Source organism: Ochotona curzoniae, unplaced genomic scaffold (genome assembly GCF_017591425.1).
Source record: "Ochotona curzoniae isolate NIBS_2020 unplaced genomic scaffold, NIBS_Ocur_1.0 contig_430, whole genome shotgun sequence".
NCBI lineage: Eukaryota > Metazoa > Chordata > Mammalia > Lagomorpha > Ochotonidae > Ochotona > Ochotona curzoniae.
The window spans coordinates 11,607,046-11,672,752 of NW_024466219.1; the positions used below are offsets into that span (position 1 = coordinate 11,607,046).

Consider the following 65,707-nt stretch of genomic DNA (forward strand, 5'->3'; position numbering starts at 1 on the left):
ATTGGTCTTCAATAAATCTTCCACAATGTCAGCTGTGGGGCTACCTCTCCTGCACTCCTCAGCTCCTGACAGGTGTGGGGTCAGATGTTCTGGGCCCAATGCCCTGGGGACATGCTCTCTGCATTTCTTCATCTCTAAGCCTCAGGGTGAACTGAGGACACTGCGCCCCACCAGGCTGGGCGTTGAGGAGGGAGAACAGCCCACTTCCGCACCACTCCTAGACTTGCGCGTTTTTCTGAGTCTGTTGAAGGGACCCCTCTCCTGCCAAGATGCAAGAAAAGGAAGCAGCCTGGCCGGAATCTAGCATGAACGGGAGCTGGGGGCAGGCCGCAAGTGCAGTAGGGCAAAGGGGGTGGCTTTGGCATCCACTCACCAACATCCTAGGCCTCAGGCCTGGCCGGCTATGTGAAGGGGGAATCCGCGCCCACCAACGCCAAGCCATCATCTTCCCCAAAAAAGAAGAAATAAGAGCCCATCTATGTGTTTGTGGACACCTTACTGACCAGGTGTGTTCATCGGCCCATACAAGGACTCAGCAGGTGGGCAGGATGGCAGGGAAATACCAGGCCAAGCCAGAAGAGGAAGGATGAGGGGAAGCTCCGAAATGCAAGGCCAGCTGATGCCGAGCAGCTGGCACGGTGTGGACCCTGAGGCAGGAGAGCAAGGTGACGGGGATGGGCCCTGGAACATGGCCGGGAGGGCAGGCTCAGCATCCAGGGCCTCCACCTCAACCACTCCTAACTGACAGGATTCATATGGCCTGACAACCCCAGGCAGGCCACAACCGCCCCATCACGGGGCTCTATTACCTTGGGGGACAACGAGGGCCAAGGCAAGGAGGCTGTGCAGGGTCCTGCTGCAGCCAGCAGGGCTGTGTGGTGGCCACAGGATGGGCAGAGGCCCTGCCCAGACCTTCTCTGACTTGTTTCTTTAAAGTAAAAAAGTCAGCCTTCAGTAGTGACACCTGTGAGAGCTGAGTTGTAGCGGGGCCTCGCTTCGAGCCGGCCGCCATGGCCCAGCCACATCAGGATCCTGAGCTTGAGCTCAAGCCGGGGTCCAACCAGCGCCCACGGATCAGGACTCGGGCACCGTCTCACTTTGCTGACCCTCAGACCCATCCTCCCATCCAGAGTAACAACCTTGAAAGTCCAAAAGGAGAAGGAGGAACACAAACAGCCAACAGGTGTATGCAAAGGAACTAAGTGACTGCACTCCAGGGAAAACAACCCCAAAACTCAATTACCACCCACACCTGTTAGATATAAAAACACACGTGTTGGCAAGGCAACACATGTGTGGAAAAGGGAACAATCAGACACTGTGAGGAAGTGTAAGCTGGCACAGCCAATATGAAGAACAGTATGGGAGGTCCTCAAAAGTAAGTTCCTTAGGACCCAGCACTCCCTCCTCTGGAAATACCCCCAAAGAAAGGCAGTCGGCACCCGGAGAAGATCCGCACCCACATTCATTTCAGCACCAGTGACAACAGCAAGACAGGAGATGACCCCGATATTCACTGATGGGTAGATGGGGAAAGAAAACAGAAGAAACGCGCACGACGCAGCAGTCCAGCATGAAGACACCACAGTCACGTGTGACAAGACGCAACCGCAGGACACGATGCTAAGTGAAATAAGCCAGACCCAGCAGGACACACAGAGCCAGATTATGGACTGATGAGTGACCTGGGCTGGCATGAGGATGTGGAAATGGGGAGAGGCTGGTGAGAGGGCCCAGGCTGTGCACAGAAGCTGGGTGAGATCCAGGGACCTAAGCATAGCAAGATGGACACCGCTGATAATATTGTATAGTACACTTGAAAGTTAGAAGTTAACTCTTAAATTCTCACCTCACAGGAATCACACAGGGATTGGATGTGTTAATTCCTGAGTGGTAATCATGTCACAGCGTGTATCAAATCATCACATACACAATTTGTCGGTTACGCCCCCGGTAAAGCTGGGAAATGATTAAGCAGTATTCTGGGCCCTGGGAGTGACATCCATTTTCGGTTTCCGAGCTCCCTCTTCTGGGTGCACAGGACTCAAGGCCCCCGGATGTGTGGGCTGCTTGAGATTCTAGACACACACAGGGAATTTCACTGAAAATAGCAGGATGGCTCATTCTCAGAAATGCCTATGAATTTTCTGGGAAAGTTTCTTAAGTTCTTACAGCTCACTGGCTGTCAGACCATTCAGCAGGAAGCAGCCTCCAGCGGCTCCACTGAACAGTCCGCCCGTGGATCTGTGGATTTGTGGATCCGGTCTTGGGCAGGTCAGTGCGGCTCAGGTGCCTGTCTTAAATTCAGTGTGGTTCAATGTGTCTGCTCTGAGAACACCTTAATGTTGCCAACAATTTGGGCCTTTCCAAATTCCCTGATGTGAGCAGTGTAACCTGTTCCAGCTTCTTACGAATTAACACCAAAAGCACACCTGGCATTAGGTAACTGATTGCTGGAATAAGTGAAAGCAAAAAAACTCTAGCTAGCAGGTGATGAAAACAAACCAAGTGCCCACATGCCATGTCTACCAGGCCCATGAGGCAGTAAACACTGGGATGACTGTATCGTGCAATGACCATAACTTGGAAGCCCCTGAACAGACTGAGCCTTGGTGAACTGTGCCAAGGAAGCTGGGCACATTCACCTTCTGATCAAACCAACCACTGACTCCTTTCCCCCACCTCCGGGATGGGTGGATGGATGACTTCTCATATTTAGGCAAAACCTCAAAATGCTTATTGACACGGTTACACTCTGCAAGTTTGAGTATGCCAGTTAGTTAACCACCTAAAAAAAATTCAGATAGATTCCACAGTGGATACAATCACATCACATTTTATCTTACTGAATGAACAGTTAGATATTACTATCTTTATAATCAGTTTATTACCGTGGAACAAGATGGTAGTAGATATATTTACAAACACGCCATGTTGCATTGTGGTAAATGGTGACAGCTTGCACCAAGTGTGAGGCTGCAGCCATAACAGGCTGTGTGGCAGCAGGGAGAGGACAGATGCTGAGTCGGTCTGCTGCTCGCCAGGAGGTGGTCCTACACTGCTCTCATGTCACTGTCGGGGCGGGACGGCCCAGGAGGTATTCTCTGTACAGATACAGAGGGAAGACAACCGGAGGTCAGGCAGTACCTGGCAGCATGCTGGGATTCCAAACAGCCCCAACGCCAAAGCCGAGGCTCTTCCCACCACAGCACCCAGGAACAAATCTCTCCCAGTCTAATCAACGTTAACATTAATAAATAAAAAAAAAAAAACCTTTGGCCATAGGCAGTTCTGAAACTGACAAGATTTAATAAAGGCATTCTCTTTGTAACATGATTCTTATACAAATATATTCTGACATTCATCCAATAAGGTAGAACAAAGTGGTATAAATATATATACATAAATGCAACAAAGTTTGCAAAAATAGTAAAAAGTTTCTCTGACAGTTAAGTCATGAGTTCAGCAAGCAGAAAGAGATCAAGCTGCACATGAAGATGGAAACTGAAGATGGAAACGGCAGCAGGATGCAGCAGGACGCCCCAGGAAGCCCAGCCTTGGGGAAAAACCTCCCCCTGCCAGCTCCAGCTCCTTGCACTGGGTGCTGTAAGTGCCGTCTGGCAGGGCACTGACTGAGAAAGAACGTAAGCTGAGTGCCAACACAAAAACAAAACCCACTTGCTACAGCGCACCACTTAAAAACACAGCATTTGCGATGTGGCCCGATACCCCCCAGTATCTATTTTCAAACTCTCCCTAACAAGGCAACAGTCAGAAGGATGCTTGGTGCTGACGGCCCTGCACAAAGCACCTACGGTGCCTGCGCGCACAGGACAACCGGAAGGATCAGGTAACCAGGAAGAATTTCCCTCCAGGAACTTTCATTGTCACACCGCCAGCTACTAAAACTTTCAAATTACTGATCCAGATTCTTGAGGTGAGAAATGTCCAGCTATTTACTTAATGTGGGATCCCCAAGTAGCATATTACCTATTACCTGACCGTTATGGTTATTTTAAAGCTGGAAAATGAAGATGGTTAATCTTCATCAAGCCGAACACAAGCGCTTTCATTCTCCCATTAGCACAACAGGATCAAAAGACGGGGCAGCCTCTGACCAGCCATCCCCACCAACACCTCAGCGCTGCCTCTGGCAGCCTTCTAATTACTTTCCAATTATATTCCTAGATCCCTCATTAGGCAACACAGACAACATCATGAATTACCATGCCAGCAAGTGCTACTAATATCACTCTACTATCCTTCTTACAATTTGCAAGAAAGGCAGAGGGAAGAGGGGCAGGAAATAATGCTCTGGAACATGCTATTCAAAATGTCAAACCTAAGAGAAAAGTTTTCAATTTCACGATGCAAGTTGGCTGCCTTCGTGAGGCTGCACTGGCAACTCAACCATCGGCCTCACTCGGTCTGCAGAGGCGAGAGGGCGCAAAGGTAACTGTTCAGGTTCCCTGCAGGAGAAAACAAGCCACACTCGGCGTAACGAACCATGGGGTGCAGCAAGTCAATTCCTCTCTTCCTTCTGCCGCTGCCTCAGTGCTCCATTGTGGGCGACATGTGACACTGTCCGCTGAGCAACCGACTGGGAAACGCTCTGTGTGAGACTCCTTAGGAAACCACATGGGAAAGCTCCGGGGAGGCTGTCCGCTGAGGAATTTCTGAGCGCAGGGCTGCGCACTTGGAAACCGGGGTTCCACGGGGCTTCCGCTGCCGGCGCCCTCTGCGGGGCCACCCAGACGTGGACTTCTCTGAAGCATGCATGCTGATTTCTTCTTGTGCTTTCCTGCACACCAAGTGTTCGATCCCTTCCATGGGTGGTCGTAAAGTGCCTCTATTCCAGCACTCACACCCACTGAATCCTGCTGGGCAGGCACTCCTCTGAGCTCACAGCTGCGGTCAAGCTCTGGAGCTCGCAGACGCGCTTGGGCACCCCTCGACTGCTACAATCAGTCCTGCTCCATCTAGGCTGTTCCGCTTCTCCTCTAGTATTCTGATTATAACCTTCCCAGGGCTCCAATAACTTGGGTCCTTCTTTGGATCCAAAACACTGCAGGAGGGACTCAGCTAGCGATCGGAGTCTCCCGTGGGCGGCGTGTGGCATTGCATCCCCAGAGCACGTCACGGGTGCAGAGGGCACGCTGAGGTCGTCATGAACCTCCCTGGCCAATGTGCAAATAGTCCCGATGCAATTCCTGACAAGATTCACATCGTCGTGGCATCCTATGCAGAGGGGGAGGAGAAAGCGAATTAACATTGTTGAGTTTTCATCAGGTATTTATTTCTGCTGTATCATTCCAGGTGTCAAGACAAGTTTGAACTACTTAATGATTCAGCCAGAGTGCTTCTGTGTGGGAGGCAGAAGCACTTACGTACATGAGTGGGAATTCAGTTATACAAATTCCTATGTTGAACACTAGTATCACTGAAGCAGCATGAGGTGGGCTTCAAGCAGTAACCAAGGTGAGGAAAGATGAAACCCCTTAAACAGTAAAATACGATGGTAAGAAATTCCGTTCGGAGCATCTACCTTTCAGTGCAGATATAATAATCTGAATTGTTTTCTCCAGGCAATGTATTAACTTCAAGACCTCTGGGGCGAGATGAATCATCTTCTTGGGATCGTGGGATCCAGAATCTTCCTCTTGCACCTTTGGAGTAAATAAGTCAATATGTTTATTAATGATACAGGCCGTCATCAATATGCTTTAAACTCCACCTCAGCTATATGCTGACAATGAAAATACTGGGCAAGCGGAGACTCTAAGATGGACTATGTCAATCAGTGGATTCTCCAGTGACCTCATCGTGCTTGGAGTGGTGAGAGTGGCAGCAGTTTGGAACCGTTGAACTATCAAGACTGCTTGAGCAGGACCCTCGGAGCATGCCCCACATCTGGGACCTGGGGTGGGTGAGAGACGGGGTGGGGCTTCTCCCTTACAATCCCCTTTTACATCAGATACATTAAGGAAACAATACAGAACTAATTGTCTTGCCCATCTTTCTGTAGTGCTTGAACCTTTTTACTCTAGTTATGTCAAGATTGTAAAAAAAATTCTTTAAGAAAAAAAAATATGTCTTTTTTTAAAGATTTATTTTTATTATGTTTTTATTGGAAAGGCGGATATACAGAGAGGAGAGACAGAGAGGAAGATCTTCCGTCCAATGATTCACTCCCCAATGAGTGCAACGGCTGATGCTATGCCGATCCGAAGCCAGGAGCCTCTTCCGGGTCTCCCGCGTGGGTGCAAGGTCCCAAAGCTTTGGGCCGTCCTCGACTGTTCTCCGGGCCACAGGCAGGGAGCTGGAAGGGAAGCGGGGCTGCCAGGATAGAACCGGCGCCCATATGGGATCCTGGGCGTGCAAGGCGAGGACCCTAACCACTTGCGCCACCGCGCCGGGCCCTATATGTTTTAAACTGCCAGGTCTTTCTAAAAAATGAACTAACTTGAGATAGCCAGACAGGGAAGAGAGAAAGAGAAAGCAGAGAGCTCCCACCTACCAGTTCACTGCCCAAAATGCTGGCAGCAGTAACGCTGGGCGGGCCGGGGCCAGGAGCTTCTCCACGGGCACCAGAGAGCCCAGCTAGCTGACCTGGCGCCTCCCAGGGGCTGCATGGTGCGAAGCAGGAGCTAGAATCAGGCACTCTGAGGTGGTGAGTTTAATTTACTCACCGGTGACCAAAATACAGTTGTAAATTTAATTACTGTTTTTCAGAAACTATAGGAATTCTCAAATTTAAATCATAGTTTACTTACCACACGACAATGAAATAAAGTAATGGTTATATTCACTACCTAACACCATAAAAAGGTATATTTATTTAAGTTATAAGAAACTAACATAACTTTATTCATTTTCATTTCAGAGGCAGAAAGGGAAAGAGAGAGCTTCCACGTGCTAATTCATTTCCCAAATGCCTCCACTAGTCCCGGCTGGGGCCAAAGCTGGGAACCCATAACTCAATCCAGGTCTCCCACTGAGGTGCCTGGGACCCACCCGGCTACATGGCCCATCACTCTGTCTCCCTGGGTGCACATCAGCAGAAGCTAAAATAGGAAGAATTGGGGCTCAAACATAGACACTTAGATATCCCAAACAGTGCCTTAATTGTTGCGCCAAGTACCTATTCCTCTCTTTAAACACACTGATTATATACTTTATCTATATTTTTCTATTTTTTTAAAAAAAAGATTTATTTATTTTAAGGGCAGAATGAGAGAGAGAAGAGAGAGAAAGAGAATCTTCTATCTGCTGGTTCACTCCTCAAATGCCCACCTAGCCAGAGCTGGGTCAAGCTGGAGCCAGGAGACCAGAAGTGCATGCATGTCTGCCACCAGCTGCATTCCCAGGTATCCCAGTAAGAAGCTGGGTCAGGGGTGGGACAGCGGGGCCGATGAGCAGGTGTCCCAAGCAATAGCTTGGCCAACTGTGTCACAATATCAGCCCCCTTCTATTTACTTGTGACCTGGGAATAAAATAATTTACATATACAGTAAAAGCTCTGAGCATACTAATTTCTTAGCTTAAAGTGATTATCTAAATCAGTTACTCAAATAGTAATGGTAAGAAACAGTTATGTTAATAGCATTCACTTTCTGTACCATCCCTTCTCCATTACCTAGACTAGCAAATTACAACATCCAGGAAGAAGCAGCTAGCAAATGTCAACATGTGTCAATTACACAGACAAAATGATAAAAACAAACAAAATAGCAATAGTTGAATCAATTAAATGATAAAATACATTGAATAAACGAAGCAAAATAATTTGAAGCATCTCTTACTTTTTTCCACTCGGTGAAGATGTCTTCAAGAGCGCTCATCAGCCCAATGGCATTCTCCTTAATCTGACTGGTAGCCTAGGGAGAATGCGCAGAGAGTTTACTGTACAGACGCTCATTCAGAAGCTGAAATCCTGGAACGGGATGGGCTGATGGGAAAGGGCTCTGGTGGGGAGGTCAAGGACGGAGCTCTGGGTCTGGGACTGCAAGTCGGGCAGCTCAAGAGCGCCTCCCCCATCACAGCCGTGGGACTGCACACGGCTCCCAACAGTTATGGAGAACACGGCATTTATAAAACATCCTTTGGGAGGCGGTGAGGTAACTGTCCCAGAACACTGCAGCCCTTTTATTACTTAATCCCCAGTAACAGGCACAGGCAGCAGATGGTACTGCCCTTATTTTACAGATACGAGCACAGCGCCTTGGCCTACGCCTGGCACCTGCAGCGGGGCCGGGGTCTGACTGGAATTCTGAGCCATTCCCTTTCTACTGCTCACTGCTGCCCCCTGGGGGAGCATTCTCACTTACCCCAGAGGATTCTCACAGGATCAAACGAAGTCATCCCCAGAACTGCTCCCAAACTGTAACTCAGACTCCATGCCTGCTCAGCTTTCAAATTAAACTCCAGCACTGAGCGTGTCTTCTTTTTCTTTTTATGGCTATTTAATTTTTCTTCTGTGGGATCTTATAGGTTTTAACTTAGCAGAACATGACGTCTTAAAGCCCCACTGGGAATGATACAGTACGGCTGCGGCACAGGGGAGATGAAGGCAGGGAGGGTCTGCCCAGAGCTGCTGACGGCGCAAGCTGCAGCGGAGGGGCTGTCCAGCAGCAGCCACCCGAGACCTGCACCGCCTCACGGCTTCCAGAGCACACTCGCCTACGCCATCTCACCGCCATTTCTCCTGCTTTGCTTCCCCTTCCGCACTCCCTGTCCACAGAAGTGCTACTCTGCAAACGTGACACGCAGAACCCAACTTGGCCTCGCGGGGCAGACGCACGGAGGGCACAGTGACAACAGAAGCTGCCCTGGGAAGTACATTTCTTTTATAACCAACACTACCAGGTGGGAGGGGCAGAGGAGGTGATGAGGCAGGACTCAGCCACATGGGAATGTAGCCTTTTCACACCCAGTGCTTGTTCAGGAATTGTCAGTCCCACTTGTAAAGTGGGACAACTGGGGCAAGCCAGCAGGAAGGCGATTTCATGTCCACGTCTTCCCCAGTTCATGGTGTGGACCCTGTCCTGTGGTGTGAGCAGTTTCAGCTCAGCCACACTGAGCTAGCAGCACCTCAACACTGAAGGTCCTGCTGTTCCCTTCCTCCATGCCTTCCTGGGAAGGACCACACAGGGACGTGGCAGCAAACAGCCTCCCCAGGACCTGCTGCCCTCCATCCGCGTCCTCTGCCGGTGGGTCTGAAATGAGGAGCCACCCAAGCAGGCAAGGTGGTGGCACACCAAGGCCCTCAAGTAGCTCTACCACAGCTGAGAGACACGGAAGGACAGGGACAGTTTGAACATTTCATAGCAAGATTCTAGAACAGACAGATCTCAGAAACTCAGTCCTAAGACTGGATTATTCGTACTTCACTAGTGGTAACGTTCCATTAGTCCACGAGCAGTGACTGACAGCACCTAGGCAGCAGGGAGAACTCGGCCGGGGCCTGGAGAGCTGGGTGTGGGCAGGCCCTCCAGCTCCCTGGAACCCAGGCCAGGACAGCGACTGCTAGCGAATCCAGCACATGTCACAGGACGCTCACAGTCTAGGGCCGTGTTTAACAGGTGTGAAAGGTGTGGACACGAGACCAGGGCACTGAGTGACTTGTTAACACTAAGTGAAGAGCCACATGCCAGTGTGCGACCTCGGGCACCCGACACCCCAGACCTCTGCCCACAGGCTAACTCCAGGACAGCCTTGGTTTTATGCTTTAACATGAGTTTTGGCTCAAGGAAGCATACTTTTAGAAAATAATGAACATCTTCACTTGTTTTATGTGCTGATACAAAATAATTTGCATGCACATTCCTGGAAAAGTATTTAGCTCCAAAAATTAGATCGAGAAATGTCAGTTTCCACATTAAGTGGCACAATGGACTTCGACAAAGACCGGGAAGAAAAAGGCAGGCAGCCAGTGACACCAGATGTCACCTCTCCACTCCACCCCTGCTTGACAGCTCCCCGACAGCCTGCATGCCGATGCAAACAGCTATGAAGAGGCAGCAGCAAAATATCAAGGACAGAAGCCACCACAACTCAAGAAGCACCGGGAACACCCTGCCACGACATCAGGACACACGAGCCTCTTCAATAAAAATATAGACATTTAGAAAAGTCCTCAATCACTGAGTTAAATTTTTTTGGTATTTTTAAGTAATTTACTCAAGCTTCCTACCAAAGTGAGACTATTTTTAAAAATCAGGCTCTTATGTTATGTAGTACATAGAGAACACTCTATCTTACCTCATTGTGCGTGTGCTGCCTTAAGAGTTCATGCTGAAGCTCTTCTGCTTTAGCCCATCCAGCATCTAATAGAACCTTCATTCCTAAGCCTATTCCATCACAAACAGCATCCACAAATTCTTCCTAGAAAAAGGATGAATTCAGGTTTTATATATATATATACAGACACACATATATTTTATGCTTAGAGACAATAACATTCCACGTTTATCAGGTTCAACCAAAGCTAGAATAAGAATTAATAATTTATATTAAAGTAAACTAATCTGTAATTCAGTATTCTGCATATGACATGTTGTAAATGTTTGTCTGGGGCTGGTGTTGTGGCACAGCACGTAAAGCTACTGCCTGTGAGACCAGCATCCCATAGCAGCACAATTCAAGTCCTGGCTGCTCCACTTCCAAACCGGCTCCATGCTAATGAACTTGGGGGAAAGCAACGGGAGATGGCCCAAATTCTTCGGCTCCCAGGAGACCCAGAAGAAACTCCTGGCTTCTGACTTCACCTGGCTCAGCCCTGGCTTTGGTAAACCAGTGGATAGAAGATCTCTGTCTTTCCCTCTTTCTCTTCCTTTCAAAGAAATATATTTTATTAAAAAAAAAAAAGCAATGTTTATCATTTTGGGCAGGACACTAAGTTTTTAGGACACGTCCTAATTAGTATTAGTATTAGTATTAGTATTAGTATTAGTATTAGTATTAGTATTAGTACTAGTATTAGTATTAGTATTAGTGTTAGTGTTAGTATTAGCAATGTTCTAGCACTATGTCCTGGATAGTACCAATGATCAAAGCAAGCAAACAAACATTCCCCAGCACAGAGGGTGCCTGTGAGCGGGACCCCAGCAGACAGCTCTCTCCCACCAGGGCCTCTGGAGATGAAGGAAGGTTTGCAGTGCCAGCCAGTGGATTCTGTAACTTAGAGCCAAACATAGATCTTATTGCCCGACTACGCAGCGACTTTGCAAGCTATGAGGCGCTTGGCAAATTTGCGGATACCATCCCCAGTCTCCAGTGCTCTCTAATGCTAACGTACCTGAACGCTGGTGGCCTTGTTGTCTATGTTTTCCAGAAAATACAGCTTGCTCCCACTGAGAACTGCTAACTGGCCCACATACTTTACAGCTTGATGGACAATTTGGATCACTTTCTTTTGAGTCTCTTTTACCATTGATGAAATATCAGAACAGCATCCCTACAATGTAATAATGAACCAGGATATCAGATAAATGAAAAATGATAAGAAAAAAAACAACCAAACTTCTACTATAGTAGAATGGGGAAAGTCTCTTGGCAGGTCCTATTACATAAGATCTGTCCAAATACTCTAGGCCATTTTATGATAAATTCCAACTATCCATTTGTAAAACTGAAACCTAATCCCCTTGATCCTCTTCCCTTATGTACTCAAGGAATTCTTCTGGAGGAGTTCACAGACAGGGTAGGTGGTGAGGTATTTTTCCATAGTAACAGAACCCTGGATGTGTAGGTCAGCACACAGGTGTCCAGGATAACACACATCTCCCATGGATACTTGCAGCTGGATACCGTGAGATGAAATTCCGGCAAAGATGTACACACAGATGAATCATGTGGTGACTTTCAGAAACTTCCCTGAAAAAAACATACACCTGGCCTTTTCCCTCTTTGACACTTCCATCCCACTGCACTAAAACTCAGACGGAATTCCCTCATGGTGGGCCAAGAAGTCAAGGGCATGCTTCTTGACTTGATGGAAGAGCTAAAGGGGCTCCGGACTGCATGGAGAAGCACTGCACCAACTCGCAGACCTTTTGTGACAGAAGTAAGGTTGTATCTTACTTCTTCACTAAAACCAAACCAAATCTTGCCACTACAAAGGGCTATGGCTTAGAAAATAGCTGTGTGTTCTCTGAAGGCCCAATGCATAAAGGCCTGGCCCCCCAAATCCTTGGTTAAGAGTTAATGGATACTGTGCACTGCTGATGGACTAAGGGCAGAGGCTGGGCCCAACGATGGTTTGCCTGGGAAGCGGGTCCAGTGGCACACCTTCAGGTCACTGGGGGCTTGCTCTCCAACGGTCATTCCTCTGAGGCTGGTGACAGAAGCTGAGATTGGCCCAGCTCTTTCTCTCTGCTTCCTGGCCCACCACACAACTCTCTCTGTGTGCATTTCACTGTCCAGCCCACCAGACACCCGACTACAGGGGTCACTCAGTGCTGGGCTGTGAGCCATCAGAACATGTTTTCTTTTATTTGGTAGTTCTTCTGAGTGACCTACACAAGAGTATACAGGAACACAAAAGGACGTCCCTTGCCTCTGCATCATCAGGCTTGTAGCTAATTCAGCATGCGCTGAACCCAAATTCATAGTGAGAGCAAGACTACCTTTCTTCCCAAAAGCCCTCCCTGAGGTTGGCATGGTACAGTGGCCAAGTGCACACTCTGGCCACATCTGCCAGGGTTCAAATCCAACTCCATCACTAAGCAGTTACACAATTACTCGTCTTCTCTGGGTCCCTACTTACTCATCTATAAAAATGATGACTGGAGCCAGTGCAGTAGCACAGTAGGCACCCCATATGAACATCAATTCATATCCCAGTTGCTCTACTTCCAATTCAGCTTTCTGCTTACAGCCTAGGAAAGTAACAGGGAATGGTCCAAGCCCTGGGACCCTTGGACCTATGTGGAAGCCCATGGAGAAGCTGGACTTATTTTTATTACTTTCAAATAAAAATAAAATATTTAACAACAAAAAAAAAAATTATGACACCAGTTCCCACTTCCGGGGCTACTGTGAGAACTAAATGAGATCATGTTGGTAAATGACCGGGAAGCACCGGTGCATGAAGCGTCACAGGTCGTACAGACACGCACAGCCTCAAGAATCCCAAACTAGAAGCTCTTCTGGAATCCTTCCAGACTGGATTTTGGGGAAGACGCAGACAGTAGGACAGTCACTAAACAGGCAGCAAAAGAACTCTCGAACGGCACTAAGCAAACCAATTCACCTGCAAAAATAACTGCAAGTAGCCTCCCAGTTTTTTAACTTCTTGTCTGAATTCATCTTCAAGTCTTTCTTTACTAGCATAAGGTAGAAAACCATTGAGCCAGTGTCTGATTAGCACCACGAGCTGCTCAAAAGCACATGCGATCCGGATGGTAAGCGACTGGACGGCTCTGTCAGAAGAGAACACTTCGAAAGAAGAAAAAAAAAAGAGGAAGAAATAATCTGTAAACAGAGCATCCCTGCATGACCAATTACAACAGTTCAACACAATCAAAAGATGCATGCCACGTGGGCCAAACACTCCACCCAGAGCGTGGCAGGCAGAAAACCAGCACCAGTGTGACACAACAAAAGCAACACAACTGCTTACAGTTATCCTGGCTTTCTTCGTCTTGTTCTTCATGAGCTTTGGAAATGGCAAACAGCCCATCATAGATGATAAGAAAATTATCCACCAGGCTATCAGCCAGAGCTTTCTCTTCATCGTAACTCTTCCCAAGAAAATCTAGTGATGAACCAATCAAATCCTTACAAATTCCAGGAAGAAACGATTCTGCTGACTTGGAACAAATGGTGCTGGATTTCTCCATCAAGCCTGTATCAACAGAAAACAGCTTTCAAGTATGGCGCCTTCACACAGTCGACCTGATGAGACCACAGTGCAGAATCACTGGTCAGGAATTCGGTTATTCTAACCACAAGAACCCTCATTTCCGCATGCCACAGCGAAAGCTCAGTTCTGTGCAGAGACCAAGTAACCACAGCAGCATGCCACAGCTTTAGAGCCCCAGGCACCCCATGCACCCACTGGCTTAACCTCCTTCTTGACTCTTCCTCTGGGATTTTTCCCTAACACCCACAGAAACTATAAATTGGTGAAAACAATGGAAAACATAAAATTAGAAATCCAACTAATTCATAAACTGGAAACATAGGAATAAACAATATTAAAAGTGCCTCTACATTTTAAGCGTTCCTTCTCAAGGCATACAACAATCAAAGCTAACTGACTGGCTATAGTCACCACCACACATCTCTGACAGACATTGAGAAGGCATCATTTCCTAAGCATTGTCTAAAATGGAGTTCAATGCAAAGTTTTGTTGTTGTTGTTGTTGTTAAAGATTTATTTTATTTTTATTACAAAGTCACATATACAGAGAGGAGGAGAGACAGAGAGGAAGATCTTCCGTCCGATGATTCACTCCCCAAGTGGCCGCAATGGCTGGAGCTGTGCCAATCTGAAGCCAGGAGCTTCTTCCAGGCCTCCCACACGGGTGCAGGGCCCCAATGCTTAAGGCCGTCCTTGGCTGCTTTCTCAGGCCACAAGCAGGGAGCTGGATGGGAAGCGGAGCTGCCGGGATTAGAACCAGCGCCCATATGGGATCCCAGGCGTGCAAGGTGAGAACCTTAACCACTACACCATCGCGCTGGGCCCCAATGCAAAGTTTTGAAAGGGCCTCGGAAATGACTTCATCCTGAAGTGCTAACATGCATCAGTGCACTTGTTTTCTGGTTCAGGCCATAGGTGATCAGAAGCAGCAAATTCAAAGAAAGGTAGAATAAAGGCACAGGATGGGGAACCTAGAACAAAGATGAGTTTGATTTGGGCAGGAGAAAAAAGTCAGGATACTAACAAAACACTTCCAGTCTGTTAAAGAGGACTACATTAGGTACATGTTCTGTGTTTCAGAAGATTCTGTACTAATTCATCCTAAAATCTAACATCAATATTCCACCAGGTAAGACCCCTGCATGCTATATGGGAGTTCCTGGTTTCATCCCCAGCTCTGGCTCCTGACTGCTTCCTGCTAAGGCAGACCCCATGAGGCAGCAGTGACGGCTCAGGTAACTGAGTTCCTGCCACCCACGTGGGCCATCAGGTCGGAGTTCCTGGCTCAGCCTGGCTCAGCCCCAGCCCTTGCCAGTATTTGGAGAGTGAATGGCAGGGTGTGTGCGTGGGGGGGGGGGGGTTCCCCTTTCTCCCTTTTTCTCTCTGTATCTCCCCCTCTCTCTATACTTTATCCCATCTTCAATGAAAAAACAAAAAAGCTGCCAAGTGCTAGATCCCGGGCTCTTCCGGCTCCCCTGGTCCTCCACCTCCCACCTCACTCTTGTCCAGGCGGGCTCCTGCCAAAGGCACGTGGGGGCTTCCCTTTCTGCTTGAGTTCTGTGCAAGAATCTCCCATATCTCTGACTGTCCCTCCAAATTATTTTTGTAAAGCATCTTGCCATCAGATATAGAACTTCTTATTTTGGTGGTAAATCAAAAATCTATAGATTTGTTTTAGATGAAATGAGCAGGATCAAAATTATCTTCCTAAAAGACAATTTTATAACTAAAAGAAAAGGAAGTCTTAACTAATCTAAAACCAAAATGAGACTGATTCAGGTTTTTTTTTTCCAGCTATTAGGACCTTTATCAAGCAGGTTACTGTATCACATGGCAATTTTAGAATCTTGTTTACTAAGGTAAACTGCATTCACTAGAACATCACATAGCTGAAGCTATGAAGGGATGTGTTTCTTTTTCCCAGTTCATACCCCAGCTCTCCAGCAGACCTAAGCACTGTTCTACTCTAAACCACACTTGCCTCCGTCACCATGGATCGTGTTTCTGAGATTCATAAAAGTTGTTGAATCAATCATTCCTCTTTCATTGTTGTGCATGGCAGTCCACATATAACCTTCCCAAGCCACAAGCAGGGAGCTGGATTGGAGGTCGAGCAGCCAGGGCACAAACCAGCACGACTAGGTAGTAATTCTTCAAGTTTATTATTACAGGTACTTTCACATACCAATTACAGAATCTCTCCATCTCTGTTATTGGTAAATTGATATTATACTAAATATCGGTACAAAATGATTCTTTGGTAACTTTTCCTTTAAAATTTTTTAATTAAAGTGGAATGGGGGTACATGGACTATTTTATAAAACTCAGAGGAAGGACCAGCATACAGGTAGGGGTCCCCCTAGGATGCTGGCATTCTGTATAGTCGTTGGTTTGACTCAGCTACCCCAGCTGCGATCCAGCCCTCTGCTGACGTGCCTGGGAAAGCAGCAGAGGAGATGGCTCCAGTGTTTGGGTCCTTGCCACACACATCAGAGACCTGGAAAAAGCTCCAGGCTACTTGCTGGCTTCGGCCTGGCCCAGCATTGGTTATTGTGGCCATGTAGGGAGTGGGCCAGCAGACAGATCTCTCTCTCACTCTGACTTTTCAATAAATAAAAAATAAATGCGTAAAAGAAAAAAAAATCCAGAGGAACCAGATGCTACATGGTGAGAAAGAGCTGTGCTGTCCCTCTCTGACCCCAAGGACAACAGGCACTTCCGCGTTGGGGAGTACTGCTCACCCATGCACACATTCTTTCCCTTTCTCTCACAAATGACCGGGCAGCACACACAATCCGCTATACTATGCTTGTTTTCACTTATAAGGAGATAATATTCCTGTCTTTTTTATGTTTTACTTACACACTTGAAAAGTAGAGAGACAAAGAAAGATCTTACACTGATTGATTTACTACCCAAATCCAATCCCCGCAACAGCTGAGGTTGGGCTAGGCTGAAGCCAGGAGCCCAGAACTGAATTCAGGTCCTCTCCACTATTAGCAGGCACCCAAGCACTACGCTGCTGCTCCAGACTCAGGCACTCTGCCAGCAGCTGCAGGCCCCACGCTGTCGTCACTGCTGTGCCAAATGCCCACCCCAGGTAACAGCCCTACGATGAAAGCAGGTGCTCTCCATTAGGCCTTTAAATAAATCACAAAGTATGAGTTGTAAAAGTATAACAGACCACTGATCCACCATCTCATTTCATTGAAGTTCCCAGACAATGAAACAATTTGCACGAGACACAAAACAAGGTGATTGTGGAGCTGGAACTTGGTGTTTTTCTCACGAGGCAGAAAATCTGATGAAAAAGTACCTGAAGAATGTGAAGAATGCAAATTCTGAACTGGGTGGGCTTGAATGTCATGTAAACAACCAGAAATTCTTCTATTTTTCATCAAACTCCTGCTCCTGAAAAAAAAAAATGAACCATAAAATCAGTAGATACACAACACTCAGAACATAACTGTTATCTTTTTAAAAGATTTATTTATTCACTCCAGAGCCTATGAAACCACACTGTAAAGAAACAATAACAACAAAAATACAATATAGTTTAAAAAAAAAGACTTATTTTTTCAAGAGGCAGAGTTGCAGAAAAAGGGAGAGACAGAGATCTTTTATCCACTGGTTCACTGCCCAAATGTCCCCAACAGCTGTGGCTGGGCAGGCTGAAGCCAGGAGTTTCAGGCGGGTCGCCCTCCCTGGGTGACAGGGTCCAAACACTTGAGCCATCCTCCGCCATTTACCCAGGCACATCAGCAGGGAGCTTAACCGGCTGGGACTCTTACCGGCAGTCACATGGGTTGCCTGCATTACAGGTGGCAGTTTAACCCACTGTACCACAATGCCATTGCCACGGAATGATATTATTAACAAGATTTACTTTTTAATTCTCTAAGAAAAATGGACATACATGTGTGTGTTTCCCAGCAAGGGTTAAAGTCACTAAATTTTTGAAGAGTAATTTTACTAACTATGGCTTATATTTAATTAATTAGATCAAGCACTTCTATTTCCAGGATCTGGATACTACATTGAAACATGGCAAGCATGGCTGTGGAGCTCATCCAGCTTAAAGTTCCAAACAAAAGAAAAAAACTCGGACACATCATTGCACTAAGGAGATGACTGTTCTGTGGGCTGCGAGGGCTGTGGGAGGCCTGGCCTGAGGGGCCCCGGGGAGCCTCCTGAGCAGCGCCCTCGAAAGATGAATGGGAGTTAGCCAAGCAGGGCCCAGGCTTGGGAGACAGGCTGGGGTCTCAGACGCAGGTACTAGCATGTGGGAAGGCCTGGTGATAAGCCAAAGTACACACATGCAAAGAGCAGGGACGCCTTCTGAGATGTGAGAGAGAGAGCAGGGATGAAGCTGGAAGGATGAGCTTGACGCTGAGCTTAGGCCCAGGAAGGCTTTTAAATAGGGAAATGCTCTAAGTAAATACCTAATAAAGATTTCCCACACTGTGTGCAAAGCACACCTGTTGAGTGTAACACTGGCATGCACGGAGGAAACAGTCTCCTCCCAAGGTTTCGCTCGTCTCGCACAGCCTGGAAAACCACACAGGCATCGCCACACTCCCACTTCCTGCTCCTGGACAAGACAGCGTCCGTCCATCCATGCTGCCATTCACCTGTCTACTCCGAAGTCCAAGCTGGCTTGGTGAGTCAGTGGGACTGTTTCAGTCAGGGCTCTAGACTAACATCCAGGGATGCCTTTGGTAAACTTTCTACCACTGCTGAAAAGATCATTAAGCAAAAGTATTTCACCAGTAGTAGCCTAAATGCTTCAATATAAAATTCCCACCCCATGGATTCCTCCAAGAGAAACACAAAAATACAATACAATATATTGTACAAATTATAGCTTCTTGGGGGTGGAAGCAGAAGGCCCGTTGCTACAGCAAGTCTAAAGTAGGAAAACAATTGTTCGTGTAACACTATCATAGTTGAGCAATGTTTAAGCCCAAATAAAGAAAATGCTTGTCACATTCCTTTCAAGGAGGTTTTTTTTTTTTTTATTTAACCTCAGGAGAAAATTTACTTTTAACTGTCAAAAGTACACATCAAAATTTATAGGCAGCCAAACCAGCCTATTTTATTGCAGAACAACTGCGGCATAGCATTGGCCAGGAGCGGCTGTATAATTAACAATCCGTCAGCGTTGCCAGGCCCGCGGCACGTGCGGGCAGCTGTCATAAACATCCTTGCAAGGCTGAAGCTTCGCACACAAGGACTCACACTAACGGCCACTCATCTTCTAAAAAATATGATACTTTTAAATTACAGAAGTTCTCAAAAATATCTCTGCCAAAAGATAAAGCATTCCATTTCAAAATCTTAGAAAATATCGAGAACTTTTGATTTTTTGGTTAACATTTTTAAATACTGATTTCTTAGTTATGAAGCCAATTCAGCAGAAAATCAGGTATAGATCACCAACATTCAATAGGCAAAAATACCAATTAAAAAAAATTAAAAGCTGAGTAATGAACATCTTATTCCTTACTAGTCATTAATGTTTGTATTAGGATCCGCAAGTTGAGGTATACTATTTATAACTAAGGTAAAAATAGTAAGATCTCAGAAATCCTAAAACGAAAGGAATTCATGAATTATCCTCTGATGAACATTTCGATCTAGCTTGCATTTTGTACAGTGTAAGTTACACTGCATTGGAGTAAGTACCCCAAGCCCCATCTGCCAAATTCTACCCAAGCTCATGTTAGTGCCATGGTGTCCCCACCCTGAGTCCTTTAGACGGGCACTGACCACAACCCACACTCAAAGGTTCCATCTGCCTCCATCTGGACTTGAAGCGAAGTAGCTGGGATATGAACTGGCACCTCTATGGGACGCTGGGATCACAGGTCGTGGCTTAACATGCAGCGCCACAAAGCTGGCCCCACTCAGTCATTCTAAGACACAGTACTGACATACTAGATGTCTTCTTTTTCTGACAGACAATTTGAAGCCCGAGAGTGATCTATCTCTAGCACTCTTCCTACTGCACCTCCGGATTCCCCCGACAGACATACAATGACAGCAGACAGCTCATTTAAAATAAGCAAAGTATGTATCTGAAGAACGTCACCAAAAGCACAGCTTGGACGCCTTTACCTCCTTCGAGACAATGAAGAAACAGGTGCATCTGTGATGTCAGGCTCCCATTCATCTTCAGGATCACAAAAGATATCGTCACCCTTGTTATTACCATTACTCTAAGAAAACACATAGTTTCCATTAGTTATGGGCAAAAAAAAAACAACTTAGCAACTAAGGAGAAAATGCATAATCACCCTGTTATATTCAAAATACAAAATTCTATGGAAAAACACAAAAAGAATCACAACGAATACATGAAAGCAGGAAGTGAACAATAAGGGTAGCACACTAGATTTTAGTGTACATGTTTAGGTAAATTAACACTGTTTTACTTCTAATACACAAGCAAGATTCACATACAAAATTTGGAAATTATTAACTCATAGACACAAAGGAAACATTTAAACCACTCAAGCCCGCTAGGTGGAGAAGTTGCTAATGCCTCACCCTGGCACGCTTTCCTTCAGACATTCTGGATACTTCTATAAGTATATAACGATTCCCTCTGATCACAGTGAAACAGGTTTTTAGTATGGTCAGGGGAAAAACTTGCTAAAATTTCAGCAGGATTTTTACAAATACATTCATACTAAGACTGGTTAGTAACTTTTCTTTTCAGATCTGGTCTGTTTGTTTTTTCTCAGGGTTACTCTGGCCTCACAAGGAGAACTGGGCCCCTGTCTATTTTGGGCAATGGGCTGGTAAGGTTCAAACACAGAATCCAACTGCTCTTTGGCGGTTAAAGGCCATCACCCTGGAAACAGACTGGGGTCGGCAACTTTTTCTACCCTTCCCTTTCAAGGGCAAACTGCTGAAAATGTTTTCTAATTATTACAATTAGCCATCTATGAGGTCAGCTTTTATGTCCTAATTTTTTCTAGAAAGTCTTTTCAGAAGACTATCAAATTTATTTGCATTACTATAAATACACTATTAAATGTTTCCTTATCTTTATTTAAACACCATTTCTCATTCCTACAATCACGTTACTATTTTGAAAGAAATAAGAGCTTACATAATAAAATAGGTTTACTAATTCAATTATCTTGCCATAATCGTATAATTTCTTCATTTGCTTTATTGTCCATATTGAGTTAAACATTTATTTTCATTTTTCCATTAAATAATCCAAGTACTAAAACTATAATCTGGTGGCAATTTCAAGTTTTCACATACATTTCATTATTGTTATTACCTGAACACTGTAGAATATTGAGTCACATTAAAGATGTGGTATTTGACAAAAAATAGCAATGCAACAATTTATAGATTGCAACAACTGCAAAACTATTTAGATAACAATATAAAGAAAAACAGACTTTAAATTCATACCTCTTAGAAAGTACCATAACAATTTCTGCGTAGTTTGAGACATAAACTTTATAATTTTTTACTTGAGAGGCAGAGATAGAAATCTTATCTCTCTCAGTTCATTCTCCAAGTGCTCATAGAAGCCAAGGCTTGACCAGGCCAAAGCTGGGAGCCAGGAACTCAATCCAGGTTTCTCACAGGGGTGGCAGAGACCCAATTATTTAAGGCATTACTGCTGCCCCACAGAGCACGCATCAGCAGGAAGCTGCAGCATAGAGCTGGAACGTGCACCCAGGCACATGGCCTCCTAGCTGTTGACCAGATGTCCACCCAAAGAAATTTATTTAAAAATAAATAAAGAAATAAAGGGCCTAGCACAGTAGCCTAGTGGCTGAAGTCCTTGCCTTGCCTGTGCAGGGATCCTACATGGGTGTCAGTTTGTGTCCCCAGAGGTCCCGCTTCCCATCCAGCTTCCTGCTTGTGACCTGGGAAAGCAGTTGAGGACAACCCCAAAGCTTTGGGATCCTGTACCCACATGGGAGACCAGGAAGAAGGTCCTGGCTCCTGGCTTTGGATCAGCGCAGCTCCAGCCATTGAAGCCACTTAGGGAGTGAATCAACAGACAAAAAATCTTCCTCTCTGTCTCTCTTCCTCTCTGTATATCTGACTTTCCAATATAACTAACTAAATAAACCTTTTTCAAAAAAATCAAAAAAAATGAACAGGATTATACAATATTTCAGTAAGATCTCTGGATGAATAGATATATTCAAATAAATAAAAAAACAATTGCATAAAAAAGAGAAAGATGTTTAAAATGAATGTGAAAATATAAAATAAGGACTTATTATTAAAATATTTCACTGAAAAAAAGTCAAAGTGTATGAACACACGCCTGCTGACACAGTGTCAAAGTTCACAGGTTCTAAAACAAGTAAAGCTTGTAACACTGTCTGGAGAACAGAAGACAAGGAAAAACGCATTAAATATTAATACATAAAGATATTTTTAGTTATATCTACCAAAAGTAACCAGCAGTGCCCAGCACAATGGTCCAATGGCTCAATTTTCATTTTGCATGCACTGGGAATTTATATGGGCGCTGGTTCATGTCCTGGCAGCTCCACTTCCCATCCAGCTCCCTGCTTGTGGCCTGGGAAAGCAATCAAGGACGGCCCAAAGCCTTGGGACCCTGCACCTGTGTGGGGAGCCCTGGAAGAAGCTCCTGGCTTCTGGCTTCAGACTGGCTCAGCTCCAACCACTGTAGCCACTTGGGGAGTGAACCAGAGGATGAAAGATCTTTCTCTGTCTCTCCTCCTCTATGTGCCTTTCCAAATAAATAAATAAATAAATAAATCTTTAAAAAAAAAAACTGTTGAAGTAAAATATAAAGAAAAAAAGACCTAATTATTTTTAACAAATTAAAATCAAAAAAACAAGAGTAACCAGTCATTAGAAACATACAAAGCATGGGAAAACATATATGTAATAAAGATTACAGAAAAATGTATAGAAACAAGATCATTTCAAATGGTACAAATTGCTCTATGCCTATCAAATTTCTTCTTTTATTAAGCTTAAATCCTAAACTTTAAAAATAAAATGAAATAATTTAGCTCTACTTTCACTGCAACAATTATGACTATTAAATCAATAATATTCCATTTGCATGAATTACATACATAACATTGAAATTGATTCATTTCAACAACTAATGGACTGCCTTCTATTTTCCAATTTTCCTTTACTGAGAACATATTCCTTTTGTTATTTTTTACTTTAAAAAGCTTGTAGATATTTTAATAATATTCCAAACCTCATAGAGTTCTTTCATTGCCGCAAGTTTAGACTCAAATTTTTCCAGACTCCAGAAAGTCGAGATCCCTAGTTGTAAGTTTTGAACCCGAATGGAAGTATCCGCATGACCTTTATTAGACACATCATGTCTAGAAAAAAAAGGTGGGGAGAATTCATTCCAAAGCATGCATATCATTCATTTTAGTAGGAGTTTCTAAAAGTTTCTAAAGTAGAAAAACTGCTCCATAAAAATTCAGCCCAGTGATCAAATTTGCCCAGTTAAGCATTTTTATTAATCTTTACATGTAGCACAATTCAAAACATAATTCAAAATATGATGAAGACACATTAGAAAAAATGCATGCATTTGAAAATGTTTGGTATCAAAAGGAACTAATATTTTAATTCCATTTTACTATGATTTTTCTGAAGTTTCTTCACACTATTATAAATAGTAACTTCTTAAATAAAGTTCTTTTTAAAATTAAAGAGTATATTCCTTTTAAAAATTGGAATTATGGACACATTTTCAGCTAAAAAAAAAAAATCAGTCGGCAGGTACAACGGCAAGTGGGTCAAGCAGCCACTTGGGAAGCCTACTCCCCTTGCCAAATACGTGGGCTCAAGCTCTGACTCTGCTTCTGACCCAGCTTCCCGCTAACACCCCTGGGAGACGGCTGGTGATGGCCATGAATGTGGGCGCCTGCCACCTACATGGAATCCCAGATGGAGTTCACCCAGCCCAGCTGTGGTAGGTATTTGAGGGTTGAGCCAGTAGATGGAAGATTCTCTCTCTCTCTCTCTCTCTCTATCTCACTCTCTATCTCACTCTTCTTCCCTTCCCCTCCCCTGCCTTCCACTTACTATCCTTCTTTCATTCCTTCTGGTCACACTGCTATTCAAAAATTTTTTAAAAATTAAAAAAAAATTTTTAAAAAAACCCTGAGAAATGAGAGAAAATTAGTGAACTATCCTATTCATTAATACACCAGTGGTTCACTGATGAAAGCTCTCTTACCCCGGGGTGAGTTCTAACAGCGAGCCACCCGAGTCTGTTACCAGGTCAGGCATTACTGAACAGACTCCAGAGAAGCTGAAGTAAAAGAAGGAAGGGCTGTGGGGCAGTGGAGAGGAGGGAGGGGGGAGGGGGGAGAGAGGAATCTCATCAACCAGCTTACAAAGAAGGATTACTTTACCATCAGGACAACTATTCCCTCACCTGCCAAAAACGTAACGTTTTTTAAACTTGCTGCTGATGGCATTGGCTTCCTGGATCATCATGGAGAGTCTCAAGGAACTCCAGTTCGGCTGGACTAGGACAAACAGAGAGATTCACAACACTAATGGGCGTCTGTCACTACAATAATTCTGGGAAAAACTACTGATTTCAAATTACTGATTTTAACTCTACCACAGAAGGATAAATTTGTTTCAACTCTCGTTAGTAATTTTTCTTCGGATAAAACAATGTATCTTACCTGTGGTGTAAGGATGACAATTGAAGTTGACTAGAGAAAAGATAAGGATGTTGTTACAAAAGAACAGATACCAAAAGCAATGCCTTTCTTTTCAATATGTTTTTAAAGATTTCTTTTTTTGAAAGGCAGATCACAGAGAGAAGGAGAGCTAAAGACCTTGCATTTGTTGGGTTTACTCCTTCTATGGCCACAACTGCCAGAGCTGGGCTGGTTCAGTCAGCAGCCAGGAGCCTGTGGGGCGGGGGCCCAAGGACCTGAGCCAACTCTGCTTTCTCAGCCCATAAACAGGGAGCTGCATATGTGGTGGAGCAGTCAGGATATGAACCAGCACCCATATGGGATGGTGGTACCACACGGAAGCTTAGTGTACTACACCCTCCAGTATCTTCAATTTTCTTTCTAATTGCTTTTTTCTTAATTTCTAAATCCTTTAAAGTATCAGGTAAACTACATTATAGCCTTATTTATACAGAATCACATCTCATTTTTAAATTTTGCCTGGAATTATTATATATAGACAGATGAATAGATGTCTTTTTAAGACAAAAAGGAAAATAGTTTGCAATTCCATTTTCTTAATTAATCATAAGATCTTGGGCCAGGTAGCATGGCCTAGCAACTAAAGTCCTCGCCTTGAACACGCCAAGATACCATATGGGTGCTGGTTCCTGGCAGTTCCACTTCCCAGCAGCTCCACTTCCCATCCAGCTCCCTGCTTGTGGCCTGGGAAAGCAGTTGAGGACAGCCCAAAGCTTTGGGGCCCTGCACCTATGTGGGATACCTGGAAGAAGTTTCTGGCTCCTGGCTTCGGATCAGCATAGCACCAGCCATTGCGCTCACTTGGGTAGTGAATCATCGGACAGAAGATCTTCCTCTCTGTCTCTCCTCCTCTCTGTACATGTGACTTTCCAATAAATAAATAAATCTTTTAAAAAAAAAGATCTTATCAAAAGGAGCTGGTATGTGGCACAGATTAAGAAATTGCTTGTGATAATGGCATTCCATACTGGAGCAGCAGTTCGAGCGCTGGCCACTCAGCCTGCAATCCAGCTCCCTGCTAGTGCACCTGAGACAGCAGCAAAAGATGACCCGACCTCTGGGCGCCCGCCAACCACCTGGAGAAAACTAAGCCGGTGTTCCAAGTCGCTGCTGTAGCCTGGGCCAGTCTAGGCCTGAATTAGCAGATGGAAGATCTCTCCCCATTTCTCTTCCTATCACTCTGCTTTCCAAATAAAAATCACCATAAATATTTTCTATAATTTCCAAACTTACAACCAGTATTCCATCCAAAACCTTTCTGCCATGGTAAGTGCTAGGACTGGCTGCTACCTGGGCTGCTGTCCTCCATTAGTGTCTGGCTTGCGTGTGGCTCTGTGCCGAACCCCTGCTTCCTGCCAATGCACACCCTGGGAGGCAGCAAGTCAGAGGCTCAGCGCATTGCACATCCACAGGAGGAATTCAGATAATTCCATTTCCAGCTCCTGGCTTCTGCCTCGCTCAGCCATAGATACTGTGATATTAACATATAAAGAAACACACCAAAAAACCCCACCGAAACCAAAGATATCTTTTTGGAAAGATAAAAGTCACTATTCACATAGATTTTTTCAAATAACAACCAAATATACATTTTTAGATATTATTCTAAGCGCTGAGAAAAATTAACAAGTGTTAATACAATGAATTTACTCACAACAGACATAATGCTATTAATGCTTTCAAAGTAACTAAAAAACTTAACAGAATTTACTGGAAGTATGTGACGTAGCTACCAAGTATTCTGGTTAAAAAGATGACCCGAAACTGACAGGCCACAGTGCTAGCCACCACATCACAGGGGATAGAAGGGCAGGGGGATCTATTGAGCAACACTTGGGGAGACTCAATCAGCAAAATTCAAAACAAGGGAAAACTCCATAGGTCAAATAATTTGATTTTTCAATAAATAAATCACTATGGTTAAAAGACAGAAGAGCCAACTGACTGAATGAAAGCGTATTAAAGCCGAACCCATCACACGTAATATCTACAACATGTCTGTATCCAGATTCAGATACACCAAGCACAGAAGAAATGCTTATTAAATGATCCAAGATTAGAATATCGACTAGATACTTGATGAGTGTAAGACGCTGTTATTAGTATTTCAGATGTGATATCATCGTTCTGTTTAAAAGAATGACACCGGGCCAATACAGTGGCTCCACCGATAGAGCCAGGGTTTGCAACGCAGCATCCCGAAGCAGTGCGCTCCTCTGAGTCTTGGCTCTTCTACTTGTAACTCGGCTCACTGTTAAAGCGCATGGACTTCCACCTTCCCCTGCAGCAGAGAGCTGAGGGAGTGCCGGTGGGCCTGGAGCCAGCCACTGCAACCACTGGGGAGTGAAAAGCATCATTCTACCTTTTAAATAAATCAACAAAGACACAAAGTGACAAGGAAAAGTGGAGAGAGGGGAAAGAATTCACTCGGAGTTGGAGACACCTCAAGCGGCACATCGGGGATGACCTCAGCCACACAGCAGGCCCAGCACGGCGCAGCGAGACTCACACGTCTTCATAAGCACACGTGCTTTACTGGAGCAATCTGCTTACTCTTAGAGCTCGAAATTTTTCATAGTGAAAAATGTCTACACAAAAACCTGTTGATTCTACATAGAAACGTACAAAAACACAGTGAACAATCAAGACGCTAAGGATCTGATGGCTTCACTGGGAGAATTCGACTAATCATTTCAAACTCGCCAACTCAGCCTATGAGGCCAGGATCACTCTGATACTAAGCCTGGACAAAGACACCACAGGACAATTACAAACTGATGTTCTGGATGAATGTACAAGGGGCTTTCAAAAAGTCTGTAGGAAAAAGAAAAGTCCATTTTGGGCTTAGAGACCTGCCCTTAGGACCTAACTGCCAGTGAGAAGGCTCTGTCCTCTAACACCTTCCCACCGGGGACTGGACTTCCACTCCATGCTGAATGTTCTAGAAACAGCCATTCCTATATTTGGTTAATTTCAGACAAGTCAGCAACAGCTGGACCAAACCCACTACACAAAGGTGACTGTGACATAATAGATACAGTAACAGACATTAGCATGTACTCACTTGTAAATGTTTTATCTCTGTTACTCCGATTCTGCTGTAGAATTTGTACTTCTTTAGCAATTTTTTGCTTTTCCATCTCTAAAGCTTCCAGGATCCGAGTGTGGCGGATGCTGTGATCTTCTAGAGCCTAGAGCCGTGAGCACGCCAACCCACAGCAGGACAGCAGAGACGAGAAAGCCAGGCTGAGACACGATGCACTTGCTTAACCATCACATGTATCCCGTAACACCTTGCTGTGTATCTCAGACATATCCAGTAAAACCTACTTTTTAAAAACTTATAATGGTGACACACTATAATTAAACCTCATTTTATTATAGTACTCATTCCATGTTTAACATGTTTAATTAAACACACAAAGGTTTTTAAAATTATTTTTTCCCACAAAAAAATCATTAGGAATTTTTGATGATATACATAAATGTTTTCTTATTCATTCATAGGAAGTTAAAAAACACTTAAAAAAGAGAGAGAGAGAGGTCTGGTATGAATCAATGGCTAAATCCTCCACCTTGCAAGCTGCAGGATCCCATCTGGGTGCTGGTGCATGTCCCAGGTGCTCCACTTCCCATCCAGCTCCCTGCTTGTGGCCTAGGAAGGCAGTTGAGGATGGCCCAAAGCCTTGGGACCCTGCACCCACATGGGAGACCCAGAGGAAGCTCTTGGCTCCTGGCTTCGAATTCGCTCAGCTCCAGCTGTTGAAGCCCTCTGGGGAATGAATCAATGGATGGTGAGGGAGGGAGAACGAGCCAGGGAGGGAAAGGGAGAGAGAGAAAGGGCAAGAGAAAGATGGGGAAAACAAAGAAAGGGAGACGGGGAGAGAGAAAGGGAGTATGAAAGAGAAAGAAGGGGAGGGGGGAGAAACGGGGGAGAAAGAAAGAAAGAATAAGGGACAGAGAGGAAGGAAAAACGGTTAGAGAAAGGTAAAGAGAGAGAGGGGAAGGGAGAGAGGGGAAAGAGACAGAAGGAAATGGAGAGAGGGAGAAAGGAGGGGAGAGAGGGTGGAAGAGATAGAGGGGGGGGAAAGGGAGAGAGGAGAGAGCAAGGGAGGCAGGGAGAGAGGAGGGAGACAAGTAGAGAGAGAGGGAGAGACAGAGAGGGAGAGAGAGAGAGGGAGAGAGAGAGAGAGAGAGAGAGGGAGGGTTTTTCTTCCTGCTGTTACATTGTGCCCTGGGACCATGTCACTGTACACTGCAGACATACTGATGACAGGGTAGCTGTGGATGCATAAAGAAGAAACGCACGTGGCTGGAAGTGTCTTCCGCAGGCCTGGGTGGTAGAGTGTGAGCCTATCTGTGACCAGGGTTGGGACAAACGCCCAGGTAAGAGATGTCCTCACCTAGGGACCTACGTGTCCTTGTATTGCCTCTCCTGTCAAAACACTGATTAAAAACAGGGACACCGCCCAGCTCTTACACAGAACAGCAGAACAGCCAATCACCTGCTTGGCCGCCAGGGCCTCCATCTCCAGGCGCCGGGAGCGGACGCGCACCTCCTGCTCCAGGCGCTGCTTCATCTCTTCCAGCTCAGCAATCCTGTGATTGGCCTCCTGTGTGTGCAACTCCTGCACTTTCTTCCTTTGGGACTCTTCCTTCTTTAAAGTACAAGCATAGAAAACAACTCAGGCCAAAATACAGGACACTCAACAACAGCACTGAGGTACTAAAGCCCCCCTGTAAAGAAGTCAGTGCACAAGAACCTGACTTCTCCACTTCATCCGGGTTAACCACTCTTTCTGAGGAGCTTTGTAACGCGGGTTTCTGGGATGGCGAGCATGTCAGAGAACCGTGGGGCAAGCCCGTCTCAGGCACTGCAGGCGAACCGTGGGGCAAGCCCGTCTCAGGCACTGCAGGCGGCACCTCCTGCCCCTCCTACCCGCCCGCTCCCTAGGGCAAAGTCAAGTGGGCCAGGCACCCAGCGCCTTTGTCCTCTCCAGCCCTTGTGAGGACGTACTCAACTCTAAGAGGCACATTCCTCGGAAAACAGAGACACAAGACAGAAAGCAAACACAAAACCCCTCTGACTGTACCAGCTCTGCTTCCAGGGCTTGGATTTTGCTCTCATACGCAGCCTTCTGGGAAGAAAGCTCCTGTTGAGCCATTTCCTTGGCAATCTGGATTCCTTGCATCATTTCTTCCTTTGCTTTCAACTGTGCCTCTTTTATTTCAGCTTCAAGTCTACAAAGTGGCAAGATATTTTCAGGACACATTACTGAGAATTCTTTATACTCCATAATAGTTCTCAAACATATTAAAATATTTCCCACCAAATAAACATTTAAATCTTAAAACTTAATTTCTGATCCTCTCCCAAGAGTGTCCTTGAAATTTTACTTGTCTTGAAAACTGCTGACAAATATACAAAAACATCTGCTTATGTCTAAGTTATTACTGAATATGTCTGGCCTTTAGAGAAATATATTTTTCTAGTGTAGGAGAAAAATAAATCACATAAAAATATGTTACAATAAACACTGCAATAAATAATATAATTAACAGTGTAGCAAACACCAAGGAGTGTCTTAAACTAACAATAAAGCAAAAATTGCAATTTATATATCAATAACTTCAAAAAAAAAAAAACCCGGTAATTTGAAAGGCAGTTACAGAAAGAGGGAGAGACAGAGAGACATCATGAGAGATCGATCAATCTTCCATCCACCAGTGCACTCCTGAAACAGCCACGATGGCCACAGCAGGACCAGGCCAAGGCCGGAAGCTCCGTCTGAGTTTGCAACATGAGTGGCAGGGGCCCAAGCACCCAGGCCATCCTCTACTATTGGAGGACAGGATCAGTAGTGAATCTTCCAGTACGTGCAATGGCACTAACAAGGGATTACAGGCAGCAACTGAACATGCTGTGTCATAACACACTCCCTGCCAATAACTTTTAATTTATTTTTTGGTCATAGATTACGAAAATGTTGAAATGACCCAAAACACATGTAAGAGCTGATAAAGCAGACTGTACCATCTATTTGTAACTTTTTACACTAACCTGATAAAGTGAAACATTAGTGTTGTCATATCTCAACAGATAGGAGAAAAAGCATCAACAGGTATAGAAAACTAAACTAGGCTTCTTTCTTCTCAATAAAATCAATGCTTTAGCAACTATACTATGTAGAAATAGTCATTCCCCATTTTACTGGAAACAGAATCACAAAGTCAAAACCAAGAGGGTTGGAGGTGAAGCCAGAGGGAGAAATGAGAATCGGGCAGAGCATGTCAGCTCCCAGAGACAGGCAGTGGGGACGGCTGTCCAATAACATGAAAGGATTCAACTCCACTCAACCACTGAACTACACACTTAAAAAAGGTTAAAACAGGGCCAGAACAGTAGCTTAGTGGCTAAAGTCTTAACCTTCCATACACAAGGATCCTATATGGCCACTGGTTCATGTCCCGGCTGCTCTACTTCCATTCAACTCCCTGCTTGTGGCCTGGGAAAGCAGTAGAGGATGGTCCAAAGCTTTGGGACCCTGCACCCATATGGGAGACCTGGAAGAATCACTTTGCTTCGGATCAGCTCAGCTTTAGCCATGCAGCCACTTGGGGAGTAAACCAGCAGACGGAAGATCCTTCTGTCTTTCCTTTTCTCTGTCCAATAAAAATAAATAAATCTTTTTTAAAAATGGCACAGTGGATTAAGCTGGCACTGGGATGCCCACATAGCGTATCAGAGTGCTGGTTCATGCCCAGGTGCTCTGCTTCCATTCACACTTCCTGCTAACGAGCCTGGGATGGTGGCAGAGGACGCCTGCTCGGGCTCCTGTCACCTGTGCAGCACACCAGGCTGGAGTCCTGGCTGCTGCAGGCATTTAGGAAATGAACCAGCAGATGCGAGACTGGTCTCTCTCTCTCACTCTCTCACACAAAATAAATAATGTTTTTTAAAATGGTGATTCTCACGCTATGTCTACTACATTTAAAAATCTCAACAAGGAGAAAGTGAGTCCAAGCCCAAAACAGTCATCTGGATTTTTCTTTTTGTCTCATGTCTGCTAAAAACTCCTTAATGGCTCCATTGTCCTGGATAAATTCCAAATTCATTTTCATCTAATGGTGGATTTTCTCTACCTTTTAGCTGCTCAAGAAAACTGTTGAAGCTAGAAATTGTACGGTTTTGCATGAACTAAAACTGGAACCAAATGAGAAAAGAAAAATAAATATACCTCATCTCCCCCTCCCCCTGTCCTGTCCTGGCCAACTTCTCTTGAGACTTCACTCCAAGAGATGCCTTCTCACCCTCAACACACCATTACTGGTCCACAGTCCGAGCCAGGTTCATCCCCTGCATCACACAGGGCACAGCACCCTGGCCTGTTCACCTGCCAACCCCGTGAGACAGCAAAGTGAAGCTTCAGTCCCTTGCTGTACTGCCAGCATGTGGCATGGTGATTCATGACAGCTGCTCATGGAAAGTTTGCTGAATGAGTGAATGTGCCAATGGGAAAAAAAAATGAAACCATTAGAAATCAGCAGGCAGAGGTAGCCACTGGTGACCAGAGCCGAGTGACCGGCTCCTGTTACAGACCTCACGCGTCTATTTTCTATTTCACATCAACAACCATACTTACTGTGATCTCTGTGCTACGAGCAACTCATTTTTTGCAAATTCAAAGTCTTTTGGCCCCTCGCTTGTCAGAGTGTCTCTGCCAGGGGTTCTTCTCCCTTTCTCGACTTCTACTGGATGATTAAATCTAAAATAATGCTCTCCACCAAGTATCACCCGATCACCCTAGGGCACACAGAAAAATGTACTACTTGAAGTCTGCACCAAAATAATAACAATTATTATTATTTTCAGCAAAAAGTATCTGGTATTACTCTGGTAAACATAAACATAAACATCATAAACTAATCTTTATTAAGTGCTTTCTATATGCCAAATACTGCATTCAGCAAGTCTCAATTACATGTCCCAAAAACTAATTCTTAGTATTACATGTTTTAGGATGCATAAACTAAAGAGCACAGAGTTTGATAATAGATGCTGAGAGCTCACTACTTACAGAAATTGCTCTAAAAGCTACACACTAATTGCTGTTTCACAAAACACACTGCTACCTCTGAAAGCTAAGATACACTGTACAGACAATGCCTAGATGGCCACATCGTGCCTGGTCTTCTGATATAATTACTAATAATGCTCTCCAAAGTGTGCTGACTTGGACGCTATCACTCACTTTCCTAGATAATTACCATGGTAACTACCTTGCCAGAGGCAGGGTTTACCCCAGCCCGGCCTGAAGGCGCAGTCCAGCTCTCCAAAGCACACACATGTAGCTGCCAGCGGCTCTTCAGGCACTGGTCCCTATTATGATAACTTGTCTTGGTGCAAGGGATGACAATCAGTGAGCGAGTAGACAAGCAAAACCACTTTTGAAATGGAAAAGTCCTTAATCTAATTCGGCTCTCTTATCTTACAGGGGAGAAAACTGAGACTCAAAGAAATTAAATGATCTGCTCAAAATAAAACAGTTCCATAAATTGTAGCACTCATCAACCTACATGATGTAATACTGTGGGTTCCAAAATGTGTTTTCCATTTACGTATGTCTTTGCTTCTCCAATTGGAATAATGTTCACTGTCCCAGCAAAATTTTTGATAGTACTGTTAAAATAAAAGCACATTGTTACAAATGTAGGATACAAAAAAGTAATAAAAAGAGGTTATCTAATTTAGATTATTCCTTTGGATTTGAATCCAAATCACTTTGTAGCAACAGCAATTTAAAACTATTTTCACCCTTTTACCTCAGATACATGAAGGAAATAATACAGAAATAATAGTCTTACCCACTTTCCTATAGCCTTTGAACCTTTCTACCCTAATTAACTATGTAAAGATTGTCAAAAATATAATTAAAAAAATAAAATATATTATAAAAAACTATTTTCAGAGACAAATGCGTCGAGTAGGGATTAAGACACCCGTCAGACCAGGTACACCTCATCTTGGAGCATCCAGGGTCAACCCCAGTTCCACGCCCTGTCCCAGCTTCCTCCTAATGACGGCCAACAGCTGGGTTCCTCCGGGCACAGGGCAAGACTGAAATAAGCCCTGGGTTCTGGACACTTGGAAAGTGAATAAACGGATGACAGCTTTGTGCTTCTCCACCTTACAAATTTACAAACTTTCTAAAGATTATTCTCTTCCAAGCAGATTTTGAAGTTTGGAGAAAAAAGCCCAGCAGTATAGTAATTTTCTCCACCTGCAGTAACAAGAATTTTCACCGCTTATATTTCGATCATAACTTGTTTTTAAAAGACAAAAACTATTCCCCCTCAAAGTGATAAGATTTGCATGAAAGGGCCACTGTGGTGGTGCAGCGAGCTGAGCCGCCATATGATGGCCGCAGAGTCCCAATGGAAGGCCTCTCGCTGCGGACCAGGCTTCCAGCTCTGTAACTAGAGACCAGTGCAGTTAGTGCCTCCAGAGAGGCGTTAGGATCTGGGAAGAACCGTTTCGCTGTTTCATTAGCCTACGGAGAGCCAGGTCAAGGGTCACACTGTGAGGTGTGGCTGTTCTGGTCTTCTCCCTCGCCTACTTGTACCTACTGCACCATCCAAGGCCCAGTGCATCATCCTGGATGCCCCACAGCCTCCCTGGTCTGCAACTATTTCCTCACAAGCGAACCTCACCCTCAGCCAACCACAGCAGGTCCCTGCATGTGCTGTAACAGCAGCTTCCCTCCTACTTAGACCTCTGGGGTTCCTGTGCAAGCAGCATGGTCTCTGGTGTGGCAAGGCTCAAAGGCGACAGAACTTTTAAGTACAGCTTGGTACGAGATGATTAGGTCATGGGGCCACTGCCCCCCAGAACAGATGAATGTAGTCCTTAAAGCGTCTTGTTCTCACAGTCTCAGTTGACTATCTGAGAAATTTACTCCAGAGAAATTTTTTTGCAATGCTACCAAAAAGACATGTATAACAATACTCAATGGGGGAGGTGGCACTGTACAGCCATGCCCAGGGCAGCAGCATGCCATACAGGTGCCTGTTCAAATCCCAGCTGCTCTACTTCCAACAACGTTCCTTGCAAATGTGCCTATAAAAAGTAGAAGATGGTCCAAGTGCTTGGGTCCCTTCAGCCATGAGGGAGACACAGAAGAATCTCCAGGCTCCTGGCTTCGCTCTAGCCATGGGGACATCTGGGCAAACAACCAACAGATGAAGATCTCCCTCTCTGTAACTCTTGTCTTTGAAATAAATACATACATCTTAAAAAAAAATACACTCAGGGGCCCGGCGCGGTGGCGCAAGTGGTTAAGTCCTCGCCTTGCACGCCCGGGATCCCATATGGGCGCCGGTTCTAATCCCGGCAGCCCCGCTTCCCTTCCAGCTCCCTGCCTGTGGCCTGGGAAAGCAGTCGAGGACGGCCCAAAGCTTTGGGAACCTGCGCCCGCGTGGGAGACCCGGAAGAGGCTCCTGGCTTCGGATCGGCATAGTATCGGCCCGTTGCGCTCACTTGGGGAGTGAATCATCGGATGGAAGATCCTCCTCTCTGTCTCTCCTCTCTGTATATCCGCCTTTCCAATGAAAAAATAATAAAAATAAATCTTTAAAAAAAAAAAAAAAAATACACTCAGGAGTAATGTCATAACAGAAAAAAATTTAAATAATCCAATAGACAAAACAAGTATATATGAAGAACATAAGAAGTAATTTCACGGGCCAGGCGCAGTAGCCTAGTGGCTAGAGTTCTCGCCTTGCATGTGCTCAGATCCCATATGGGCACTGGTTCTATTCCTTGTGGCCCCACTTCCCATCCAGCTCCATACTTGTGGCTAGGGAAAGCAGTCAAGGACGGCCCAAAGCCTTGGGAACCTGCACCTTCATGGGAGACCCAAAAGAAGCTCCTGGCTCCTGGCTTCAGATCGGCTCAGCTCTGGCTGTTGCAGCCACTTGGGGAGTGAATCAGTGGATGGAAGATCTTCCCCTCTGTCTCTCTGTATATCTGACTTTCCAATAAAAATAAAATAAACCTTTAAAAAAACAGAATGAAATTCATATCATGTAATACTTCATAGGAATGAAAATGAAAGAGCCTCAACATGGCTAAATGTCAGAGACACGGCAGCGTCACACACACGAAGCCGTCATCACTGCAACATGCCGAAGCATCACTCCATCACGTGAGCAGCACTCACATCAATCTGACAACCCAATCCAAAATTCTGGCAATAAAATAAGTTTGCTTTCCTGCCCATCTTACAATTTTACAAAAAGAAATTATCCCTCCAGTGTGCCAAAACACAATTGAAAGTAATCGATCTGTTACTCTTACAAAATACTCAGAGTGCATCTTCCCTGTCCAAAGGGATATGAAGCAGTATACCAAAGTATCAAAGTAAACCACAGGATGTCCTACTTGAAGGAAAACACAAATGAACAAGGTATGGACGCCCACTGAAAACCCACTGCACATCAACATACCAGTGATCGTCAGCAATCAGGACCCCAGACAACTGAATATCGTGGCTCGAGTTGGCTTTATGCTTCCCAACCGTAGTTGTTCCTTCTTTGATCATGTATAGCAGCATCTCTGATAGCTGTGGGTCTTCATTGAGATTGACAAGGTTTGGCAAATGATTGTCCATTTGAAATGTAATTCCCGCTTTCTGGTAGAAGTAAGGAAAACATCTTAGCCACAGCAGGAAACTGCTAAAACAGATGGTCTGTGTTATAAACAAGAGCATCACTGACGAGACGGCTCAGGAAAGAGTCATCTCAGAATCTCTTAGTTCTCTTCAGCAGCTCCCTGGGACCGTGAGCCCGCTCCTTTGGTCACTCTGTCCTTCTCTGTCCCCACTCTACTCACAGATCACTCAGCCACCACCCAGCTGCGTCCTTCCTTATCATCAATTGTCTTCAGAATGCCTTGGTTTGTCTGGCTACCCCTTCGTCACCAACACTTATCAACCCACACCGGGACCCCTGCAGCAGCTTCCTGACAGTCCTGTTTCCACACGGGTTACATCCCATACCAGATACGAGATACCAGTTCTCTAGTCAAACAGCTAATGGCTCTTCGCCACCTCAACGATAAATCGACCCCCTAATAAACTAATCACATCTTTCCAATATTCTCTCTTCATGACCTCATCAAAACTGCTTCTGCCAACAAAACGAACCCACACCCCTGATGACACAATAAACTCCTGCCTTTACTCTCCAGACAGTTGTCTCTGCTTAGAAAGTTCTCTGCCTTTTTTGCACTAATCAAAATCTTACCTAAGGTTCAAAACGCAACTAAAATCCTACATTTTCTGTGAGGTTGGACTGGCAACACACAAGAACCTGCCCTTCCCTCCTGTGAATTCGCACAGCACTCTTCTTCCAAACACAGGGAATGTTCACTGCTCCCTCCTTTGTCCAGGTCAGCCGGCCAATTTCAGAAAATGTTCCAAGAACCTTGCACTCTTTCAAGAACAGAACCAAACCCAAACCCGGTCCTTCCGTCACCTCGCAGCTCCCCTTGAGCGTGCAGGCTCCCCTCTCAGAGCCCCACAAGCTTTTGCTGCCCATCTCTCAGTTGCAGCCTAAGTTTCACAAATTATGGCACTCATTTCTGAAACGTGGAACTCATCCCTGACTTATTTTCCATTTTTCTCAATCCCACATCTAAAAGACACTCTTGGCCTATCCATTTTGGACAGAGGATCTTTTCTCTCTGTTTCTCCTTCTCTCTATAAATCTGCCTCTCCAATAAAAACAAATAAATCTTTATGTATATATAGACACACACGCATATATATGTATACACACGCATACATATGTATATACATAGATTGTTGCTAAGCAGAGACGCAGTGTTCCACAATTTTTTGCCTATAAAAATGGCAGTTCTGTATGGTTTCAGCTGATAAATCAGAGTTTTTCAGCCTTATACTTACATTTTTGCAAACTTCCCTCTAAATCACAAGCTCTCTGAGGATTGGAACTGTAGTTAATCACCTTGGCCTCCCCCGTTCCCGGCACACAGACATTAAGCAAAGTTTTATGGAACCACACAAAGTGAATACAATAAGACTGTTTAACTTTGGAAACAGCTCATAGATATTAAGCAATCACAACCTTGATCCTAATACTCCGTCATAGTAATTCTTCTAATACTGGCTTAGAAAAAGTCAGCAAACAATATGTATCTGAGAAGTTGGTGTATTTCTTCTATTCTTAAATCAGTTGAGAAGTTAAAAAGGATACCTGTAACTCCTTTGTTTCTTGATGTTTTCTCTTTTCAGCCTGTTCAAACTTTTCTTTCCACGCTCTTTGCAAAGACAAAGAAAATAACAGAGTTAGTAATACCCGGATCTGCCTGGGGGTCGGACACCTGCCTCGCTGGGTTGGACTTGCATCTCCTGATCCTAGCTCCCTGCCACATACCCTAGGAGTCATACCCTAGGAGATGACTCAGTTAACAGGGTTCCAGCTACCCGCGTTGAAGACCTGGACTCCTGGTCTTCTTGGCTCCTGGTCACAGCCTCAACTCAATCCCAGCCATTGCACGCACTGGAGGAGTGAACTAGCAGCTGGTGCCCTTTCGCTAACAATAAAAATATCATTTAAAAACCCTCTAGCTGGGCAGCAGCACGGTAGCCTAGCAGTTAAAGTCCTCGCCTTGCATGTGCCAGGATCCCAAATGGGGATTGAGGCCTGGGAAGGCAGTCGAGGACAGCCCAGAGCCTTGGGACCCTGCATCTGCGTGGGAGACCCAGAAGAAGCTCCTGTCTTCTGGCTTCAGGTCGGCTCAGCTCCAGCCATTGTGGCCACTTGGGGAGCTGATGGAAGATCTTCCACTCTGTCTCTCTGTATATCTGACTTTCCAATGCAAATAAATAAACCTTTCTAAATTAAAAAAAAAACTCTAACTATACTGACAACCAAGAGACAATCCATAAAGATTAGGAAGCCACCTTGTACTGTTTAAAAGATAGCTGCCTGGGCGCGGCTGCTCTGATCCCATGGGGGCTGGGGCTAGCCATGGACTTGGGGTGTTCCCAGGGAGTTGTCAGTGCTACCATGCCACAGCGACCAGGTGAACAGGAAGCACCAACTGCATCCCACCTCTGCATTTCCACCATGTCTCTCTCCTGCTGATGCAGCTTCATTCTCAGGGATGTTATTTCTTGCCGACAGGACCTGTATCTTTCAGGGTCAATGTTCCGACTGTTTCTCTGGGCAGCTTTTAGCTTTTCAATTTCTGCTTTCAATTCTGAAGAGTTATAAATAAAAAGAGCCATGATTTACAACATTTGACATCTAATAACTTCCCCGGCAGACATTTTCCTTCAATTTTCCATTTCACTTGAAATTTTAAATATTACTAAATGAAGGAGACTATTTGGAGATACCTGCTCTTGCTGATCTATGAATCTCCACTTAACCTGAGAGTGCTGCCAAGTCCATGAAAGGCCCCCCTTTCGAAAGCAGGACAGCCATATAATGCAGTACCCAAAGTCACAGGCTTGTGGGAAGCACTGGGAAGTTTTAAATTACACTAGGACTGTAGGTAAGGTGGGATTATCGTTTTGGGTAAAGCTGCCGCCCGCAATGCCAGCATCCCATATGGGTACCAATTCATGTCCCAGCTGGCCCACTTTTGATCCAGCTCCTTGCTAGTGACCTGGGAAAGGCAGTCGAGGTGCATAAGCATCTGGCACCCATGTGTGAGATGTGGAGGAAGCTCCTGGCTCCTGGCTCCTGGCTCCTGGCTTCAGTCCAGTATGGGCCGGGGCCATTGCAGTCATCTGGGGAGTAAACCAGTGGATGGAAGATCTTTTGTTCTGTCTCTCCTCCTCTCTGTAACATGGGCCTATCCAATATAAATAAATAAATGTAATAAAATAACAGCAATGAGATCACTGACTTCGTTAAATTGTGTGCTTTAAGACTAGACTACATACGGCCCAGTGCAATAGCCTAGCGGTCAAAGTCCTCGTCTTGAATGCGTCCCAGGATCCCATATGGGAACCGGTTCTAATTCCAGCAGCCCCGCTTCCCATCCAGCTCCCTGCCTGTGGCCTGGGAAAGCAGCTGAGGATGGCCCAAAGCCTTGGGACCCTGCACCCGTGTGGGGGTGAGGAAGTTCCTGGCTCCTGGCTTCAGATTGGCTCAGCTCCAGCTGTTGTGGCTGCTTGGGGAGTGAGCCATCAGACAGAAGATCTTCCTCTCTGTCTCTCCTCCTCTCTGTATATGCGCCTTTCCAAAAAAAATAAATAAATCTTAAAAAAAAAAAATAAACTAGACTACATAAATTTAAACTACGGCAAAGAAATGTTAAGTTCTGAGAAAAACACTCACCTCTAATTAACTTAGCGTTCATGTCTTCATTCACTTTGGCAATGTTGACTATGAGACGGGCTTGGCTGGCATATCTCAGTGTACTTAACGTCTCTTCTATGCTGCTAGCGGCAGGACTGACTGTCGCAATCATTGCCGTTTTTGAATTTCCACCCAGACTTTCCTTCAGCAGCCTTCAAGGAAGAAAACTCACAATTAGGCCTTGTTTCTACAGCCATCTAATCACAGCCACTGTCCACAGGCACAGAGCAAACTAAGGGACGCATAATACAACAGTACGCTCTTTACTCAAAAATTACCTGCAACTTTTTTGTGTTTGTAGTATTTTCAGTCTCATAAATGCTTTATTTTCTCTTACACTCTTCACTTTGGCTCATACAACACTAATCTGTGCAAAGGGTTTAAACCGTGCCTGACCACACGGCCTCTAGTGAGGCACGACCTCTAGTGGGCCACATCAGGAAAGGGGCTACAGGACCTCAGCTTCGAACCTGCAGTGCCACCACAGCATGCTTAAGGAGCAAGTGCTCAGGCCGTGCCGGAAGCGATGCAGGTACACAAACAAGGCCCTGGGCCAAAGCTTCATTGTAGAGGAGAAAAGAACATGAAACTTTCAAAAGTAATTATTACTTTCACTGTTTATAACTTCCAAAACACATGAAAGAAATTAGATTTTCTCTTACAAATTTTAAGGTGGTGGGCCCTGCATGATGGCCTAGCAACTAAAGTCCTTGCCTTGAATGCGCTCTGGGATCCCATATGGGCGCTGGTTCTAATCCCAGCAGCTCCAGTTCCCATCCAGCTCCCTGCCTGTGGCCTGAGAAAGCAGTCGAGGATGGCCCAAAGCCTTGGGATACTGCACCCATGTGGGAGACCTGGATGACATTCCTGGCTCCTGTCTTTGGATCGGCATGACAGAAGATCTTCCTCTCTGTCTCTCCTCTTCTCTGTACATCTGATTTTGCAATAAAAAATAAATCTTTAAAAAATGTTTTCCAAAGTGGTAACCACATTAAAATAAACCAGTTATAAATATATATTTTTGCTGAGCCCAGTACAACGGCTCAGTGGCTAAATATTGGCCTTGCATGCACCAAGACCCACATTGGTGCCAGTTCATCTCCTGCCTGTCCCACTTCCCACTCAGCTCCCTGCTTGTGGCCTGGGAAAGCAAAAGAGGATAGTCCAAAGCCTTGGGACCCTGCACCCACATGGGAGACCCAGAGAAGACTCCAGCCTCCTGGCTTCTGACCGGGGCAGTCATTGAGGCCACTTGAGGAGTGAGCCAGTGGACAGAGGATCTTTTCTCTCTGTATCTCCTTCTTTCTATAAATCTCCCTCTCCAATAAAAACAAATAAATCTTTACATGTGTGTGTTTGTGTGTGTGTGTGCACTAAGGGCCTTGCCCTGAGTCACCCAGACGCAAAGACCGGAGATGACATCCAGTTAGCCACGCTCCAGAACTCAGCCTGCTTGCTAACTTCTTCCCGACCTCAGGGCTAGCTCAAGTCAGCCTGCCGTTCTCCGCGTAGTGTCGCCCTATTTTATGAAATGTTGCACGCTTCCGGATACTTGCCACGTGAGCACAGACTCGCGGTAAGGAATGAAGAGCCTCTTGTGGTTGGCTTGCTCCGAGAGGGCAGATATGACCTTTCCCAGCGTGAGCAAGGACTTGTTAATACTCACGCCTTCCTGGAAGGAAATAATTTATTTTCATTGAAAAATAAATTCTCAGCAGCAAATTTATTTCACAAAACATATTTCTCCTCCCCATATAGTTTCTAAGTTATTACTTTCTTCCATAATAATTAACGTGCTCCTGATGCAAAATTTACAAATCTTCATTGAAAAGTAGGCACAACCACGGAGTGCTTATCTCTTTATAAGCCCCAGCAACGCAGCTGTGCACTGCAAAGACACACCGTTTGTGTTCTCCTGCCAACACGGCCGCCCCAACAGCCCTGCCCCACCCGCGGGAAGCAGGACGCACCTTCAGTCGGTCCCCAGTGGTGTGAGCCGCGCCGGAGCGCTCGCTGCCCGCCAGGTCGATGAGGTTGATGCGGCTCGTGATCCTGTGCTCGTGCTCCTCCCCTTCTACAAGCTCTGTCTACGGCAAAAGGAGAGCAAAAGTGGCACAGTCTCAGTCTCTGAGAGGGAACGTTATAGGAGATTGCCAATCATTTATTTAAAAAAAAATTTTTTTAATTTCAATTTGAAAGGAGAGTTACAGAGAGAGAGGGGGAGACAGAGATCTTCCATCCACTGGTTCACTCCCCAATTGGCCACAAACTGGCCAGGGCTGGGCCTGTCTGAAGCCAGGGGCCAGGAGTTAATGTCAGGCCTCCCATGTGAGCGCAAGGGCCCAAGCACTGCAGCCATCCTCCTCTGCTTTCCCACGCCACAAGCAGCTCTGGCTCCCAGGGGAGCAGCTCAGACATGAACCACGCCCACATGGGATGCCAGCTCCATATACGCAGATTAGCATGCTGCACCACCACACTGGCCTAGCACTGGCTTACTTTGGTAAGCAGAATGGTTTCCGGCAGGGCCATATTAACATATGTTGATGTGACCAGTGATGTAACAGGAAAAATACACATCATTATTGATTTAAAAAGCAGTGGTAGGGCCCGGCGCGGTGGCGCAAGTGGTTAAAGGTCCTCGCCTTGCACGCCCGGGATCCCATATGGGTGCCGGTTCTAATCCCAGCAGCCCCACTTCCCTTCCAGCTCCCTGCCTGTGGCCTGGGAAAGCAGTCGAGGACGGCCCAAAGCTTTGGGAACCTGCGCCCGCGTGGGAGACCCGGAAGAGGCTCCTGGCTTCGGATCGGCATAGTATCGGCCCGTTGCGCTCACTTGGGGAGTGAATCATCGGATGGAAGATCTTCCTCTCTGTCTCTCCTCTCTGTATATCCGCCTTTCCAATGAAAAAATAATAAAAATAAATCTTAAAAAAAAAAAAAAAGCAGTGATAAATAACATAATGCCATACATACTAAAAGTCATTCAGTTTTATATATTTATTAAAATCCAATTATGTTTCTATATTAAGTATTTAGCTTTTGATTTAATGAAGAAAATGAGAGAATCATGAACTAGAAGGCTCTAACCACCTGGCCTGTGAAAACAATCAAGAACAAAAACCCCTACCTTGGTCTGGGTCATCACCAGGGTGAACACTGAATGCGAGCGCGAGCTTTTATCATTCATCCCCGTGGCGGCCGTCGCCCGCTGCTTGTTTCCCAGTTCCAGCCAACTCTAGCAACAAAGGGGGAAGGGAAACCAGATGACCAATCAGCAGTTTATTGCAAAAACAAATGAAGGAACAGTGAAGAAAGCCCATTCATAATTACTTTATAAGACGAAATGAGTGTTTATCTTTGAATAACACGCATCCTCACTGCTTCCTTCTGTCAGACACAGGAATCGCCTTTGAAAGGCCGTTCCTACAGTCCAGGCGGACAGCATGGCCAATGCTTACTTTGAACTCAGAATAGCAATTATTTGCTGAATACTTTTTATTAAAAATTAAATAAAATCAGTTTTTATTAAGAATATTAAATATTTATGCAAACAGCAATCAAAGAGAAATGATCTTATGAACATGCATATCTTATCTAGTGAAATAAAGACAAAATATAACCAATCTTACCTTGATATCAGAGTAAGAATTAACAACATTCCTATGTTGATGAAGCAAAAAGACAAACTCTATGTTACTGAAGATTATATTCATATTCTCAAAAAACAGACAACAACCTTTCAACTACAGGATTCCTCTCTGCAGATCCCCATGACTCAAGGCACAAACATGATTACACTAAATTTCCCAGAATCTTATATTTGCCTTACAACTAAAGGACAGGAAATAAAATGATGCTAAATTTTATCAAAAAGAATGCTTTCTTTAAAATTGCTACTAACACACCTTAGTATCTGACTTTATATTGAAGTCTAAATCATGAAACCTTAAGACATACTTTAACATAGAAGATTTCATAATGTTTGCAAAAAATGAAACTGGAAACTAAGTTCAGCTTGGCACAGTTTAAGTTCTTGCTCAGTTTGGTTTTTGTTGTTGTTTTGTTTTTGTTTTTCACAGCACACATCTCCATGCTGCTTCACAGACCTATACCCTGGCTAGGTGTCTGGACATGACTGAATGAGTGTGGATGCCAACAGATGCCTCGATGAGGAAATGGGACTGCATGCATACTCAAGCAAAGCATCTGGAATGCTCAAAGACCCTCCGCACGCATCAACACCTTAACTCATCTCCACACCTTCTTCCTTCCACAGTTTAAATCAATAGGGGAAAAAAGCAGCTTGAGAGGAAGATATTAACTTAAAAGGAGAAGCAGAGAACTGAGAGCAAGAAAAATCAAATTCATGTCATGCTCAGTGTAACTAACATGGTGTGCCAGGTATTTCCCAGGAGTCAACACACTGTGTTCGGGAAGAGAAGGGTGTGTGACCAGGTGACGCCATGGGCTTGGCAACCAGGGCGGCAAAAGCAGTAAGCACTGCGGAGGGCGACGCTCCTCACTGCCTTCCTCCCCTTGCTGCTGCTGAGGCCAGCACTTACATCGACAGCGCTTCCACGTACGGTCCAGAGACTGGATGCTCCCTTACTCTGAGCTGGAGGACAAGCACAGCGTTGTTTACAACACGGCAGATATTCCCGTAAAATTCTAAACCATCTTTTTTTTTCTATATTTTGAGTTAAAGGTAAAATTTATCCTAGAGATAGATGCAAAGGTTTTCATAATAACTAGTACATAATATTAAGAAACTGGTTCAACACCCAAAACTATTTATAGTAGTACAATACACAGCAACATACGACAACAACAAATGTCTCACTGGTTTTTTTTGAATTAAATTTTGCATGAGCTATTATTTATATGCTTTTAAATATATTCCTAAAATGCAGTTACTAAACTTCAAAAATTTACATTTTTACAGTTTAATTTACACCTGAAACTCTGTGACCATACATTTTAAAATATTTTATGAAGGCACTTGAAAACAGTCATGGAAAAATGCAATTAAAAACTTGGCTTATTATAATGTCAAAATAAATGAATAAATAAACAACCTTGAAATCCTTGCACACGATTTTCTCATACTATACATTTCCCATGAATTCTCAAAGTACATTTGTAGAGGTCACAGAAGAAAATATCCAGTTTTATTTGCAGGCAAATGACTTCAATTTTTTATTTCTTATGCTCCAAAGTCATTTGAAAAACTAAAAATTTTAATTTCAAAGAGAACTTTTAAAAGTTATTTGTGAAACTTTTTCACAAACCATTTACAAAATATCAATTTGCCGCAAAATCTACTAAAACATATGTTCTACAATAAAAGTACAACTTTACAAATTTACTGCTTTTAGGCTTACAGGCTACCACACTGGTCTTTGATTTAACATGATCCAACTAAATTCTGGAACAACTGATTTTTCAAAATATTTGTTTAAATCAAAAAGTGATCAAATTTTGATAATGAATTGAGCTTATACTAATGATATTGTTCGGTTTATTTTCAAGATAACAATATAGTTGGACTGTGGATCCCAAGAATTTGCTGTCATATCACAGCATTTCAGGAAAAACTAAAGTGCTGTCATCTGTAGACCTCACCTAATTACTCAAACTTGTAAAAAGAGAAATTAAAAGGCCCAGCGGCGTGGCCTGGTGGCTAAAGTCCTCGCCTTGAATGTGCCCCAGGATCCCATGTGGGCGCTGGTTCTAATCCTGGCAGCTCCACTTCCCATCCAGCTCCCTGCTTGTGACCTGGGAAAACAGTGGAGGACTGCCCAAAGCTTTGGGACCCTGCACCCGTGTGGGATACCCGGAAGAGGTTCCTGGATCCTGGCTTCGGATCGGCATAGCATCGGCCGTTGCGCTCACTTGGGGAGTGAATCATTGGACAGAAGATCTTTCTCTCTGTCTTTCCTCCTCTCTGTATATCTGACTTTGCAATAAATAAATAAATCTTTTTTAAAAAGAGAGAAATTAAAAACAAAAAATAATAAATTGTTTTAATCTTACCGGCTGCTTTCTTTGCCCATTTTCACCTTTACCAACCAAAAGATCATGAATTTTTTCATTATATACTTCAAAGAAGCTCATCTCCAGGTGATAGCTGACCTAGCAGGAACAGAGACAGCACTGAGTCTATTTGACAATTTTTCACATAATTTGCAGATCATATATCTGAAACGAATCTAGCAACCAGGACAGAATACAAAACTTCTCCAAGTCAAGAGCAAAAAAGACAATTATGGGGCTTAAATTCAAACTAGGGCAGCCCATGATCTCAACCTCTCATTACACCGCACCCCTCAGCTGAAAACGCCAGCCTGTGGAAAACCCGGACCCAGTGCTGCGCGACTTGCCCAAGTCTCCTGTCTCTTATTTTACATTCTCTCTCTCTCCTAATTTCCATTTCCTTTCAATTATTTTCCTTCTAAGGTCTGGAAGACACAATGGATGACTCAGTCCCACATGCCCAGTTTTCTCACTCACATATTCCTACTAAACCTGGACCTGAATCAGATTTGAGCTGAAATTCTCCAGACCACCAGAGCCTCCTCCTTATCTTCTTTTCCATTTAATCACTGTGGAGGAGAAGTTCAGGGAAGTAACTGGAGAAGGTGCTGATGTCTCCCCATCCCCAGGGATCCAGGGTATACTTAATTCTGCTTCTCTGGTCAGGTTCCCATCAACAGCCAGTCTAGCTCTCCAACCAGGCACCAATCCCCGTCTCCCTCCTCCTCCATTTGCAGCAGTCAAGCCTCACCAGCACTGCTAAGGTCTCCTTTGCTCTCCACCCACACTGTCACCACTGCGGTTCCTCACACATCTTTCAAGGGCAAATATGCTCGTTCTTTTTGTGCTTCAAACCCTTGCGCAGGAGTGAGCGTCTGAGCCAGTAGTCCAAATGCCTGCACTGTGCATCAGAGAGGCTGGGCTCCACCCTGCCGTCTAGTTCCGGAGCCCAGCTTCGGCCCGACGAGGACCCCTCAAATACATCCTGCCACCCACATGAGAGACCTGGCTGGAGTTCCCAGCTCCTGGCTCTCGCTTAGCATACGCTGCTATTTGGGGAGTGAACAGAGAATATGAGCTCTCTTGGTTTTCTAGCCCGCCAATTTTTAAAAACCCTTGCAGGGCCCGGTGGCGTGGCCTAGCGGCTAAAGTCCTTGCCTTGAACACGCCCCAGGATCTCATATGGGTGCCGGTTCTAATCCCAGCAACTCCACTTCCCATCCAGCTCCCTGCTTGTGGCCTGGAAAAGCAGTTGAGGACGGCCCAAAGCCTTGGGGTCCTGCACCCATGTGGGAGACCCAGAAGGGGTTCCTGGTTCCCAGCTTCGGATTGGCGCAGTACCGGCCGTTGCGCTCACTTGGGGAGTGAATCATTGGACGGAAGATCTTCCTCTCTGTCTCTCCTCCTCTCTGTATATGTGACTTTGTAATAAAAATAAATAAATCTTCAAAAAATAAAAACCCTTCCAGAGCCTTCTACAATCATGAAGGCATGTTCTGCAAAGCCCTTTGTGAGCAAATGCTTCCCCTCTCCAGGATGATCTCTTGTTACCCTCGAATTCCACGCTCGAGACAAAGTAAACAATTTCGACTCCCAAAGGCTCTGCACTTTCTTGTTTTCAGACCTTTGTACATCTATTCCCTCTGCCTGGAATGTGCTGCCTCGGCTTTCTCACGCTGCTAACTGCTGCATCCTTCACAAATAAACTTAGCTGCTCCCTGCCTCCAATCTGGTATCTGGAGGTGGAGCTTTGGGAGGCAGTGGGGGGTAGTTGTGACGGGACCACAAGGAAGAGGAACGTGAGCTGGCACATGCCTGTCTTCTTGTCACATGGTGCTCTCTACCAAGTTATAACAAAGCAGAAAGGGCCTCACCAATCACAGCACCTTGACACTGATCTGCAAAGCCAAGAACAAAAGAACATCCCCGAAACATCCCTGGTCAACCCGGGCCTCTGCCTGACACACAGAACACTCCCGGTCGTCCCGGGCCACTGCCTGACTGCACAAATGCAGGCAACAGTGCGCATGCCAAGGTGCCCTCTCCCACACAAAAGGAAACAGAGCAAAGAGGGCACATCAGATGGCCCCTCTACCACTGTGTGTCCACCAGGAAGAAATGATTCTGAAGTCTAAATTCCAAATCCCTACCTCCAGTTTTCACATCACTATGCCAAAGGAGTGACCCAGAAATGAGAACACCGCCTTAGATTTAGCATTTCCCTGGAGGTGATGACTGGCTTGCACATACCTCTTGGGTTTGTTTTTTGCCTACTTGAGCAAAAAGTTCTTCACAAAATCTTGGGATTATTCCTGGTTCTTCGCTAAATCCCATCATCCTGAAACACACATCATGGACAAAGGGAAACACTCATTAGTTTTGAGCTTTTCTTTTTTTTTATTTTTTAAATTTGTTTAATATTTTCTTTTTTTAAAGATTTACTTACTTTTATTGCAAAGTCAGATATACAGAGAGAAGAGATAGAGAGGAAGATCTTTCATCCCATGATTCACTTCCCAATTGAGCCGCAATGGCCAGTGCTGTGCCAATCCGAAGCCAGGAGCCAGAAACCTCCTCCAGGTCTCCCACATGGGTGCAGTATCCCAAGGCTTTGGGCCGTCCTCAACTCCTTTCCCAGGCCACAAGCAGGGAGCTGGACGGGAAGTGGAGCTGCTGGGATTAGAACCGGCACCCATATGGGATCCTGGGGCACATTCAAGGTGAGGACTTTAGCCACTAGGCCACGCTACCTGGGCCCTAGTTTGAGCTTTTAATGCACACAAAAATTTGAAAGACAGAGTGACAGAGACAGGAAGAAAGGTTTTCCATTCACAATAGCCAAAGCCAAGAATCGAGTCCTTCGGGGACTCCCACATGCTGTGCTCCTCGGCTGCTGCCTTCCCAGTGTCAGCAGGAAGCTGCAGCTGGGACTCAAACCAGTGACCCATTCGAGATGCCAACGTCATAACCAGAGGTTTAACCTACTGTACTACAACACCGGCCCAGTTTCAGGGTTTAAAATGATTCGTGTGGATTTTCTGCCTTTGCTTGTATCGACAATGCCATATGATAGCTAAATAACAGAAAGTTAAACCTGCAACTAACTGCTAGTACGGTGATACTATGGGGAAAATGGGGACGGAGGAAAGGCAGGGAGCGGGGGAACCCCTATGCCTACAAAGATGTATCATGAAAAACAATAAAAATATAAATTTTTGGGCCCGGCGTGGCGGCCTAGCAGCTAAAGTCCTCACCTTGAACACCCTGTGATTCCATATGGGCATCGGTTCTAATCTGGGCAGCTGCACCTGTGGGGGAGACCTGGAGGAATCCTGGCTTCAGATCGGCATAGCACTAGCCACTTTCACTCACTTGGGGAGTGAATCATTGGACAGAAGATCTTCCTCTCTATCTCTCATCCTCTCTGTTTATCTGACTTCACAATAAAAATAAATCAAATCTTTAAAAACAATTAAAAAATAAATTTTAAAAATGATTCTTACAGAAAGAATTAAGGTACAAGTGCAAAACAGGCCATTTAAACCTCACCATTAACATATGAATCTGGGCTCTAAGGCCAAATCTGCCTAGGTCTACATCTAAGTCGTTAAATTTATCACTTACTAGCTTTTTGATCCACTAAACCTCCATTTCCTATTCTGTAAAAGGGAATTTTCAAAAGTGTCTAATCCAGTGCTCAGTGTGACAGCCTAGTGGCTGAGGTCCGAGCCTTGCATGCACCAGGATCCCATATGGGTGCCAGTTCATGTCTTAACTGCTCCACTTCCCATCCAGCTCCCTGCTTGTGGCCTGGGAAAGCAGCAGAGGATGGCTCAAAGCCTTGGGACCCTGCACCCACGTGGGAGACCCAGAAAACGCTCCTGGCTCCTGGCTTTGGATCAGCTCAGTTCCAGCCATTATGGCCACTTGGGGAGTTAGCCAGTGAACGGAAGATCTGTCTTTTCTTCTCTTTTTATATCTGCCTTTACAAAAATAAATATTTAAAAAAAAAAAAAAAGGTGTCTAATTCAGTGTGAAGCCCTACGCATAGAGTCTATACTATAGTAAGAACTCAACAAATGTTAGCTACTAAAATTCTGGGTTCTGGGACTGGCACAATGGCTCAACAGGCTAACCCCCCACCTTCAAACACTAGCATCCCATTTGGGTGCTGGTTCGTGTCCCAGCTCCACCACTTCTAATCCAGGACTGGGAAACAGTGGAGGATGGTCCAAGTCCTGAGGAATCCACACCGCCAAGGGAGACCCAGAGGAAGACCCAGACATCAGCACCTGTAAGGGAAAGATTAGCCAACAGAGCCATTGCACCAGACCCTAAATCTGCCTTTCTGATAAAAATAATTCTTAAACAATTTTGAGTATCTCCTTCTAGGTTAGGAACTATTACCATAGCTACTGCTTATCAGAAGTCATCCTTCTAATCCTCAAGACACTGTTCCAAGATAGTCTCTCTGGGTTTCAGTTAACACAAGAACTATAAGTTACAGTAAAATGCAGCCAATTATACTGTTCAAGGTAAACCCAGACATTGGAAAATTTGCTCCAATTTACACAACTTGTATAAAAACAGGAGGAGACCTGAGCCCAGGTCTAGGTGGCCTCCAGACCATGTTCTTCCTACTAACCACGGTGCCATCTAACGTTCCTGGTCAACTGTGTGTCACGACTCACGTGTAGGACTTCCCAGAGCCAGTCTGACCGTAGGCAAAGAGGCAGGTGTTGTAGCCTTCGAAAGCTCTCTCCAAGAGAGGCGCTGCTAGCGCCTCATAGACAGCCGCCTGGCTGGCGTAGCGCGGATGAGACTCGTCAAAGGACCAGAAGGACAGGGCGTAGGTGAACGTGTGCGCTTGTTTCATGTCAGGGTGCTCCACGCAGATTTCATCCCCATTCAGGAAGACCACCTGGGATGCATTTTCAATCTTTTCTCTTTAAAAATAAGCACAAAGGAAAAAAAAATCAAGTTATGGTCATTATTACAGGTACTATTCCCATAAAAGGCAAATACAACATTCCTCCAAGGCAAGGTAATTCTGCAGCTTTATGAAATGAGCAACCAATTCTAGTAGATTTCCAAAATACATTTGTCACAACTCAAACGGAAAATATGCTTCCAGATTTCTTCATAAGAAAACCTGATTGATTTATAAAAGGCTCTTTTTTTTTTCTTCTTTAAGTATACCTTTTCCCATTTCACTTATTACACTCTACCCCTATTTGGAAACATCATTATTACAAAGAAGTTTTAGGGACAAATCTGCATAAAGCTGGCTGCATAAAACAACAAACTCAGGGTCAAATACGTTTGAATCCCAAGCTCCTTCTAGCTACTACTGTTGTCACTGTCGACCCAAAGGTCCCTCCTCCTCTAAGCTCGCGCCCCTAAAGTGGTGCACCATGTACCAGCTACCATCTGCCTCCAGGTGCATCATCTTCCAGCTCCGACTCGGGCAGCATCTTTCACTCCAGAGCATCACTCCTTGCCTGGGCCCCGACATCCTCCCCGCTCCTCACTGCCCTCCAACCCTCCCCAAGATCCTACTTTAAAGACCGGCCATCAGCCTCAACAGTTTAGCAGTGCCACCCTCAGCAACCCCGCCTTCTGGGCATGTCTGATGAGTCTGCCACTAGGCACCTGATCCCCTCTTCTTCTAACTTACACAGGTACACAGCATCAAGTTAAAAACTACCACCTCTGTTGACCATCTCAACACTACCCCTAACCTCTGACTGTCCAGTCCATAATCACTTTTAGACACAGATTTTTTTTCCCAGCAAAATCAAATCTAATAAATCACTACACTTATAACCCACTCTTTGTTACTCAGATGGAGAAGGAGATGATCACCAAATTGAGTTTCGGAAGGCTCTCTCTGGGAACGGGTGCCCAGTGAAAGCTCTTTATAGTGGAAATTTACAAGATTCCGGCACACACTGCAGCTTTGAAAGCAGGTTGCATTAAACACCTGAGTGGCTCCTACTTTTCAAAATATTTAGAGTAACTTATATGCACAAAATAAGAGGATTTCAACTTTTTCTTTACAGTTAATCACAAAAAGTTATCTACCACATACTATCGCTAAGATATTGACAACCACTGTGGAGATGCACGGATATGTGCTGAGGTGGGGAGGATCCGCACTCCCCCCATGGGGAGGAGTACGTACCACGCGGCTGCCTACCTCTTGCTGAAGGGTCTCACGCGGACTGCCACGGTCACTTGACTGTTCTCTACCTTTAAGGTGTCTGCCTCCTCACACGTATCCTGCGCTGCACTGTCTTCTTCCGGAGGGAGTGTGCTTTCCTGTGACCTTGCCCTCTGACGGCCCAGAAAAGAACTTCCTGGCCTTGGGTTCACCGGAAGGCCAGCTGCCCTGGTCCTGAGCATCGGTGTAGCTGGGCTCTTGAACCGAGGTGTGCTGCACTTCGGAGTCAAGGTATGTTCTGCTAAACACTTAGTAGGTGTTTTCTTCTCCAAGTTTCCACATTTATTTAAATTTTTCCCAACGTCCTTCCCAGCACTTGCCCATGCTCTGCTGCCCAACTGGTTCTCAATAACCTTCACTGCAGAGGGCCCTGACCTAATGTCACCCTGGCTCAGGGAGGCAGTGGGTGCTGCACCACCCAGGCACTTCAGGGAGCCACCTGCAGTCGCCGCTCCGAGGGTGGAAAGCAGCTCCCGGCGTGTCTCAGGAGCCGTCACTGGGAGGTCTCTCGGGCCCTCGGCTGTGGGCACAGAGCACAGGTCCAGCGGGTTCCGAACATCACGCTCACTCGCCACCCGTGTCCCCGCTTCCTCGGGAGCACAAGCCTTCACGGCTTCAGCTCTCACGCTCTGCGCGGCCTTCTGCTTTTCCACACAGCTCGTCTTGGCCCGACGCTGTAGGGAAAGACGTGTTTCTCCTGGTTGTTCTGCGGGGTCTCCCAACTCACTCCCCAGCAAGGACGACTCTTTGTGCCTCGTGGCTCTCCTCTGGAGCATCCATCTGCCCGCAGGGTTAGGGCTCACAGGGATATCTCCTGTCTTTTTACAGGCAGAAATAACATAGGAGCAGTCAGTGCCTTTGATTTTACTCGCAGACGTCAGTAGCGGACCAGCTTGTTCATCCCCTGACATGTGTGGCTTCGCGGTCTTCTTATATCTGAGGGCGCTCAGGCTGCAAGGCACATCAAGGATCTGGCTGCTATTTCCAGGATGAGCAGACATTTTAACAGTAAGTTCAAGAACATTCCTGAAGAACCTAAACTCTTCTTTGGATGGTCATTTGATTTCCAACCATTTCTTACACACCGCTTCCCCAAAATATCTGTTAACCTACAGCAAAATAGGGAGGAAAAAAAGAGTTAAACTGCACATACTTCAAAAAGCCTTTAAGAACAGAGAAACTCCACAGAGGAATCTTCTCACAGACACACTTTACAACAAACCCTAATCTCCAACTCGGATGTCATTCCCAGCAAGTTCAGACAAATCTATCCCCTCAAAAAATGTAAAAGCATTATTGAAAACAAAACAAAAAACAACTTTTACTTCAGTTGTGTAGTGACATCTCATTGGAGGAGATGATATTCTGCCAGCTCTACTTTCAGACCAAGGATGGTCTCCCAATGAAACTGTTGAATTTATCTGGACAATAAGATGCTGGACTCTCCGCATGGTCCATACCCGCAATGAAGGAATCATGAGGATATGATCTGTACTATGTAACAATATGGAGGAATTCAATATGGGGGGAGGGCTTGGGGAAGGGCTGGGGGAATCCCAGAGCCTAGGAAACTGAGTCATAAAATGATACAAAATTTTTTTAAAACTAGTTTAAAAAAAAAAAAACTTTCATTTCCTTATGTCCCCCTAGTGGGCCAGGCCCTCAGATAGATGCTGCAGTTTTCAAAGACAAGAGCCCTCCTGATTTGCTTAGCCGAGGGAACAGGTAACCCTTGACACGGGCCAAATATTTCAGACGACTGAATGTAAGTGCAAGTCAACAGCATGGGGGGGTGGGCAGGGGAACGACTAAGTAAACCCTACAGCTAAGTGGGAACCTGGAATACATACAGTATTTCCACAAACACCTGTCGGATGTCTGCTGCGAGTAGAAAATCTGGAGGCGGAAAACTGACAGGTGTCGCAAGGCAGATCGTTGTCAAAGGCTAAGTAAGTATGAGAAGCACTCTAAATTAACTGCCTGGGCACTGAAACTGCTCAAGCAGAGCCGCCGCAGCCGGCCCCTTCACTGACGAGGTTTGGTAAACACACGTTAACGAAAGCTACAGCAGGCTCTGATGACGTCCTGTTTTGTTTTAATGGGGCTGGCGGCGCCCTGACTGCTAGGAGCCCCGGCTTCTCCATCCACTTTGCTTCAGTCCTCTCGTGGATGGAACAAGCCCCTCGAGACACAGAGGACCACTGCCTGGGGACACGGGGGCCAGCTCGCCTCATCAGCCTCCGCCGCCAACCTCCCAACCGGGAAATGAGGGAGTGAGGCTCCCACTGCCCACACGCACCCTAACTGGGCGTCCCCTGGGGCACCGCCGTCGCAGCCCCCCGCCATCACTGCCCGGAGCTCCTGCCGTGCCCGGAACGTACCCGACGCCGAGTGGCCCCGCAGAGCGTCACCCCGCGCGCCCGGCCGGAGCTCCCCAGCCCCGCAGCCGCTCTCCTCAGCACCGACGCGCCGCGGAGTCCCCAGAGCGCCCTGCAAGCCCCAAGTGCCGACTACCGTCCGGCCGTAATTTGAATAGGCGCCCCGCCTTTTGATTGGCTGCTGGTCGTTGCGTCGGGCTTCCTCCCGCCTCCCGGAAGCGAAGGTGGTTGGACTCCGGTGGGCGAGAATAGGCCCGCCCCGCCTCATCTCCTAGGCAACGGTCCAGCTCTCCTCCGGTCTCGGGCGGAGCGCCGCGGTGGGGGCGCATATAAGGCCCATCACTGGTAGGGGGGAAGCGGATACCTCATTAAAGCGGATTTTTAAAAAAGGTTTATTTCTTTTTATTGGAAAGGCAGATATACAGAGAGAAGGAAAGACAAGAGAGAAACTGGCTTAGGCCGGAGCTGAGTTGATCAGAAGCAAGGAACCTCTTCCGGTCTCCCAAGGCTTTGGGGTCATCTTCCCAAGGCAGGGTCCCAAGGCTTTGGGCCACAAGCAGGAAGGTGAATGGGAAACGGGACTGCCGGGATTAGAACCGGTGCCCATATGGGATCCCAGAGCATGCAAGGCAAGGACATAACCCCTGAGCCTCTGTGTTGGCCCCCTCTTTAAATCCAGCAGAGCAGTCTGTCGCCTTACATTGAGAACTTGATGTTATAAATGGCTTGATTGTCATGATGAATTTTCTGTACCTGCCATGCAAGGGTTGAGGTAGGAAGGGTGCTGAATATCTGACATTAATTTTTAAAATTTAATCTCAAAAAGTATTACTATAAGCCCCAGTTTGTAGGCAAGGCATTCACATTTAAAGTTAACAAAGGCCCAGCATCATAACCTAGCGGCTAAAGTCCTCACCTTAAACACGCCAGGATCCCATATGAGCGCTGGTTCTAATCCCAGCAGCTCCACTTCCCATCCAGCTCCCTGCTTGTCGCCTGGGAAAGCAGTTGAGGACGGCCCAAAGCCTTGGGACCCTGCACCCATGTGGGAGACCTGGAGGAAGTTCCTGGCTCCTGGCTTTGGACCAGCATAGCATCGGCCGTTGCGCTCACTTGGGGAGTGAATCATCGGACAGAAGATCTTCCTCTCTGTCTCTCCTCCTCTCTGTATATCCACCTTTCCAATAAATAAATAAATCTTTAAAAAAAAAGTTAACAAACATGACAGGTAGCTAACTTGAACTCCAAATACAATGCCACAAGATTCAATTCAGTTGCAAAAAATATCAGGATTTTTGAAACCTGAAAATACATATATTACAAAAATAGTATCAGATCTGTGAGAAGGATATTAACCAAAGGAACAAAAACACCAGTATTTTTAATAGGCAAAAGTGCAGATAATGGAACTGCACTGAAGGGAAGACTAGAAATGGCTCCAGCTGTGTAGCAAAACTGAATGAAAGAGAAAGCCATTCTAAAGGTCGTTCCAAAATGTAAGTAAAATATTGTTACAGGAAATTGTCAAAGTAGAATATTTTTCAAATATATGGGAAAGGAGAACAGAGGATATAGTAGAGAAAGACTAACAAATGCAAATGCATACACTTGGGTTATTGAAAATTACAAAACTGGCATTAGGGGATCTAGGGAAATGTATTTCAAATGACAGCCATAAAGGGAGAGGCAAGACACCTGCTTCCCACACTGGAGCGTGTGGGAATGAGTTTCAGCTCTGGCTCCTGGCTGCAGCTTCCTGCCAGTGCAGCCGCCAGGGACACCTGGGGAGGGCTCTACTCAGCATAGAGCTCCAGCCCCAGCTTAGTGTTGGCCATTGGCGGGTTTTGGAGGAGAGTGAAGTAGTCATTCAGAACTCTCAAATAAGACTTTTCTGAAATAACAGATATAAATGTCTCCTTCACTTCTTAAGAAAAATGAGTTTATAGACTATGAAAGTGGGTAAAAGTACTTCAGATAATTTTTGAAAATCCTCATTCACACAAAATGAATTCATACATGGGTCAGTGTGTGTGGCACAGCAAGTTAAGCCACTTTCTGCAACGCTGGCATGCCACTTGGATGCAGGCTCACGAACCAGCTGCCACACCTCTGAGCCAGCTCCCTGTTGATGTGCCAGAGGAAACAGCAGAAGATAGCCTGCCAGAGTGCAGCTTCAGCTGAGTTCGGAGATCGAGAAGGGTGCATGGAGTCGGCGATAAAGAAAGACATGGACACTGTCACTTGGTGCCTTCTTGCTGCCTCCTCACTCAAGAAGAAGCTGTGCTTTTTATTTACTTAGACACATCACAAGCCTCTGCACAAACATTTGATTTTTCATCTTTAATTTTAGAACTAAGACAGCACGCACAGATGTTCAATTAATTTTTACTTCATGGTCAACCAGGTGCTCTTAAAGATAATTCCGTAAGTTACTATAATCAGTTTCTTTAAAGTAAGCCGTTACTCATTCTTCAGAAGTGGCCATTAGGTGACAGCCAGAACTCCAAGGCCAAGGCACAGATGGTTACCTACTAATCAGTGAAACATTCCTACTACATTTTTATTTTCACAACTTTATCTATCACTTAATGGGATAAGAGAAAAAACATAAGGATCTAAGACAAAGAGTTTCAAACATTAAATCCCGCTACAACTGCAGGCTCTACAACCTCATAAACAAACAATAATCAACAGTATATCTCTATGATGTTAACAGAATCACCCTATATTTCCTCTAGTTAAAAAATTAGGAAAGCGGCTAAAACAACTACATTTTCTATGCTCTAAAGAGTTGCAAGGACAGGCTAACCTTTAGGTCACAGTAACTATATTTTTGCCATAGCAGTTTCAGCTCTCACGCCCATCACTTACATTAATATTTAGGATATTTATCAGGTCCTTTCCCAGAAGGAGTGCTACATGTCTGGGCCAGATTCTGAGGCAATGGTTAAGTACCCAATAAGGTGTCCAGAAATGGCACGGGCTTAATTGTGCTCCTGCATGTAAATTGTCAAAGGCCCAAAGACATTATCAGTGACATTAACTCTCAAGCTCACATTAGTTGCCAAAGCCATCTCATGGGCGCAAGCAACAATGCCTCAATAGATTACAGAATTCTTAGTGGGGTGCTTGAGTGTCCATGCAAATCGGGGTGAGACCATGTCAAGGTGACCATAGAGAAATCCGCTGGGCCCTGCCAAACAGATGGAAGCTCCCCTAGGCCCTGCCAAGCAGGGGAGCTATTCTCTTCACACCTTCATGCAATCCACACCTACTGCACGGACCCCAGCAATAGCCCAAGTCTGTGGGCCCTCGTAACACCCCACAGCCTCACGGGCCACCTGCAGGGCCAGCTCCAAGTTACAGGAAAGGGATTTTGGTCTTACATTGGTTGCACCCAGAAGGTGCTTGTCTGCCTAGCCTTTGTGACATTAACTAGCAGACAAAGTTACCTAAACCCTGGGTGACTCAGGTTTCCTGTTTGGAAATTGCAACTGACAATGTTCCAGGCCTTAAAGAGTCGTAATCATGATTCAGTTAGATGAAGGAGGCAAAGGGCTTAGCACGGAGCCTGGCGTAGGATTAGGGCTCCATCAATGAGAGCAACTAACCCGCGCAGCGTAATCTGCAAAATGCTGAAAAGCCATGTGCACAGATCCCGCCTTCTATCCACTCTGTCAGCACAGTAATGACACGTCTTATAAAGCAAGAGGATTATGGCTTAATCCTGGAAGAACCAACAGGAGGGAATAATGAGTGCTTTTGTGATGGACTCTGGTCAAAGTCGGAGTGGGGGGACAGTGAAACCCTGTGTGCTGAGGCAGAGCAGTACTAACCTCTACTTTGCTCCATTTGATTCCTTGATTTAGAATTTCAGGCCTTGTGTGCTCTCTGAGGAAAGGCAAGATCCAGGAGTCCACACAGCCAGCCCAGGGCTTGTAGGACCAGCAGCCTGATGCTTCCTGAGTCTTTGTAAGTTCAGTCGCCTGAGTCAGCGTCTGGATCCCCACCCTACGTTGCCCACAAAGCCCCAAGGCAGTGGACAGTGTCAGGGTGTCTGGGCTGACACAGCAGCTGGGTTCCAATTTGCCTTCCTTTCTCAAAGTATTTTTTTTTTTTTAAGATTTATTTAAAAGGCAGGTTTACAGAGAGAAGGAAAAACAGAGAGGAAGATCTTCCATCCACTGGTTCACACCCCAAGTGGCCGCCAGTGGCTAGAGCTGAGCCAATCTGAAGCCAGAAGCTGGAAGTTTCCTCTGGTTCTCCCACACATGTGCAGGCTTTGGGCCATCCTCCACTGATTTCCCAAGCCATGAGCAGGGAGTTAAAAGGGAAGTGGAGCAGCCAGGACAAGAATTGGCACCCATGTGGAATCTCAGTGCTTGCAAGCTAAGGATTTAGCCACTGAGTCATCATGCCAGGCCCCTCCCTTGGGGAATTTGGAGTCAAGAGGGCTTTTCACCTTTAAAACTACTTTACCTCTCCCAGCTTTGACTTGTTTAGCTATAAAAGGAGACGGTAATACATCAGCAATTGCTAAAAAAAATGAAATCGCATGGTATATGGAGCAATTTTTAAAACAGATTTACTTGAAAGGTAGAGTAACAGAGCAAGAGAGTTCTTCCACCTGCTGATTGGCTCCCCAAGTGCTCATGAGAGCCCTCCACCTGCTGATTGGCTCCCCAAGTGTTTATGAGAGCAAGCACCAGGCCAGGCCAAAGCTAAGGGCTGTGAATGCCACCCAGATGTTCCACGTGGCTGCAGGGCTCAGGGCCATCCTCCACTGTCCTCACGGACACATCTGCAGGAAGCGAGATCAGAAGCAGAATATACAAGACATGGACTGCTCCTCCAATTTGGGATGCATGCAACGTGGCTTAGTCTGCTATGCCACAACATTGGGCCTGTGTAACAACTTCTAGTTATTTATTTTAAGCATTTTTATTTGAGAGAAAGAGAGAGAAATAGATCTTCCAGTGACTGACTCACTCCTTAGATGGCTCAAACAGCTAGCACTGGGCCAGAACAAAGTCATAAGCTTCTTCCGGGTCTGCCACGTGGGTGCAGGGACTCACACACCTGGGCCATCTTCTGCTGCTTTCCCATGAGCATTAGCAGGAGCTGGCTTAGAAGTGGAAGAGACAGGACACAAACCAGTGCTCATTAGGGACGTTGGTATCACAGGGAGTAGCTTTACCTGCAATGCCACATCACTGGCTCCAATACAAATTTTGAAACATTACATACTGTGGTATAAATTTAGGAAGTTATGTGTCTTGACTGTACGCAGTTAACTCTCGAGAATTTTGGGGAATTGAAAGACCTTGTGTGTGACATCCTCGTGTCCTATTCAGGCACAGAACATAGCAACCAGGAGCTGAAAATGTGGACTCAATCAGGAACAACCACATTCTGAGTCACCCAAGGCAACTCTACTGGTTCATTTTTTTTTCTTAATTTCCAGTTTCCTTGGCCACCAACTGCAAGCTCACTCCACTTCAGCCCTTGCTTAGTTCTGGCCATGGAAAACCAGGATTCCCTCTTGCTACTCAGGACCTGCAGCCATAGCCCCGATTTGTCATTGCCTGTCAAGTCAGGACCCCCTATACCATGCAACTCACAGTGTCTGCCTCATTTCAAAACAGGAACAAAGTCAGCTTTGCAATCCCCTCACCCGCAGCCCTGTCTCATCATGGAGGAGGGTGCAGGCCTCTGAGGGGGACACACGCCTCTGCGAGGGGCTGGGAGGAGCACCTCGAGGGAATTGGGAGAGGCTTGGAGGGACTGTCAGCCTGGGAGAAGGCAAAGGAGAATGACAGACTGAAACTGCATCTTGAAGAAATACTAGAACGAGGACTAGCAAAGGCCACTGAAAGCCAGGGGAGGCACAGGCCGCTGGGGGCGGCTCTGCTGGTCTTGCCGCAGCTTCAGAGCTGCCTGCGCCTCCTTGTCAGCCTCATCTCGTTGCTGTTCTTCAGTGAGAGGGCAGCTGGAAGACCAAATGGGAAGAACTATCTTAGGGGGAAAAATTAATTGTTTTTTCTAGGGGGAAAAATGAGCTCCCAGTGTCCTTGTACATGTCCAGGTGAATACATGCATGTGATGGGCGGAGTTCTGGCAGCCACTAGAGACCCTGAGGACAAAGATCACACCCCAGGAACAGGAGAGTAGGGACTGGAAGGAACTGCGTCCCTCATGACCAGGAAAACCCGACTGCCTGCTACTTCACGTCTTTTACATGAGACAGAAAGCAATGCCTGAGTTTCAAAGCCACTTTGTAAGTTTTTTTTTTTTTTTTTCTTTTTGGGTGGGTGGGGAAGGAGAGTAGAGGGATAATTGCTTTGGAATTTTTTGTTGCCGTTTTTGTTTTTGCATCCTAATCCTAACTAGCACAACTCCCATTACTTACAAAATAGAAGCAGATGTAATTTTAAGAACCTCATAATCTCCTCCTCTTACCTTCCACTCCATCACCTTCCATCCCTGATCTCCTGCCTTTTGTCCTTGGCCGTTTCAAACCAACTCGTGCCTCTCGAGTGCCCCACGAGCCTTTGCAGCATTTCGGGTTACCCGTTGGAGGTGGGGAGCAGAGCCCCCATGCCACTTCCACCCTCCCAGAGTTGGAGCCTTTGCAAAGACAAGTTGGTTGTCTAGAAGTTCCATAACATGAGCAAAGCTCTTAACTTGAGCAAAACTCATCCTGAACAATCCCTGTAGTATTTCTGAAATGAAAGTATTTTAAAATAATATCCAGATCTTCCTCTCTGTCTCTCCTCTCTGTATATCCACCTTTCCAATAAAAAAAAATAATAATAAAAATAAATCTTTAAAAAAAATATCCACCAGAGGGAGACAAACTGAACGAAAACACAGAGTTCAGAAGTAAGCAAATTCTTTCAACACCTTCTAATTTAAGAGGTAAAAACCAAGGCCCGGTGCAGTAGCCTAGCGGCTAAAGTCCTCACCTTGCACGCACCAGGATCCCATCCAGCTCCCTGCTTGTGGCCTGGGAAAGCAGTCAAGGACGACCCAAAGCCTTGGAACCCTGCACCCACATGGGAAACCCAGAAGAGGCTCCAGGCTTCGGATTGGCTGGGCTCTGGCTGTTGCAGCCACTTGGGGAGTCAATCAACAGATGGAAGATTTTTCTCCGTGTATCTTCTCTCCGTGTATCTGACTTTCCAATAAAAATAAAATGAATCTTTAAAAAAAAGGCTAAAACCAAAAGTGTTATTTCATAACTAATTAATCGTCTCATTATACACACATATTATAATTTAATCTATTTCACACTTTTTAAAATTATTTCAACCAAGGAAGGGAGCAGGCACTTGGCGCAGCCTGTAAGATGCCACCCAGGGTGCCTGCTTGACCTGGGTTTGAGTACCAGCCCTTCCCCAATTCCGGCTTACTCTTCTGGTCCATCCTGGGAGGCAAGGTTCATGTGGCTGTGTTCCTGTCCCCCACCAGGAAGCCCAAGCTCCTGGAGAGTGACCGACCGGCAGGTGAGTGATCTCTGTCTCCATCTCTTTCTGTCTTTCAAATAAATAAACGCTTTAAAGGGTCAGTTGTGATTTGGTGAGCTAAGCCGCCACGTGAAACACTGGCATGCTATATGGGCACGAGTCCATGTCCCTGCTATCCTTCCAATCCAGCTCCCTGTTAACATGCCTGAGAAAGCTGCGAAGGGTGGACCAAGTCTTCGGGTCCCTGTGTCTAGGTGGAAGACCCCAGCAAAGTCCCTGCTTTCTGGCCTTGAACCATCCCAGCTCCGGCTGCTGTGGCCACATGGAGAGTGAACTAGTAAATGGAAGATCTAGGTTTCTCCCTTCCTCTCTCTCTAATTTTGCCTTGCAAATAAAAAAATAAACCTTCATAAAAAAAGAAATAAAAAGGTTTTTAGGTTGAGTTTATTTAGCTGCTTCAGATTGAGTTTATTTAGTTGCTCCATCATTGCATCTATATTTGGTTACTAGGGTCTGCAACAAAAAAATGCAATGAATTAATGGATTTAAAGTCCAAAAGGTGAGATGGAAGTTGTAGAGAAGCGACAAGAGGCCCAGACTTGAATTCCAGCTGTGGCTGTGACACACTTTAGAGGCAAGATTGTAGGCAAGTTTCCTGCCTGCATTTTGCCACCTATGGCTGAAAAGCATCCCGGCTGGCAAGCACTGGGTGCCTTCTTCACGCAGGACAAGGACATGCACAAAGCCCTCAGGGGTGCATACGACTTCTGTGAGTCTCGCTGGTTGACAGCGGGGCATACTGAGTCTGCCTTGTGGTACTTGTCCGTGGAGAGCCACGCCAGGAACCCAGCGGTCCAGCACCGCTGCTGAGGCCCCTCTGCATTGGCACCCAGTCCAGCTGATACCTCAGAGATGCTCCTCAGGTTTCTACGATATGGGAGTTAACTTTGATGCACACAAAGGGAGATAAAAATCTATCACAATTGACATTTTCCGCCTAAATTCCAACCCACTAAGGGTCCTGGACATGCACCCTGAGTCACGCTGCGACTCTTTGGTCTGGTCTGGTTGATACAAGCTTCCGGGTTTCACTGTCGTCACACAGCAAGGCAATCTGTTCTGCCGGTGATTTTAAAGCAAACAATTACATTAAGCTGAGAATCCTGTCCAATATATAAGGAAAAAACTCAGGGATTAGTAAATATTACAGAATACTCTTTTTCTGTTTGGGTTGATTTCATTCAGAGGCAATTAATAAGATTTAAAAAGCATTGTCAATTCCAAAGCATTCTGGGCAGCCTATTTTTACATAAAGGAAGTAGCTGGGGGGGGGGGGTGAGGGGGAATTACAAGATTCATCGTGCTTGGAGTGGAGAGATTGGCAGCAATTCAGAACTGCTGAACTATCAAAACCACTGGAGCAAGCCCCTCGGAGCGTGCCCTCATCAGGGACCTGGGGTGGGGAGACTGGGTGGGGCTTCTCCCTTTATCTTCCCCTTTGCCTAAGAACCATGAAGGAAACAATGTGGAAATAATAGTCTTACCCACTTTCCTGTAGCCCTTGAACCTTTGTGCCCTCATTAACTATGTAGATTCTCAAAAATAAAGAAAAAAAAAAGAATTTTTTCTTTTTGAAGGCTGAATTTGAACTTCAATCCAGTGTTTTTTCCCCATTGTGCTGTGCCAGTGTGGCCCAGGGTCATTCCTGACATCCTGTTGAAAATGTCACTGGCTGCTCCAAATGAAATGTTGTTTTCCTAAAGCAGAAAATGAAAGAGCTTGTGAATTCACATACATTGCTTTTCTCATTTTAAAACCAGCACAAGATCTAAATCCCCTTGCAGCGGGCAGCATCTGATCCACTAGCTGGGAGCTGGTTAAGAGACCTGCAGCCAGGTCTGGTGCAATAGCCTAGTGGCTAAAGTTCTCCCCTTGCACACGCCAGGATCCCATCTGGGCACTAGTTTGTGCCTCTGCTGCTCCACTTCCCATCCAGCTCCCTGCTTGTGGCCTGGAAGGCAGTCGAGGATGGCCCAGAGCCTTGGAACCCTGCACCTGCATGGGGGACCCGGGAGAGGCTCCTGGCTTTGGATCAGATTGGCTCCGGCCGTTTTGGCCACTTGAGGGGTGAATGAACGAACAGAGGAGCTTCCTCTCTGACTTTCCACACTGGAGTGCCTGAGCCCCATACCAGGCTCAGATAGCCTGGAGAGCAGTGGTGCTGCCTCAAGGCCTTGGGTTCCTGCCACCCATGTGGGAGACCTCAATGGAGCTCCTGGGCTGATGTGGGTGTCTGGGCATGTGAACCAGCAGACAGGAATTGCGTCTCTGTCTCGTAGGTAAGGAAACAAGGGACGGGGTGGGGGGAGGGTGGCTGCCCGGTCACTAGTTGGACTGCAAGAATTCTACTCCAGCCTTCACCTCCCCCATGCTCCCTGTCAGCCTCTGCAGGCGGGAAGAAGGCAGCGGTCTTCAGACTGGCAGCCTCATGAATAATTCCACACCCATCTGCATGCTTTTGCCTGCTTACATAAGGCTTCTTTTTTCTAATTTCTTGGTTTAAACCACAGTTTGTTCTCTGACTCACTGGGCAGGGTGGGGCAGAGGAAGCTCCCCTATCAGGCTCAGCAGTCTGAAGAGTGACAGGGAGCTCACTGTTCTGCTAGGACCAGTGCACGCAGATGAGCAAACGGATGGCGTTCTGCCATCTCTATGGGAGCGGTGTCTCCCAAGCCAGAGTGCAGATTAATGTGGACTTGATGAGTTGCCCTTACTTCACGTGCGATTATAAAGGCTCGGCCTGTTTGCTGTGTGCTTGCTATCTCCCAGCTGCATTTTGTTATTAACTAGGTTTCTGTGCTATAAGCTTCCATTGAATCCAAACAGTCATGGCAGTTGACAACAGCCGTGGAAGGAGTTAGAGATTATATTTTAGAGAAAAGAAAGCAGCAACAGCAAACTGCATACAGTGCTCTTCTTCCACTGCGATTTAGCAACGGGAGTGCAAACTGTGACCCTGGAAATTCGCTCCATTCTTCAAAAATCCAAGGCAAGGCTCTATAAGATAATCTGAGTGACATGTCTCCCTCGTCCCAGCTGCATTAAGGAGGCGTGGGCGCTTCCAGAGGGGCTTGGCCACTGGTTGAGATCACCGCATCCCACTGGGCCTGGCCTTACGCCCCTGGCTCCACTCCCAGTTCCAGCTTTCTGCTGATGGAAACCCTGGAAGGCAGCAGGATGGCTCAGGTGTTGGGTCTCTGCCAGTGACCTGGGAGATGGAGTCAGAGTTCCTGGCTCCTGTCTGGCCAGCCCTGGCTGCTCCTGGCATGTGCAGCACATGGGAGCTCTGGCTGGCTCTCTCAAATATGTAATAATAATAATAATAATAATAATAATAATAAAACAGTAATTTACTTAAAAGATACCCCTAATGTAATACCATCTAACAAAATGATCATTTTGATACATGAGCAACACAAACATTATCGAAATGTGTTACATTTTCTCAGATATCCAATATGTATTTATACTTACAAGATCAGCCACATCTTAGGAATCACACTGTGGTCTAAGGAATCACAGTTTTGAACAGGGAAGGTCTCAGAGCTCTAAATGTTCTA

General features: G+C 45.6%; 1 protein-coding gene across 1 annotated transcript; it reads right to left on the reverse strand.

The window, feature by feature from the left end:
• Positions 1-4,434: 4,434 nt before the first annotated feature.
• Positions 4,435-53,276, reverse strand: KIF14 (kinesin family member 14). Its single transcript, XM_040985782.1, has 29 exons — positions 52,220-53,276; positions 50,712-50,966; positions 48,271-48,358; positions 46,021-46,119; positions 44,550-44,602; positions 43,617-43,647; positions 43,115-43,222; positions 41,956-42,072; positions 41,542-41,657; positions 39,965-40,137; positions 38,729-38,876; positions 37,868-37,931; positions 36,098-36,282; positions 33,170-33,272; positions 32,236-32,396; positions 29,686-29,833; positions 29,098-29,250; positions 27,657-27,783; positions 24,295-24,388; positions 23,095-23,224; positions 19,983-20,083; positions 17,182-17,276; positions 13,622-13,846; positions 13,253-13,437; positions 11,297-11,455; positions 10,261-10,383; positions 7,806-7,877; positions 5,546-5,687; positions 4,435-5,238 (listed from the first exon to the last, which is right to left on the reverse strand). Exons 1-29 carry the CDS (start codon positions 53,242-53,244, stop codon positions 4,862-4,864), a joined length of 4,857 nt encoding a protein of 1,618 aa, XP_040841716.1. The 5' UTR covers positions 53,245-53,276; the 3' UTR covers positions 4,435-4,861.
• Between the last annotated feature and the right edge of the window lie 12,431 nt (positions 53,277-65,707).

Bases quoted from the DNA above. Each gene is read 5' to 3' on its own strand.
- KIF14 (XM_040985782.1), bottom strand. From the start codon at position 53,244: ATGTCTGCTCATCCTGGAAATAGCAGCCAGATCCTTGATGTGCCTTGC. The intron at 41,658-41,955 runs GTGCGTCCTGCT...ATTTCCTTCCAG, and splicing joins CCACTGGGGACCGACTGAAG to GAAGGCGTGAGTATTAACAA. The intron at 33,273-36,097 runs GTATGTTGATGT...TTATTTTAACAG, and splicing joins CTGATTGCTGACGATCACTG to TACTATCAAAAATTTTGCTG.